The sequence below is a fragment of the Ictalurus punctatus genome, chromosome 1 (assembly GCF_001660625.3).
Source record: "Ictalurus punctatus breed USDA103 chromosome 1, Coco_2.0, whole genome shotgun sequence".
Taxonomy (NCBI): Eukaryota; Metazoa; Chordata; class Actinopteri; order Siluriformes; family Ictaluridae; genus Ictalurus; species Ictalurus punctatus.
Genome location: NC_030416.2, coordinates 2,447,636 through 2,519,724, shown reverse-complemented (window position 1 = coordinate 2,519,724; position 72,089 = coordinate 2,447,636). Strand labels below are relative to the sequence as shown.

The 72,089-nt window shown below is 42.1% G+C and overlaps 2 protein-coding genes across 4 annotated transcripts in view; one reads left to right on the top strand and one right to left on the bottom strand.

Annotated features, from left to right (window-relative positions):
• The window catches only part of agap3 (ArfGAP with GTPase domain, ankyrin repeat and PH domain 3), a 133,237-nt gene extending 117,553 nt beyond the window's left edge, over positions 1-15,684 (bottom strand). The window contains exon 1 of the mRNA XM_017465345.3: positions 14,847-15,684. Within this exon, the coding sequence (XP_017320834.1) occupies positions 14,847-15,216 (370 nt within the window). The 5' untranslated portion in view covers positions 15,217-15,684. The remainder of the gene's footprint in view (positions 1-14,846) is intronic.
• Positions 15,685-28,460: 12,776 nt separating this feature from the next.
• Positions 28,461-48,151, top strand: rb1cc1 (RB1-inducible coiled-coil 1). 3 transcript variants are annotated; one of them, XM_017465929.3, is made up of 23 exons: positions 28,461-28,880; positions 34,271-34,402; positions 34,594-34,720; positions 35,002-35,172; positions 35,308-35,510; positions 35,604-36,012; positions 36,322-36,492; positions 36,625-36,809; positions 36,911-37,097; positions 37,342-37,423; positions 37,576-37,640; positions 37,742-37,845; positions 40,063-40,189; positions 40,316-42,201; positions 42,318-42,474; positions 42,595-42,703; positions 42,835-43,117; positions 43,738-43,792; positions 43,894-43,941; positions 45,505-45,563; positions 45,684-45,811; positions 46,664-46,734; positions 47,066-48,151. In XM_017465929.3, exons 2-23 carry the CDS (start codon positions 34,332-34,334, stop codon positions 47,141-47,143), a joined length of 4,776 nt encoding a protein of 1,591 aa, XP_017321418.2. In that variant the 5' UTR covers positions 28,461-28,880; positions 34,271-34,331; the 3' UTR covers positions 47,144-48,151. The 3 variants fall into 3 exon arrangements, with proteins under 3 accessions (XP_017321418.2, XP_017321401.2, XP_017321411.2); XM_017465912.3 differs by having other exon boundaries at positions 42,312-42,474; XM_017465922.3 differs by lacking the exon at positions 28,461-28,880 and adding an exon at positions 32,561-33,149 and having other exon boundaries at positions 42,312-42,474.
• Positions 48,152-72,089: the final 23,938 nt, after the last annotated feature.

Genomic DNA, 72,089 nt, shown 5'->3' with positions numbered 1-72,089 from the left:
CTATTTATATCCATCCTTTAGAGGATGTTCTGGATCTCCTCCTTAATTCAAAAACGAGCTGCAACGAATTAACGGCGTATTCCACCACCGCACTGTTGGATTCTCCGTTCTGATTGGTCAGATGTTGATTTTCTCTTTTTTTTAATTTTTTTTTTTATTTTTATTATTTTCTTCAACATTCAGCTCTTTTCCGGCTGAAAAGCAAATCAAAAGGTTTATATTCATGTGCTCGTCTTAATACGTCACTGTCTCTATAGTAACAACTTCATACACAGCGACTACGCCGGAACGTGCTACGCGTACGTCAAACGTAACCGGTGTGGATTCGGTGACGTTTCTGTTAGAAAACGTTTGTTTAACGTTTACGGAAGGTTTTTTGACGACTTCTGTTCGCTTGATCTTCGGGTCTGGAGAAAAAACGAGACGCTGGTGAGATAACGACGGTCCGCAACATCGAACGCAACTATAAACCGATGGAAAGTATCTCGTGTCGCGAAATACTAATAACAACAACAACAACAAAAACAAACTGTTAGCGTTAACAAATTTCTGCGGTATAAGAGGAATAACGCACTTTAGGACATACTGTAATGGCAAAATAATCAACCTCATTGTTTTTTCTATAAACAGCGCTAATTATTAATTTCCGACCCTAAATTTTTTCCTCCATCTTGCCACCTCTTTATAGGATTAAGATATCCATGCTCTGACTCTTCGAGATTCACGCTCGGGTCTTTTGAGAAGATTAGCAGGAAAGCATGCGGATCTCTAGAAACCGGAGCTGGCCCTCACTGCTGAACGTAGCACTTTCCCTGCCAGCTCCACACGCTGCCAGAGCGGCTTTCTCCGAAACCCGGCGTACAGTCGGCCCACTCTCGACTCATCGCAAAAACACTCACAAAGGGGGGAAAGAGCTGACACAAGTGGCTGCTCTGCTCGAGAGTGACGGAGCGCATCATCCTCCGACGTCCTGTGACTGCGCGAGAATACACTGCGTTCGAAAACCGGGCGTCAGCAGCTGGCGTGGAGAAAGTCGGAATGATTGAAAACACAATAATGCTTTCATCGATTGTTCCGGGGTTTTTTATTCTTCCAAAAGGGACTGACGCAACAGAAAATGAATGGGGGGGGTTGGGGGGAGTACACGGAAAAACTTCATCTTACCAGCCAGCTCAGCGTTTCTCGAAACGTACAAAGCATCCGGTCATTCTAAGATTTGCGATCACAGCAACGTTCACCAAAACTTTCTGTAAGTGCATCGAGGCAGTTGCTGTTTCTATAGTAACGACAGCCAGGAAAACACAATAAAAAGACATGTGTGGATGTTGATATGGGGGAATTCTGCGAAGAACAGTTATGGAAGGAGTCTCCAGTGTCAGTGGTAAAGCTGCGACTAGGTGTGTGGCCTTGATACACTCTCTCATATATCCTCAATATATTCATTTGTAGCCTCAGTGCATTATCTTGTAGCTTTGTGGAGTCAACATATTATCTCATGGTCCGAGTATATTATCTCGTGGTCTCAATATATTGATATGCGGCGTCAATATATCATCTCACAACAACAAATTATTTTGTGGTTTCAATATGTTCTACCTGCCCTCTGTATGTTATCTTGTGGCCTCGTATATTAAATTGTGTCCGTGATATATTATCTCGCGGCCTCATATTTGATCTTCTTGCCTTAATATGTGCTATCATGATCATCCTGTGGTCAAAATATATTATCTTGTGTTCTCAATACGTTACCTCATGGCATCTCGTGACTTTATGAATTATCTTGCAGCCTCAATATATGATCTCACAGACAAAATATATTCTCTCATGGCTTTAACTGTACTATGTTGTGGCCTCAAGATATCTCATGGCCTTGCTATATTATCTCGTGGTCTGATATTTTATCGTGTTGCCTTAATGTGTGTTACCATGATCATTCTGTGTCCAAAATATATTATCTTGCGTCCTCAATACGTTACCTCACAGCATTGTTACACTATCTCGTGACCTCCGATATTATCTCGCGGTCTTGACATATTATCTCGTGACTGTATGAATTATCTTGCAGCCTCAATATATGATCTCACAGACAAAATATATTATCGCATGGCTTTAATTCTACTATCTTGTGGCCTCAAGATATCTCATGGCCTCGCTATATTATCTCGTGGTCTAATTTTATCTTCTTGCCTTAATATGTGTTATCATGATCATTCTGTGGCCAAAATACATTATCTTGCGTTCTCAATACGTTACCTCATGGCATTGTTGGACTATATTGTGACCTCCGATATTATCTCGTGGTCTTGATGTATTATCTCATGGCTTTATGAACTATCTTGCAGCCTCAATATATGATCTCACAGCCAAACTATATTATCTCATGGTCTCGCTAGATCTTCATCTGCGGCCAAAATTCATCACTGTGTCCTCAATATACGTCTCATAGCTTGTGGATTCAGTCAATTAACATGTGGCATCGATGTATTATCTCATGGTCTCAACATATCTCACGGCGTCCATGGCCCTAATGTAGTATTTTGCGGCTTCCCTACGTTCACATCATGTCACCTCGGCAGCTGTGTAAAATCACAGCTGGTTGTGTTGTAGCACAACAGGGAAAAACTTCAGACGCTAGTTGAATAAAGACGAAAGCAGAGCTGCAAGATCAAGTGCAATTAAGCAAGCCACCAGCATCCTTAAACACGACGATCAGCCCGTACCTGGCCGAAACACAAGCGTCCAATAATTAAAGCGCTGAACGACTCGACGGAAGAGAGACCGATGATGGCAGAACTCGGTGTTGTCATTTAAAGCGCGCCCACATCATCTGCGGCATCCAGATGACCTTCCTTTTCCAACGTCGCCATAGTAACTGCTCTCTTAAACTCGAGAGGGAAAGAAAAATGTGTGCATTCATTAGAAATGTGAATGATATCCACAGCTTTTCCTTCCATTAAGCCCACACGCAGCGGTGCTGTCCAGAACAGAAGCACTAACAAGGGGTCCGAGCATCGCCGTGAAAACGAACGCGTGTGATGTGTGATTTTTTGTCAGAGAGTATTCTTATGTAATGTGTTGTCGTGCATATTAAGCCACAAAAAAAAGAGCTGCATGCGAGAGATGAGACGCAGAATCCAAACAACATGACCTTCTTTTTCTTCATCCTTGTGTAACAGCCTTATGCAAAAGCCTTTCCTCATCTATTCTTTTCATGAACTAAACAAATCTCTCTTACAAATCATATTCGCTATTAGCAAAGGTCCTGAATTAGTGAGTTCCCAAAGCCAAAGGAAAATTTCTCTCTGATCAATTCTACAAGTACTGGCAACCTATCTATCTATCTATCTATCTATCTATCAACTCAACACTACAAGTACTGGCAACCTATCTATCTATCTATCTATCTATCTATCTATCTATCAATTCAACACTACAAGTATTGGCACCCTATCTGTCTATCTATCTATCTATTCAACACTACAAGTATTGGCACCCTATCTATCTATTTATCCATCAATTCAACACTACAAGTATTGGCACCCTATCTGTCTTATCAATTCATCCAATCAACTCTACAAGTACTCTACTCTACCTATGTATCCATCCATCCATCCATCCATTCAACCCTACAAGTATTGGCACCCTACATATCCATCCAATCATCAACTCCAAATGTATTGGCACCCTATGTGTCTATACAATCAACTACATGTATTGGCACCCTATGTATATATCTAATCAACTCCAAATGTATTGGCACCTTATGTATCTTTCCAATCAACTCTACATGTATTGGCACCCTATGTCTCCATCTATTCAACTCTACATGTATTGTCACCCTATGTCTCTATCTATTCAACACCCTATCCATCTGTCTCTCTTTCTTAAAACTTCACATTACCTTCAGATTTCAGACTGATAACTATTTTAAACTTTCAGACCTGCTTTGTCAAGCCAACGTCAAAGTTTGTCCTCAAACTTTACTCATCTAATCATTCTTCTTCGAAAACCCACATTTTTTAAACGCTACTCCTCCCAGAGCTTTCAAGCTACATGCACCAAACTGGCCACAGACCTTCTTTCAAGTCATTAATATGAAAGGACTGGCTTTTATTTTTTTTTAAATTAAATTACTGTGTCAAATTGAAATATGCAATTTAAACTTGACTACATAATCAGCATATATAATAATGTCACCGCAACTCATGGCCAATTATACGATTTGAATCCCATCAACAGAGGTTCAGATTATATGTAAATGTATGCACGCTGTGTAGCTCTCTTAGGATACAAACATTTTTGCAAAGTAACTAGATTTTATTTATTTTTTTAATGAATACCGCGTTTCTCGTGTAAATACTCATACAAACGATTTACGGATAGATTTGTTTGTATCTGGTTTGATTTCACGGACGTTCCACAACAATAAATGCAACTGCAAAAGAAGAACATTTCTTCCTTTAATAAATACAAAATTGTTAGCGTTGACAAACTGCTGTGGAATAAGAAATAAAACCACAATGTTAAATTATTTTCCTACAACAGCACAGATATCGCAGATATATAAGGACAGTTATGCTAATTAAGTAACACTGGCACTAGGCGTACCAATTTTTTTATTATTTTTTTTAATTAATATTTTTTACAATTCACAGTTATTTGAGCAGATGTGTTCATTAACATCTGGTAAAAACCAGCTAAACACAGACCATCATGGAAAAAAACTGGAATGCACACTTATACATCATATACCCGTGATGAAAATTTGCTTGTTCTTTTAATCCATACAAAAACACCCTTTTTTTTTGGCAATTTCTTCTGCTGTTCCAGCGTTTTCTTGAATTAAACTGTGTCATACAAGAATTCACATAAAACCCAGTGAATGGAAACCCCACGTGGCTCTGTTCCTGCTGTTCCGCGCTCACTCGGGCCTTTCAGCACCAAAGTAAGACCACATGGTCCTCTGTGTGTGAGGAAGAGAAGAAAAAAAGGCGGGAAAGGAAGAGGGGGTGGCTTTTTGCCATGGGGTCATGCTGCTCCGCTACGCTTTTGGGAAACACAGGAAGTGGTGATGTAAACAGCGTGATCGCATTTCAGCCATGGGGCAATGCCGGCGAGAAGCGGTTCTCTTCCAGTGATCTGTGATCGGATTCGTCAGATTAAATCTTGACCGTGACGCGATCTGTGTGCTAAATGTATATAATTTACACGTCAACCGCTGTTAGCTATTAGCATGACCTCATCTTCTCAAACTTCTGGACTTCCATATTGTACAAACTGTGGAATTGTTGGATCTTTAAAAAAAAAAGTAAGGCACAGGATGGGCAAATTGGTGTTCTAGCTGGAAAACCACGCTAATAATGCTTTCGCCTGGCGATTAGCGGAGTAGCCGCTCAGTGCAGACATTACGCTAGAAGGGCCAGAAGTGAGAAAAGTCACAGCGTTATACCGAAATGTGGTCAAGTGAAAGTAACGTCTATACTGCTGTAGTAAAGGGTCAAAACTCATATATATCTATGGCTGATGCATAGGTTTTGACACCTTTTGGAGGAGTAAGAGAATAGAGTACAAAAGGAGAGGTTAAAGGGATCAGATCCCAAAGACAGACAGAGTTCCTCCAAACCACAGCCACAACAGCAGTTACACAACAGCAATCTGGTACTACTGATATATATATATATATTTTTTTTTTTTTAAAAGTCTGATTTTATATTATATTATCACCCATGTCATAATACGATGTGGGCTACTGTGTGGTGAAGTGCGCTTCGAGGGCAGCCATCACGGAAATGCTCAAACAAGCAGAACCAACACTCGACACTGATGTGACTCCCACGGACCTGCTCGAAGAGAAGACAATCGATCTTCAGGACTTTTTACTTCGCGGCTCGATTGTGAGAAAGGTGTCAACTCGCCCAACGATTAGCATGGGTGAGCGATGAGACAAAAATATCGTACGATGTTTGACGAAATTCAGGTTCGCCGACACGCTGCTAGCAAAACGACAGCGTTGCTTTGAAAGACTATTTACAACAAGAAGAAGGGAACGCACAAAAGATATTAGAATTTGAAAGCTTCCGTACAATTCGTATTGTTTAGGAGTTGTAACTTCTGAACAATTCTGTAATTGTTACTAAGCAAGGAATAAAACGCTTGGGGGTGTGCTGTTATAGGAAAATAAACAACCAGGTGAATAACAATATGTTAGACCACATAAGCAAACTGCTATGATTATGATATATATATGTTCATTAGAAATGACGTGCTTTTTATCTGTTTATAGTTACTTTTACTCAAACAAGCTAGTTCTTGTTAACAGTTACATTGTAGCGGCTATAAATCCTTCACAAGCATCTATTTCCTTCTCTCATGGGAAGATAATAATAATAATAATAATAATAATAATAATGTCATGTTTCCAAGAAACCGTAAATAAATATATATATACAAATATATATAAATACTGACACTGGAGACTCCTTCCCCGAATGCTAAACAAACCATCTTACAGAAAACTTCACCATATCTTTCCAAACATCAGTACGTTTACTACGAGTCTGCGATTATATCAAGCGTCCGCCATACACATCCCTGTTAATTAGCCGTCACCATAGAAACGATAACGTATTAGAAACGAGCTCGTTAATCAAAACCTTCGGACGCTGCGAGATATTTGGTTAAAAAAAAAAAAAAAAAACGTGAGACGCGTGCATATTGAGGTGTTTATTTATTTATTTTTAATCTCTTTTAGTTTCCATCCATTCCTAAATGGTCTATGAATCAGCAGCTCCTTCAGATGAATAGTACGAATCTTATTTTAGTCCTCTCCGCATGGTCTATGAGACAAACTCTATTTATATAAAAACCCATTATGAGTTTAAAAAAAAAAATAAAGAAAATGGAAAACATGAGCTTGCAGAAAAAGCAAAAGGATGTCAAGTAACAATTGAATCGAACCCAAAAGGAAATAGTTGGCTTCCTACTCTTCGCCTGTGCAATGTTGAGAAGTATCTACAGCAGGATAGAACTCGAGTATCCTTGAATGTCCTTGCATTTATATATGAAAAAAAAAAAAAAAAAAAAATTATGGCATGCCCCTGTTCCATAATCGGAATCGAGGAGTTCAATTCTGTCTCCCTAAATAGAGCGTGGAAGCTCCAATTAGTTGGCGGCTTCACACTATATCCAGCCCCTCACATATAGCGAGCTACATTCTTCCAAGACCATACCACCAGCAGGGTCCTGTGGGATCCAGCAAGAACAGGAAGCAAAAGACCAGGCCTCGGTTTATTTTTATCAGTGTTCCAGAGATCAATAATCATTCTCAGTGGTTGCTCAGTGGTTAAGGTCTTCGATGCTGTTCAGAAGGTCACATCTTCAAATTCCAGCATCACCAAGTTGCCACTTTTGGGCCTTTGAGCAAAGCCTTTAACCCTTAACTGCTCACTCAATAATAGGTCACGTCAGATAAAACCGTCAGCCAAATGCGACAAACATATCAACGTAGATGTAATCCAGACCTCCATTTTGGTTTGACCTCCATTTTGGTTTGCGTCACTCAAACATCCACTTCATATACAGCGAGAGAGAGGGAATGTGAATATGTTCGTCTCCGTGCCAAGGAGATCCAGGGTTCCAGGCATGTTTGGCTCCGAGCTCTCCAAAGCCTCTTCTCATGTCAGTGGCCATCTGTTGCTCAGCAGCCCTGCCGATCCTGCCGAAGAGCTCCGGCACACTGCTCCAGATGCCTATCCGGCATTTCTTTCCTGAGCTCCAGAGACTTTGCGTCATCTGGCTCTCTTCGCAAATCTCCAGCATGCCGTTCCAGATGCCTCCACCCCACTACTACAGCAGGTTGTTGGGTTGTTTTTGTTTTTTTTCTTTTCTGGGCACCAGAGTATAAATTTTATACCTAAAGGGACGTTCAACTGATCACATTTTCAAACTGAATTCGCAACGCTTTGGGAACGTCCTCAGTGTCACGGTCATGGTGTAAATGTTGTGTTGTGTTTTCATAGACCAAACCGAGCAAAGAATTCTCCCCAGATTAACACAACGTTTGTACTCATGCGCCGATAAATACGTGCATAAACAGCCACGAATCCAAATACCAGGCTTGTTCACGGCCCGGCGGAATTCAATTTAGCCACGCCCACGAGAAAAAATCTGAACACGAGAGAGCTGAAAGCGTAAAATTGTCTACTTTTTGTCAAACTTTTATTGGAGTTATAACATAGAAGTGATTTAAACTTGACCGTGTAGTCTGTATATATAAAAAAAAAAAAATTAATAAAATCGCAGTACCTCCTCACCAATGATACGATTTGACGCATTAACGAGGCTTGTTCCAGAAAATTCGTACCCAGCTTTTATAAACGGAAAGGAAATGGATACGACTGCCCGAACACAAAAGGTTTCATTCTGAAATATTTGTCTGACCATCACTACTAATTGCTAGACAAATATCGCCTTCAAAAGCAGCGCAAATCGATTTTGATCCCCACGGTGAAGCAAACAAGACACGCGTGCTCTCTAAAGACCAGCGAGGAAAACAGCCCGTCAGGCAAATTTCAAGAGAGCGCCTTTGTTTTGCCGGTACAATGGCCTACTTTCTCTTCTTCGTCCGGAGAGCGCCAAGTGACGGCAAGAACCACCTCACGTGTGGCACCGCAATCTTTCAAACGCCCCCCCCCTCCCAGAAACTAGATTATGGTCGAAGGTCAGCTCCCAAAGTTGTACTCGTTAGCATAATCGTGAATGGCGTTTTGAAGCAGTGATTGACAGGAAGACGAGGGATCCAAACACGTCTCAACAAAAGACCTTTATGGGAGAGGCACGTGCTGTCAGATACCCAAAAACAGGGCTAATTCAGATGACAAGCGGACGCCGTGAGGCAACTTCGTATTCTTCGGAGGTTTTTTTTTTTTTGGGGGGGAGGGGGGGGCGTTCGATTTAATCGATTAAAAAGCCTCGGTATAATTGTACGCAAACGTTTCCTGATCATCGCTAAACATTAGTCGCGCTTGGCCCAGTTATTTATTCTAGGATTGATAGAGTGCCTCTGAAGCGCGAGTTCATACGGAGCACGGACGGGTAAAAGGTCGCCATTTATTTTACCGCACTGATTTATCTGTTTTACCCTGACGGCCACTGAAAACATCGACTCAATCATCGAGTCATCGGGCAGCACAGCGGCACAGCGGCTAGCAGGTTTTCGGGATCAATCCTAAAACCGGGTTCCTGTGGGTTTCCCCCACCTCCCGAAAACATGGCTGTATATGGGTATATGGTAGCGTCCCCCTACTCGAAGGAACAAGAATGATAACAAGCGCATTAAAAATTAATAAACCTGCCGATGCCTTCTGACCAATCAGATTCAAGAATTCAAGAACAGCGCTGTAGATGAAGAATAATAATAATAATAATAATAACAATATCCATCCAATTTCAATAACTTAAGATCAGACGTATCCAAACTGTTTCCTGCGGTTTTTCCTAAAAGAAATTTTTTTAAAGCTTACTTATTTAAATATAATATACCTATTTAAACGTTCACGTTAATATTTAACGTCGAGCGCCGTTGATGGATTCAGTTTCCCATCAAGCAACACAAAACAAAACATTTCCCTTGACAAAAAAAGCTCGTTTTTTAAGCGGGGGATTAAATTCAGCCGAGACTAGAACGTTACTAACGCGAGACGTGGCGGAGTGGGCGGGGCTTCCAGGCGGTCAGTTCGTTTGGGTGATCGTACGCAAAATACGTCAAGGTTTGCAGGTCTGATGCAGTCATTTAAATATCCTTTATTATTTTTTTATTTACTTTCCATCTCTCCCGTCCTGCAACCCCATGACATTTTGAATACTAATCTAAACGATAAACCACAGGCAAACATTTTTTATTTCTTTTTTTTTTGGAATGACATTCGCATTAGTACATGATCATGTCTGCCACTGGGGGATAAAAACCACACAGAACAGTGTCTATCATACATATTCATCATCTTAAGCCCTGACAATGGGTTTGTTATAAAAAGTGACAAAAATGGACAGAAATCCCGCGTGACTCCTCGTGATAATCTGATCTCGCAGCTTACATACATCGTATTTGCCTACGCTAAGCCCTCCTTCTGTTTCCCAATACACACACGAGTAAATATCTTCTCGGCAAATATGTTCTCAGGTTCGTCTTCGAAGCCCATTGTCCAGGCACGTACGTTTAATCAGGTCTGTCCGAACGAGTGCGGTAAACCAGATGGGCGCGTTATAATCTGCCGAAATACCGCTGCGTGTCGAAGCGTTCGGACGACATGCGAAGGAGCCGTACGATCGGATCCGAGTCGTTCTCTAATCCGTCCCTTTTTTTTATTTTAATTCCTGTTCTCTTCTGATCTTCAGCAAAACTACAAGCCTCTGGTTCCTAAGCAACAGGCAGGCACTGTGCTTTAATGCAGAACCGCGGCAAAAGTCTGCAGTCCAGGCATACAGGTGGGTGTGTGTGCGCACACACACACACGCACACAAAATTACACACAATCACTGTCTCGCCCTGTAACAGCTCCACAAGGTTTGCTGCAGTGAAGACTGCTGCATAGATTCTCTCTTTGGACTTTTTTTTTCCTCTCCACTCTGACGCATTAAATGGCAGTTCAGAGCCACGGGAGAATGCAGCAAGAGCACGAGATTACTCTTCTTTCTTTTTTTTTTCTTTTTTTTTTAAATCAGAAACAAAGCCACGTGCGAACATCTGAGATCTTTGTGTATTTCAGCGACGACAAAAATGCGACTTGTCGTCGTCGTCGTCCCACACACACACACATCTGGGAACAAGAAAACGACTACAGAATCCAAATGTGCAAAGTGATCTGCGACGTTAATGACAAAACACCGCGCATGCAAATATCTCAAGCGCTCGTTTCCTTTTTTGTTGTTGTTGTTTTCCTCCAGAAATTAGAGACCGGATGCTCAAAAAAAAACGAAGATGGAAAACACCACCGAACGACAACGATGACGACGACGCTGTAATCTGTCGCTTTTAGAGATGAGCTCTTTGGTCATTGTGGTAACGATTACTGACTAAACCTTTAAACACTTCTCGTATTGTTTTAAGTTCAGGGCTAGTCAGGACTACGAGTTTCTTTACGAGCGAGAGGCAGAACTTGGTGAACCGACTCGGCCGAGACACCAGCTAGAAGTTTCTGGAGTCTCATGAACATCATCGTGAGTCTTAAAACAGCACGTGTTTTTAGGATGAATGATTGAGTCGGGGGGGGGGGTTGGGGGTCACTGCGGGCTCGTCGTGTTCTCGTCCGACATACGAATTCATAACGTAAATGAGGGAAAAAAAATAACAAATCGAGAGAATTGACTATTTATTGACACAAAATGGCTGCCACGTTCGGCCACAAGGTTACTGAAAGTCATGTTTCCCGTCCTGTTGCATCATATTTTTGGTTTACGGATCCGGTGCTTGGTCGTCACCGTCAAGGTCGTTATACAGGAGGTCTAACGATAACGATAACGACTCATCGTGCTGTCGTATAGGAAAATAGATCCGCATTTTTAAAGACCGAACCGAAATTTGTTCTTTTCCCATGGCAGCGTGTCCTGAAGTGTTTGCCGCATGTTATCCATTTATAGTTACGTGGAATGTTGAGGAACGTCCGTGAAACACATTACAGCAGCTATAAAAAGTGTTTTTTTTTTTGTGAGCGGTGCAGCTAAAAATGCTTGATTTTGCTGCGTTTGTTTTTCTTGTTGTCTTTCGCAGTGATGTTTGCTGGTCACGTATGACGCGCGCGAATCGAAGACGGCTTCGGCTGAACGCATGTCACGATGACGAATCTGCGGAAAATCCACGGCCGTTTTGAAAAATTGCACGCTCGTCCGAATGTTGCGGAGTTTGAAGGGGCTGATTTACCTCTTGACTGTTACTAAGCCCTGACACCGGAGACTCCTTCCATAAACGTTAAATAACTCTCGTTATCTGTATGTGAAGTGTCCGCAGTATCCCGTGTAAGCTGTTAATATACAAACGATAACGTAATGCCACCCGAGCATCGTCGGTTTAAACCTGCAGAGCTGCTGTTAGAGAAAATTCACTGGCACCTTCTGACCAATCAGAAGGGAGAACTCGACAGTACAGTCCAGCCCTAACTGCGACTAGGCATCCGAGTGAGTTCAACGTCTTTTAACAGATACTACATGTTCGACGACATGAAACGTATCGATAAACGGATAAAAAAAAAAAGTATGCCGTATCATTATTTAATAAATAAAAGCTTGTAATTGTAATCTTGATTGTCAGATAAGTAAACAGGTCGGGTAAAGGGTTAAAACGGCAGCTGGGTTAGATACAAAGGCACTTGAACAGCGGTTACAGGAGTGCATGTTGTATCATGAACAAAAATCGCACAAAGGTCATGCGTAGTCTAAACAATTCTACCAGATAATACGTCCTCGGAGATCATTCCACCCTTCATACTGGAGGAACAAGGAGCTTGAAGTGCGCTGGCACTTGTCTAGAAAATACTCGACACAATTTAGAAAGAATATATTATTATTTCTCCTTGTGAATTCTCGAATCTGATTGGTCAGAAGACGTCGATTCATTTCCTTCGGATATGCCCCCCTCCCCCTCCAACAGCATGCTCCCAGACGTTTCATCCCTTACATAACCGACTAACGTATATAAAGCGCTTGCATTTCTGCTGCTCTGTTCATCGACATAACTGACCGCTTCACAAAAACCTCAGAGTGCGCTTGATTGACGAACTCGCCGGAGGAAGAACCATCGCCGGAGCGTTCGTTCGACTCGGCCTTGCCAATACGAATCCAAACCGTCATAAATCTCCCTAACGCAGCCTAGAATACTAATCGATAAACAAGTACGGTCTGGGCTAAAAGACTGCAGCGTACAGGACGGGAAGATAATGCGCTAATGCGCTGTATGAAAAAGGGATTCTCGAACACAAGCCAGTACGCTTCCGTCTGGCGCAGCCTACACTACAAGTGTACCGGCTTGTAATCGTGCTTCTTATAGGAAATAAACATTAGCGCTAGTTAGTAACCAGTTGTTGATCAGATTATATTAGATGTACTCGTGCTGACGCTGGTCCCGAGTGCGGAAATATTGGCGCAACATGGGTGTAGATCTCATCACCAACCCTGTTCCTGGAGATCTACCTTCATGAAGACTCCATCTCCAACCATAATCGTTCCCACGGTTACTCACGACTTTCACTCCTACCTACAATCAGTTCCTGTTTCATCGTATCCTGTCACATACGCCCCCGGCATTAAACGTGTACGTAGCTAGTACGAGCTAGTCCGCTTGCTTTGCTAATCTACAGAACACGCAACATGATCAAAACGGATTTTCACCCCGCGCTCGTTTTCTACAGCCGCATATAGCTACTGCGGCTTCTCGCGGTAGCTATACGTAGCTAAACGAGAACAACTAGAAGAATACTAGCCGCCCGTCTCGCTTGTAGTTTCTCTCTCGTGGACGTGTAGCAATTGCTATCGTTGAGCGACAGCAACGTGGGTGTGGCCTATCCAGCATTCCATAGCAACGGTAACAAATATGTACCTTCTCAAATTTTTATTCGAACGCAACGGAGTCATTTGTGTTAATTGGCGAGATTGCAAATCGCACGAGGTTGCTCTGCGGAATCGCTCGTTCGCAGCGGTGTTCGTTGGTCAAGCAGACCTTTTAGCTGGACTCGTGTTCGACACACACAAATCGAAGAGGGCTTAGGCTGAATGCGAGTCGTGATGATGTCACATGAGGCGTCTTGGAGCAAATCCACGGTTAAGAATTTTAAAACCGCGAGCCCCTCCGAATATTGCGGAGTTTGCTTGATTTTGCGTTCCCGAAAAAATGGCAGGACATACAAGATACGACGAGGTGAAGCGAAGTTTTTCTTTTATTTCAGCACGTTAAACAGCAAACGAAGACTCACTACAGGTAGGTACTAAAACTGCGTGTAGCATAGGGAAGGAACGGTCTATACCTCATTCGCAAGGAAAACGTACGTCGAAAACGAACGGATGCTTTGTCGCTTGCTAGCGTGGCGTGAACTCGGGATTACTGGGAGGATGCTGAGACTGAATCTGTAATGAGTGTCAAGACCTCAGATACACTATATGGGTTTGGTATTGAGAACAGGAAATGTGTGGAACACCTCTAAATTATTCATAGTTCGTTTTTTTTTGTTTGTTTTTTTTTAACCCATTTGGTGTCAGCTGGAAAAGTGCAGCATGGACCTCGATTACCCTTTTTCCTGATGAACACAGAGGACATTTTCATCCACAGAGTAAATATCGTGATGCTGGAGCACATCACAGACGGAAATGTTAGAAATGTTGTATCTGATCAAATATTGTGACGTGCTTATGGTACCTCAGGTGGTCCCAGGTAGGAATAAAAACAAAACAAAAAACAAACCGTCACAGAAATTCTAATGGTTTCCACTACATACACCATTACAAACCATCAGCTGTTAACCATTAAAACCGTTTCAATTACAGGTCCTTAATGGTTTCCACTAGACATACCATGCCACCAAAAGAAGGCAACAAAATACCAGTGGATACCCACAGGGACCGTTTCCATTAAAACCAATACAATATCCTTTAGAACCATTAGAAATTCTCTGAGGGTTTCTATTGTTGTTGGGGTGTTTATTTATTTATTTATTTATTTATTTATTTTTCTCTCCCAGCTACATGAAGCACTAAATAACTAAATAAACAAGTGAACGGAATTGGGTGAATAAGGGCGCACGTTAGCACGCGCTGCTAGTAGGTGATGCGGTGATGTGGATCTCTGTTGATAACCGGCTTACCTTCGATGGAGATGACGTGCTCGCGGATCTGGTTCTGCAGCGCGAGGTCGTCGATGCGCTCGATCAGGTCGTAGATGGCGTAGATGTTCGGGTGCACGGACTCGAAGCGGTGGATCTCGGCTCGGATCGCCGCCGAGTTGGACAGCACGAACTGCGAGCCCGAAGCGCCGGACTGAGCCGCGGGGCCCGACGCCGTTCCCGAGCCGAACTGACCCGGCCCGGAGCTGCCAGACGATCCGGAACCGAACTGAGACGCCATGGGTTGCGGTACGGGGACTGGGACCGGAGCGGGGACCGCACCCGGAGCGGGCATGGCCGGCTGCGACGGCGGCGAGATGCCCGAGACCGGGACGCTCGACTGGTAATTCATCGCGACGAGGACTAAGTGAACGTGCTCGGTTGGTGTGAGAAATAACGGGGAGGATTTGTGGCTGGAACGGCGCTATACGCTGCGATGTTATGATGCATCAACGCTCGGTCTCCGCCTGCAACGATCCGCGCTTCATATTACCAAAACTTGATGCGCGTGCATTGTTCCCCTGGCCACGGGGCTCTCTCTTTTTCTACCGCGTATTGTCCTTCTTTAGTATTGGGACGCCTTACCGACCGGACACGCCTTTTCTCACGCTGCACGCGCTCCCTTTCTTTATTCTTTGCTACAAAACTGAGTTATTTTCTTTCTCTTCTTAAGCCGCACAATGTGTCCGTTTTACCAGAGCGCGCGCGGGTCCATGCACTGCGGCGTTTACGTGCTGAAGAAGTCATAAAGCCTTTCTCTATCTATCTCTCTCTCTCTCTCTCTCTTTTTGCTTTTGTTTTTTTTTTTTTTCTTCTTTGGGTTCGAGAAGCTCCGCCCAGCGTGCCCACCTCCGCGCGCGGTGACGTCACGGAGCGCGTAATGGTGGGCGCGAGGATGGATGGAGAGAGGGAGGGAGGGAGGGATGGATGGATGGGGGAGGGTGTAAACGCGATTGGACGTCCTTGTGGCGAAGGGATTAAAGCTCATCAGTTTGATTCCTGGCCATATTATGCAACCGTGTATTGTATTTCTGACATGGAAAGGCCAAACACACACACACACACACACACACACACACGCACGCGCGCGCACGGCAAAGAAATAAAGAACCTTTAGTCAGCATACTGGGATCCAGCCTTTGTTGTCACCTTTACACAGTTAATAATGAGGGACACGTTGTACATTGTATACATTTATAGTTACATCCTTCACCAACCACTCCTATTTTCCCTCTTGAAGTTAATAAAATACACACACACACACACACACACACACACACACACATCTTGTGGTGTTAACAAGGCAAACTCATGGTAAACTCTTCTGTCCTGAAGATGCTGAACAAACGTAGAGTTACAGCTTTACTCACCTGAGACTCCTCCCAGAAAATCTCCTATCTACAGGTGCATCTCAAAAAATGTGAATATTGTGGAAAAGTTCGTTTTCTCCCCCGTAATTTAATTCGAAAAGTGGATCCATTACACACAAAGTGAAATATTTCAAGCCTTTTTGTTGTTTTAATCTCGATGATTACGGCTTACAGCTCACGGAGATCAAAAATCCGGTATCTCAAAATATTAGAAGAAAGAATTTATAATACAGAAACGTCGACCTGAGAAGACTCTAATCAGATAATTAACTTCAAACACCTGCGAAGGTTTCCTGAGGCTTTAATCTCTCAGTCTGATTCAGTACGCACACACAATCACGGGGAAGATGAAAGTACATTTGGAAATCAAGGTCCCAGAGTCTGGAGGACGAGTGGAGAGGAACAGAATCCAAGCTGCTTGAAGTCCTGTGTGAAGTTTCCACAGTCAGTGATGATTTGGGTTGCCATGTCATCTGCTGGTGTTGGTCCAGTGTGTTTTCTCAAGTCGAGAGTCACTGCAGCGTCTACCAGGAGATTTTAGATCACTTCCTGCTTCCATCTGCTGACGAGCTTTATGGAGATGCTGATTTCCTTTTCCAGCAGGACTCGGCACCTGCCCACAGTGCCAAAACTTCTAGTAACTGGTTTATGACCATGGTATTACTGCGCTTGATTGTCCAGACGACTCGCCTGTCCCGAACCCCATAGAGAATCTACGAGAGACACCAGACCCGACAATACAGACGAGCTGAAGGCCGCTATCAAAGCAACCTGGACCTTTTTTTTTTTGAGCTGCACCTGTATAACACATTTCTAGCATACACTCTGCCATTTTTCACTCTATATGGTTCTTGACTTGAGCTGTATGGTTCTTTGGGGATTAAAGAAGTTCTTTATGTCTCATATATATGTATATGGTTCTTCTGATCAGTGCATTGGTTCTTCATGGTATCATCCCTTCGCAGTTTAAAGTGAACCCTATAAGCTTCTTTGTGAGACTGGATTTGTAAGCAGGTTCTCCTGGCGTCACTCTTAAGAACCTTATTTTGGTTCCTTAAATCACTAATTAAGGGGTTTTTTTGTTTGTTTGTTTGTTTCAACCTATATAGAACAAAATACATTTTATTCTTCCCTCCGTCTCCGTGTTTGAGATGAATAAGTGTTTAGGGTTTTTTTCTTTTCTTTTTATGTGATATGTGTTTACATGATCGCAATCTGAATTGGCCGCTTTCTGTGTGCTTCATCACTGACCCGTGCACAGGAAGGAAGTCCTAACAAGCACTGATTTCAACTTCCTTAAACTGAGAGAGGGATAAAGCTCTGTGTTAAACACTTGAAGTGGCCACTTGAGTGGGAAGAATGTGAGGACGGGGCTGTAGCGCGCTTAGATTGGGCAACTTCCTTCAAATTTGCATGATCTTCAATGGTGTGTACAAGATGCAACACGAACCAACAAATTAGCTGTAGAATTGCTAAGAATATATATCACATGTATTTCAATATTGACATATTTAATGTGTTTTGAAACTTGAAAGACGTATGAGTTACACGTATAAACAAGTTTGTTGACGACTTCTGTGGCCAAATTAGATAGAAATCCAATGAATCATCATCTGTTATAAAGACGCCACCATTAATCCATCCATCCATCCATCTTCTATACCACTTATCCTTTTCAGGGTCACGGGGGAACCTGGGGCCTATCCCAGGGAGCATCAAGGCGGGGTACACCCTGGACAGGGTGCCAATCCATCGCAGGGCACCATCACACACTACAGACACTTTAGTCAGCCTACCATGCATGTCTTTGAACTGGGGGAGGAAACCGGAGTACCCAGAGGAAACCCCCGCAGCACGGGGAGAACATGCAAACTCTGCACACACAGGGCCACGGTGGGAATCGAACCCCCGACCCTGGAGGTGTGAGGAGAACATGCTAACCATTAAGCCACCGTGCACCCGCTGCCATTAATATTTGCCCAGTTTCTTTAGACATCTTGATCTGTGCTAGTGTAGATGCCTTAAGCAGTGTGTTCAGCTGCCCTCTTTAACAGAGTGAGGATAAAAACTCATTAAACTTTAGTCATTACCAGATAAAACAAGGAAAGTGCTGGCCCACTTTCACACTGTAAAATTCCACCTTTTCAGCTTTTCTGTCTTACTTCTGCTGATGCTGCAGCATCGATATGAATATTTATTTCACCTTACATACTTTTTACAGATTGTAAGAATTGTCGTTTCGAGCGTCATAACGTGACTCGGGGAAAATGTCCGTAGAGATGACACACTTTCCACACTAATGTTTTTCACTTGTGACTGTGTGATATGTAATATCTGCAGCAAAAATCCCGCGTGAAGACGTGTAACAGAAATCACACGGAAACAAATAACTGTGTGAAAAACAAATTGTGTAAAAAATCACGTGGAAATAAACTAATCGTGTAAAAATCACATGAAAGTGTGTGAAAATCGGATGCGAAAAAAAACATTTGTGTAAAACTCACGAGAAAATAAACAAGTTGTGTAAAGAAATCGTGGAAAAAGAAGTCGTGTAAAAAAAAGCATGTGAAAAAAATAAATTGTGCAAAAGAATCATGTGAAAAACAAATCGTGTAACATTCACGTGAAAACAAATCATGTTTTAAAAAATCACGTGACAAACAAATTAATCAAATTGTGTAAAAAAAAAAATCATGCGAAAAACAAATAAGTGAAAATACACAAACTGTGTATAATCATGTGAAAATAAATGAATTGTGTAGAAATCACGTGAAAATCAAATTGTGTAAAAATCAGATCTGAAAATAAATGATCCGTGTAAAAACAAACCTCACACTCTGTCAGTTTCATACAAATTCTATATATCTAATCCCTTAAACATCACATAAAGAAGGAAACAGCGCCACCTGTGGCAGTGCAGAGAAGCACTGAGTGGCTTTTTAAAAGTATTTTGTTTCCATCTGCTGGTGAAGTTCCTGCATGTTATTCCTGAAGGATTTCAGAACCAGAACATTCAGTGTCTTGTATCCCATGGCCGTGAACTGCATGTTAATAATGGCTTTGCCCTCAGATAGATACACAATGTGTGGTTTTCCAGAATAGATATGTAGAAGAATATATAAGGCATGGACTGTCCATCTATCTATCTATCTATCTATCTATCTATCCATCTATCCATCTATGTGTCTATTCACTCCCTTGAACGTTCCCACATTTTACAATGTTATGACCTGGAACTGAACCCACTTCATATATTTAACAATCTAACATTTGAAGATGCAAAAATATTTTTACTGTCTTAAAAAGGTTAACTAAACAAAAAAGCAGACATTTGTGAGTTGCATAAGTGTTCACCCCCCTGGGTCAACAGTTGGTAGAACCACATTTGGCTGCAATTTCAGCTGCAAGTCTTCTGGGATATGTCTATCAGCTTTGCACATCTGGATCCTGATTTTTTTTTTTTCTTGCCCATTATTCTTGGTAAAATTGCTCATACTCTGCCAATTTGGATAGAGTCCATTGGTAAACAACAGTTTTTTAAAGTCTTGCTACAGATTCCCAAATGGAATGAGGTCTGGGATGGACTGGGCCAAGAACACATTCAGGTCCTTTGTTTTTGTTTTTTTATCACTCCAATGTAGTTTCTGTAGCATACTTCAGCTCATTGTCCTGTTCAGCGGAGAAGCTCTTCTAGGATTACCCTGGGTTTGGCTCTAGTTTCCCAGTCCCTCCTGAAGAAAAGCATCCGCACAACATAATGCTACCACCACCATGCTTCACTGTGGTGCTGGTCAGGTGATGAGCAGTGCTTTATTTTCCAGAACTTTGTCCTGGACTTGTTTCAATAGCTCATTGGTCTTCATGATGCTGTTTGTTTAGGATAGAGGAAGAGGGTGGAAAGTGGTTGCACCAGAATGACACGGTATAACCAAATGTTTGTGTACACCGGACCATCACAAGCACATGTTCTTGGCGAACATCCCATTCCTGGTAAAACAAACAAACAAACAAAACCATCCACTATTTTGGGAAGGCTTTCCACTAGATTTTGGCGCATGGCTATGGTGATTTGCCCATTCTGCCACAAGAGCATTAGTGAGGTCAGGCAGTGATGATGGGTAAGAATGCCTGGCACACATTCAACATTCCAGTTCATCCCGGAAGTCGGGTTGAGGTCATCAGTGGGGTTGAGGTGCAGGACATTTGTGTTCTTCCACTCCAACCTTGGCAACCCATGTCTTCATAGAGCTCTGGGTTTGGGTCTGGGTCTGGGCCTCTTAGTTCCAGTGAAGGGAAATTGTAATGCTACAGGATACAAAGACATGCTAGAAAATTCTGTAGTTCTAACTTTTTGGGAAAGAACCACATATGTGGTATGAAGGTCAGGTGTCCACATACTTTTGACCATATAGTGTATGACTGTATGTATGCGTGTGCATATAGTATTGTGTGTGTGTGTGTGTGTGTGTGTGTGTGTGTGTGTGTGTGTGTCAGTCTCTATTTTCATATCCCTTTTTATCCTAACAGATGGTCCCTTTGGCACTTGGCTATAGGATGGACAGCTCCTTGGGCGCGAGGGGGAAATATACAATCGGCAGGGTTTTCCTATTGGCACAGTGTAGCTAGTTCACCAGCTGCTCGTAGTCCATCTCTCTGTTTCCTCTCTCTCTCTCTCTCTCTCTCTCTCTCTCTGTTCTTCTCTTTATTCATGATTTACTGCACAACACAATAGACAGCTGCAAAAATACAAATGAACAAAGATGATAAAATGCTAAAACATTATACTTGCAGTCCAGAGAGAGTCTCAAGACTGCGGGATTATACGTTTATATTTGACAATTCTGACAATTGAACAGTTTACCATACAGACGGTAAAAAGATGAGAAGGATCTTCCTCATCAGAACGCCGATACTTGGATCAAGGATACAGAAACACCTTGTATGTTTGCGCCATCCGTTGTGAGACCTTCCAACGAGAGAAGCAAGATGGAATTTTTGTAATAGATACCGGAGTTGCCATCTTAAGAAGTCGGGTTGGCGCTGAATTAGTCATGGCAGCCGATCTGGAGCCGGTGGCGGTTTAAGAAGGGTTGGATGGTGTGACTTGTGATGGCTATTCAAGCAGATATTAGGAATTGGTTGGTTGATGCCTGTATGCCGTCACTTCTGCTAAGTGCTGAATGCAGATGAACTGAAGATGACCAGTTAGGACCTCACGTTATTGCAGGCGAGTGGCATTGGAGCAGACTCTTAAGTCTGCAGAACTTAATCCTTCTGCGAAGGAGCTGATTGACACCTCGCTCCTAGCCCCACCTAGGCCAGGACACGGGGCAACTCTCTGCTGACCTGGTTTATGCTCGTCATCAAGTGTAGTTAGCACAAGCGCTACCTGATGATCATTCTTCACGCTTGTTGCCAAGTATCCCTGATAATCGGTAGTGGTGGCTTAGCGGTTAAGGCTATGGGTTACTGATCGGAAGGTCGGGGGTTCAAGCCCCAGCTTTTCTAAGCCCCACCAATTCCTAATAGCACTGCCACTGTTGGGCCCTTAACCCTCTCTGCTCCAGGGGTGCCGTATCATGGCTGACCCTGCGCTCTGACCCCAGCTTCTTGACATGCTGGGGTATGCAAAGAAAACAGTTTCACTGTGCTATACTGTATATGTGACCAATAAAGACTCATTATCATTATTATCATTAATCGGACCCAGGTTTCAGAATCATGAAGCAAGAATGGCCATACAAGGGACACACCTGTCTTGCACGAACTTGGGTAGGGGGTTTCACACCCTCTGACCCCTGGTACAACATTAGGTTTGACCCTGGCAAGCACCCCTACCATCACTAAAACGCAGTGTCTGATTAAGGGGCATTTTACAGCCCAAAACGTCATTTACTGGATGGCGACTATATCAGATTAATGGGTCCTGATGACAGAGTTATATACTGTAGTTAATAGTTAATATGCTGCCGGTCTTTTCTGGGCTCTAGGCCACATGACTATTGGAAAGAGATATGATGGAAAATTTACACCCAACAGTTCAAACAAGGGGTTCTAATAAACTAATAAACCGGTTCCTAAAGATGCTCCTTTTTCATATGCTAAAGGTGAAATGTATGTCATGACTGGTTAATAACAGTGATCACTTCCGCTAAAAGCGTTGAAGAGTTACATACTCTAGTGATAAGCTTTTCTAGCATGCGTTAGTGGCCAGATATCTCTGGAGTGACCGTGTGGTTTAATCTGAAATTTGTTCCAAAGGTCTTATCGCCCAACTTCATCAATTGATTGGCCTTGCAGTCTTCAACGATGATGAGCCTGCAGAGCAATCCGTGGTGTGCGTCCTACGGTGTTATTTGGATCGGATGGAGGCCATCCGATCCTCAGACCAACTGTTCATCTGCCAGGAAGGAAAAACTCAGGGGGATTCCCTTGTCTCAATAGAGTCTGGCTCACCAGGAGGTAGACGTCACCAGCATGTCCTATGTAGGACCTGGACACACAGCTCCTACTGTGACAAAGTTCAAACTTGTCATCAGAGGTAATCTCTGAGCATCTTACAGGGGAGTCCTAAGGTGAGTTCCTCTTGGCGTACATTGGCCAGGTTTTCCCCACTGGTATTTAAGAGAGGTGAAACAGAAACCATAACACTATGCAAATCAATTCAGCTCCATTGTGTTTACAGTAGACATGGTGTAATTAGGGCAAGAATAAACTCCCCAAGAAGGGATGAAAGAAGAACAGGAACCGAGATCCAAAATGAGCAACCCGTCCTCCGGCCAGCGACGGATACTGAAATGAAACAAAGGATCAAATCTACATAATCGCACAGCATTTGGCATGAGGAAATGTTCGTGAGAAAAGTAGTGTTTAAGGTCTACGGGAACTACGGAAGCTGTGAAGAAAAGAGGACGCTTGAAATATAATTGCTGATCATCACAGCAGGAAGAAGAAGATAACAATGCCAACAGGGTACAATGCATTATTAATATGGAGACCATATAAGATCCAACAGTGAGAGTACCAGCACTACCGGAACTGACAGGATAGTCAAGATGGTGGACGTCTTCATCCTTAGCAGTTCTTTCTCATATAGTATTCATTGAATAATACAACTGTCACTACAAATCAATACAAAGTCGATTGATCACTGTTATCCTACGATGGGCGTGGTGTCTTCCAGGACAGACTCCGCCCTCCATTCACAGGATCAGGAGGGATCGCTTTGATCTTTTATTATGCAAATGAGTTGTTCTGAATCCTACGCAGCTCACGTACATGTCTTGCTAGTATGGCTTAAGAGAGAACACTAAAGTGAGGAGGCGTAAATGTTTCGATTTGAACCTTTTATTTATTTATTTATTTTCCAGAAGGTCACCAAAGAAAACATTTCAAGGATTTACACTGGTGCCTCAGTAAATGAGAAAGAACAAAAAAAATACTTGAATCTGCACATTGTATTTCATACTGAGTAAAACCACCATCACGCTGTCAGAAAATTATTGGTTTTTTCCTTGATACGCAAATCTGCCATGAATATTGCATCGCCCTGCAGGGGATCTGCTCCAGAACAGAACATCACCTCGGGATCTGTATTTATTAAAAAAGCCTTCTAATATGAAGACGTTTTTCTTTTTCAGCAGTTTTATTTTATCTCATTTTATCTGAAATGAGTGGGTCAATCTGAGTTAGGTCTCTTGATCATACAGAACAGCCAATTTGACATTAATTACAATCGAGTGTTGCGGTGAGAGAGCACAAATATAGGTTCGGTTTTGTTTTAACAGCTTTAGAGATCTCTGATACAAGTGGCATTTTAGAGTGAATTGGATCGTAAAAAGATCGTTAATGGAAAAAAAAAAAACGTACACTGACGGTCAAAAGTTTGTGGACACCCGACTGAAATGTTTCTCGTGATCTTAAAAACCTCTTGATCTGAAGGTGTGTGATTAAATGTGTGAAGTCGAGGTCGTAGACAAAAATATAATCGTGTCGACGTATTCGTTTCTTTCATTAGACTAACATTTTATTTACAAAAAAATAAGCAGCCAATAAGTGTCCAGCATAGGTGGGAACTCCTTTAATACTGTTTAAAAAGCACCTCAGGGAAAATCCTCAAGAAATCTGTTGAGAAAAGGCCAAGAATACATTTCTGGAACATTCTAGGCAAAAAAGGGCATCTACTTTGAAGATGCTAAAATACTAAATTATTTTGATTTTATTTTGGATTTTTTTTTCTCACGACATAATTCCCATAGTTCCGTTTGTGCTACTCCAGAATTTTGATGACTTTATAATTATTCTAAAATGTGTTAAAATAATACTATTAATAATATTTACTGGTGCTAATAAAATAATTACCAGGGCCTATGTCTACTGCATGTCCAACTCTCCACAAACTTCTTTCTTGTTCTAGAGGTTTGATTGTTTTCATAAATTCTTACCATCTTACCATGACGGTATATTAAAGTGCACCTATTATGGTTTTGAAACATGCCTTATTTTGTTTTAAATGCCTCATACGATAGATTTACGTGCATCTGAGGTTAAAAAACACTGCAGCATTACTTTTTTTCCCCCCCAGTGTCAAAAACAACTCGTTAAATGATTCGTTCTAAATGATTCATTCTAAACTCCTCCTTTCAGAGAGCATACTCTGCTCTGATTGGTCAGATGTCCCAGTCTGTTGTGATTGGTCTACCGCTGTCAGCGTGTTTCAAAAAGGAAACGCCCACTACCGCAACGAGTTTCAGCTCTGTCTGTGAGCGAGTAGGTGATGAAGACCAGAGGCGGGGCTTTTTGTTACAAACCTACATAGGTTAGTACAGGAAGTGAGTCTGGAATCACTAACGACTCGATTCAGCTGTTCAGAATTGGTTCCTTAGTTTGGGAGTCAATAACTCCATTTGTCGTGCGCTTTGATTTTGGAAACTTTGCAGACTTTTTACATTCACAAACAGCTACGTATATAACACGCTACATGAAAGGGAATATTTGAAAAACCATAATACGTGCACTTTAATGTAAGTCATTTACACTTTTACAGGTGTAGTGAAGAAGGTTCAACATGGTAGTGCATGGTAGATGTTGAAAAGTAGTGCTGAGCGTTGAGGTCATATTGACTTGTTTAGGCAGATGGATGTGCGTTTTCAACCAGAACATCTCATTAGCAGTTAAGATCGGATGCCCTCGCTGTCGGGGTTAAAGCAAAAACCCTTAACCCTCAGCTACCCAGCACTTTATTTTGTCTCACTCATAATTCTCAGGTGAATAAATGTAAATATAATTAGGCTGTAGTGTCAGTGGGTCTAGAACTAGATCTTTTGTGCAGTTCAGTCACATCCTTTTATGTAAATGCGCACCTTGAACAACATGGTCTGATGGTTTAACTGTCAGTTGGTGCATTTACAAAATTAATTTCCCTCCCAAAGGAGTAGACTGAGTTCTTGTTTAAACCTGGAATGCAGATGAGCATCAGGTTTATGATAAAATACTTTCACTGGTCACGGTGCAAAAAGCAGTTTTGCTGCATTTCTTTAAGGCTTGTCAAAATCAGCCACTGATGGGAGTCCTAAAATATAACAGCCAATCAGCTTTCAGTATGAAACTCCAGGCTACGTAGCACACCAGGGAGGAGGGGTGTGGCCTGTGGAGGGGTAGAGGTGCGTTTCATTTAATTTGCATACTTATAAAATTGTCTTTTAGCTGTAACCTACAAGTGGTGTTTCAATAGCAGTCATTATCTCAGATGGGCTTTGGTTCACAGTAACGAGAATGACTTCCTGCTCCGTGAAAAGGGAGCGAGGAATGGGAACAGCTCCACCTACAGTTAAGTTAGCACAACCGCATCATTCAGATGAAAATTGCTTGCTTTTAGATCAACACCATAGCAAAAAAAAATCCTTCCCATAATGCATAGGGAATTCCTTCAGAGTATAGCAAACTCCTTTTCATATACACAGGAGACACAGTCACATATGCTAATTAGTGCTAATTAGGGGGCGAGGCCAATGGTTCTCAAACTTAAAAATCATCTGTAAGGACACTACATTGTGTTTCCTTGCATGTAGAGGAACCCTATAGGGCACTCCATCACATATTCTCCACTGTAACGGCACCCATTTGAGCTTCATCATGTTTCCTTGCATGGAGATGCACCCTATAAGGCATTGCATCATGTTTTCTCGAGTGGTAAGAGCAACCCTATATCTCAAACTTAAAAATCATCTGGAAGGGCACTACATTGTGTTTCCTTGCATGTAGAGGAACCCGATAGGCACTGCATCACATACTGTATTCTCAAATCAAATCAAATTTTTCTCAACTGTACGGGCACCATAGAGTGCACTTCATCTCATTTTCTCACATATAAGGGAAACCTATAGGGCACATATTCTCAACTAGAAGGGTGCCCTAGGGGGCACTTCATCATGTCATTCTCACACATAGGGGCACCCAATAGGGCATTTTGTCACATTTTCTCATACATAGTGGCACCCTAGAAGGCATATCATCACTTTTTTTTTTTTTTTCAATTTGACGGGCAGCCAACAAGGACTGTAATCACATTTTCTCCACTGTGAGGACACCCTAGAGGTACTTCATCGTGTTTCCTTGAGTCTAGTGGAGCCCAATAGTGCACTGCCTCATGTATTCTCCACTATAAGGGCACCCTATAGGGCAGTGCATCACATGTTCTCAATTAGAAAGACACCAATTAGTGCACTTTGGTGTGTGTCCTCGCATGCAGAGGATCCTATAGGGCACTGCAGCATGTGTTTGTCACTGAAAGGGCACCCTAGAGGACACTTCATCATGTTTTCTGACAGGTACGGGCACACTATAGGGCACTGTCACATTTTCTCATATAGTGGAACCCTAGAGGGCATTTCATCTTTTTTTTTCATTTGAAGGGCTGCCATTAGGGCAGTTCATCATGTTTTCTCACAGGTAGCTTCACCCTAGAGGGCATTTCATCATCTTGCACATAGGGGAAACCTATAAGGTACTGCATCTCACTTTCTCCACTCAGATGTCACCCTATAGGGCACTTCAACATGTTTCCTCACATGTAGAGGGGCTTATAGGGAATTGTTAGGGACATTATATAGTTTTAGTATTTAAACCTGTTTTGTCATACTGGAGAGAAGACCAGCACAGATTCTCTTCCTGTAGAGATTACTAACAATTTTGCAGACACTTGCAGGGGGTTCTTGGTCCAGTCCTCGGAAAATTTTACAATGCTTTATATATTTTTATGTTTGAGTATATGAACTCAATTGAGACAGCTGGTTTGTAGTAGGGTTTAAATCCGGTGGCTAGTATTGCTATAGCAAAACAACTGATTTGGAGTTACTTTACTTTATTTTGCTGTTACTTGAGTACATTTTTGGAACTGTTTAATTGACTTATTATTATAAATTAATTACATGTGTCATTGTTTATTTTTGGAAGGAGTCTCCATTCTTGGTGCTATGTAACAGTCAGGTAAAGCTGTAACTTTACGTCTTAAACGTTTTCTGACATCCTCAGGACAGAAGATTTTACACTTTTTTGGTCTTTTCATTGTAACAAGCTGAAGTGGAGGGGGTTGGGCACAGTGGGGAGGAGGTTGGGCACAGTGGGGAGGAGGTTGGGCACAGTGGGGAGGAGGTTGGGCACAGTGGGGAGGAGGTTGGGCATGTTCGCCTCACACTTCCAGGGTTGAGGGTTCGATTCCTGCCATGGCCCTGTGTGTGCAGAGTTTGCATTTTCTCCCAGTGCTTTTTGTGGGTTTACTCCAGGTACTCCGATTTTCCTCCCCCAGTCCAAAGACATGCATGGTAAGCTGATTGGCATGTCCAAAAAATGTTCGTAGTGTATGAATGTGTGCGTGATTGTGCCCTGTGATGCACTGGCACCCCGTCCAGGGTGTCCCCCGCCTTATCCCCCCGTGTATCCCCAGGTTCTCCGCGAGATTATCTTGGATGGATGGATTATCTTCAAGACAGAGAAAAAAGACAGGCTGGTGTGCGATGACTCTTTACAGCTCCTCATACCCTCTCCCTCAGCATTCAACGTAACTGTAAATGGATAAAAACTACGACGTGTCTTGCTTCAATGAATAAAAACAGCCAAATTCCAAGTTGTATAAGAGGAATAAAAACACCTCCACCCTATGTACTGGCTAGCTGATGAACTGGCCTCTGAGTGTGCTCTATCCCAGAATGCACTGCGGCGCGCAATGACGTCAAGGACGACAACAACAAAACAGAGCAGCAGTAACACAGTGGAAGGGTGTTAGCTTGTTTAGATAGCTCTCACGGTTGAGAAGAACATTAATGAGATGTACAGAATTTACATTCATGACAAGGAGGATTGTTGTGATTATTATTAGTGTTTAGAGTAATGTGTACGGACCGCGTTTTTAAGGAGTGGTGTCAGATTTGAATTGCACGGTTGTATGCCTACATGAAGAGCAAAGCCCGTGTGTATTTACTGCCTGGGTATTAGCGCTAGCCTGTTAGCCCGGCAGCTAATCCAGCTAGCCTAGCATTCACAGCCTGTATGTGCAGCTAGCGTTAGCCTCGGAGTGTTAGCCTGGGAGCAAGCGAGCTTTTTGCTGCTGCTCGACTTAACGCGAAGGATGGACACCGACAAATAACAGGTAAAATATTATTTAATAGCAAAATTTCGCGTATAGCATATTAGCCTGCTGTCTGGATATTAGCAGACCTTATGACATCGTATGCAAGGAATGTTTTTTTGCTATATATATATATATATATATATATATATATATATATATATATATATATAATTATTATTTTTCTTGCTAGCAAGCTAGGATAGATCTTGGGGGGAAATAATACGTGGTTAACATGTTTACTTGTATAATGTAAAGAGTTTAGGTCACGATTTTAGACATGTATTTTGGTGCCTTTCACGTTGACCGGGTCAGTGTTACCTACTGCTGTCCGAGTCGATTCCGAGTCGACTCCGTTTCCGAGTCGACTCCACATAATATACACAATAGGCATGATATTGTTCCGGTTTTAGATTTCCACAAACGAAACCAATTTCCAAACTATTTTCAAAAAGCAGCTGCAAACCGTGTTCGCAGTTGCGTTTTATTATTTGTTGTTGACACGTATAAATTGTGACGAATGAAAAAACGCAAATCCTCTACGTTTTCGTTTACAGGAACGTACAACGTCTGGCCAATTTCAGACGGAAACGCAAAGTCCGTCATGCGATTGCGTCTCTTGCGTGTTTTGACCCTGTCGTCGTATCGAAATACGGAACCTGGCGAAATAATTCGATCGGGAATATCAAATCCCTTAGTGTTTGCATTTCCGATGCTTTGTGCAGAATACGGCCAATCAGTGTCAGGGGCGGGACTACACCACGGGGCGTGTTTGCATTCGGAAGGGGTGTGTCCGAAGACTTTCCACAAATGTTGAAATTGAAATTTGGCGTACACTGTATGTTCGTATAAATGACAACGCAAGTATGCACGATTTGCATTTTCATTTGAATTATTTCGCAGTTTATGCGTCCACAAATCGGAAACGCGATCGCAGTTGCTTTTGTAAAATGTCTGCAAAATACTAACATAGGACCAGAAAATAAATCTCTTACTACATTGTCTACTGAAAATAATAATAATAATAAACCTTTTCTCACATATATTTTTATTCCCATTAAGTTACTGATGAGATTAATAATGATAGCAGTATATTTTCCTTCCCTTTTGGTTGTTCATGTGTATGGTTATGTGAAGAAATGACTTCTACCTGAAATATACAGCCGTGTGAAAAAATAATTACACCCCATCCCCATAGAATTTTTTTTTTTTTTTTTTTTTTTACATATTCGGACAAGCAAACATTTTGGTCTTTGAAACAGTGCCTATTAATAAAGGCGATAGACTCAATCAAATGAGACATAACGTTGACATTTTGTAGTAATTTTCACAAAGGAAATGAACAAAAAACAGATCAGTTGCATGGTGGGGAAAAAAGTAAGTACACCCCTACATTTATCACACCTTCAAATCCATAAAATCAGGATCGGGTGCTGGTGATTCGAACCTGCTTATTTATACCCCTCTTATATCTCTAATGTCTGGTGTAGGGCTGCAACTAACGATTATTTTGGTAATCGATTAATCTGTTGGTTATTTCTTCGATTAGTTTGATTAGTGGGGCTATTTTTATTTCCTGTATCATCATAAACCCCCCGCCCCCAAGAAAAAAACTTATTTCATATTCTGCCTGATGTTCTCCTTCAAACACTGTGCAAATGGAAAGCTATGAAAAAGGTATTAAATGTCTCAATGTGGGCTATTTAAACAAATAATAAAAAAAAAAATTACATTATTTTGAAAACAAAACAAAAACAATTGATTATCCACAAACTTTAAATTGCTGTATTAAAAAGGCTAAAAAAGAAAAACAAAAGCACAAACTTAAGTGGTAAGAGGGTGAATGTTTTGCAGTAACACACATTCACTCATTTGAACATATTATGTTCCTTTATTCTGTAAACGTATGACATTTCTTACATTTATATACAATTACACGTTATAACCCCATTACAGTTACAGCTCTCATAACAAACACAATCACTTTTGTTTATAAATAAAGCTACATATAGCATCAGACTAATTATTACTGATTATTTTAATTATCGATTAATTTTATCAATTAGTTGTTGTAGCCCAGGACCGATCGTCCCAGCCAATACAGCCCAAGAGCAGACCATCTCGTGCAAAAAGAAGTCTCTGAGAAAACCCCAAAATTTCATCACAGGATCTGCTAGTAAGTCTTGGTGTCAAAGTGTGTGCGTCTACAATCAGAAAGAGATTGCACAGATTTGAACTGCATGGGAGGCGTGCCAGGAAAAAGCCTTTGCAAGACTACAGTTTGTCAATGAGCATACAGGCAAAGACCAGGCCTTTTGGAATAATGAGTTGTTTGGCGCAGACCAAAGACAGTTTTTCAGAAGAAGCACCTCATACCAACTGTGAAGCACCATTGTGTTGCTGCCTCAGGACCTGGACAGCTTACATTCATTGATTCAACTATGAATTCTGCACCATATCAAAGAGTGCTTGAAGATAACGTGAGGCCATCTGTCTGAAAGTTGAATTGAAAGTGGACCTTTCAACAGGATAATGATCCTAAGCACACTCGCAAATCCACCAAGGAATTGCTCAAAAAGAAGAAATGGAGCGTTATGGAATGGTCTAGTCAAAGCCTGGATTTGAATCCCATTGAAATGTTGTGGGGGGATTTGAAACGGGCAGAACATGCAAGAAAACCCTCAAACATCTTGCAGCTGAAAGAATATTGCATGGAAGAATGGTCAAAAATTCCAGCAAGCCTGGTGGACAATTATGCAAAACGCCTACAAGAAGTTATTTCTGCTAAAGGGGGCAATACTAGCTCCTGAGGCCAAGGGTGTACCTACTTTTTCCACAGAAGAATATCATATCTGTTGCTATTTCTGTTGAATAAATGATTGCAAAAGCTCATTTTCCTTGTGGGTTTGTTCAGATACATCAACGTTATTAATAGGCACTGTCAAAAAAGCCAACAATTTCCATGGGGTGTACTTTATTTTTTCATATGATTGTAAGTCTGAGTTTAAAATTGTGGAGCAGCACAATGAGTTAATCCTAGTTTACTGTAAATCTAATATCACATCACAAATGCAGGATGATTATTTCAAAGTTTCATGCGATAACCTTTAAATTAATCCTGGTTGAAGCTTAATCTTTAACTGTCAGAGCTGATGTGATTGGACTCAAATTAACAACAGATTAGTGTATTTTTTTAACTAGTTCATTTAATAAACAGTAAATTATTTTTTATAATTAACTATAGCCAAACATGAACAGAGAGAAAAAAATATATATATAGAATTGTCTTTCTATTTTTTAGTGGACTACGTATAGGTTAATTGGTACATTAATTATACAATAACATAAGCAGAACAATTAAACGACACGGAATCGACTCCTTATTATTCAGAGGATTAATTATTGATGAATGATATTTTGACTGGTTTATTACACACAGTTGGTACAGTAAATTCTTTTTACACTATTAATATGGAGCTTTTAACTAATCACACTTTTAATTGCGCACGAACATGAGCTGAAAAATCAAACGACACTGAATCGACTCTCTATTCTTCAGCGGTTTGATTATAGATTACGGCTAGTTCTTGCTATTTTTCCCTCGAGGAAATAAATTAAATTATTCTTAGACTAGGTGTATGTATACGTGATACCGAACTCTGAATAATCACACTTTAAATTCTGGATGAACACGAGGAGGGAAAATTAAACGACACGGAATCGACTCTGGGTTTTATTTCTGCGCGTCGAGAATCAGAGAATCGACACTGCTCTTTAAATCCGGACTCGCAGAATCGAATCTTTTCAGAATCGACTCCAAACCCCAGGCTGACAGATGCAGATATTAGCATTGCCGAGTTAGCTAGCGGCATTATCTCGTAACGCGGACGTTAAAGGGCGTTTTAAGCGTTTACACTTTACAAAACCAAGCTTAATGATGTTAAACAGAAGCCCATCTCTCTAAAATAACGTATTCCTCTAATTTTTTGATGTTATATGTTTTATAGATAGAAAATTTTAATCCGCGTTGACGAGGAAAGCTTTCAGTTATGAAAGCGCGTGCAGGCTAACTTACTGTCTCAGCTAATAACTGTGCTATTAATAAGTACTTTTTTCTTCTTTTTCTTCGAGATACACACTTTTAGGTTGAGGTTTTACAACAAACCGCATGGTTTTATGTTCTAAATTGTTCAAATAGTGAAGTGAACAGTTGTCAGCAATACTAATGATTCACATAAGCGCCGATGAAACAACATGACTCAGCCTGAAATACTCCCTGTTAGCCGCTTGGTTAGTAAACACACGCACACACACGCACACGCACACACTGAAGCTGTGCTGTATTAAATTGTTAATTGAGTTCCAGAAGAAGCAAAGTGTGCAGAGTAGAAGTGTACGTGCCAGAGGTAGCGTAATGATGTAATATCCTGTCATAACATTAAGCCATAACGTTAAACCCACCGACAGGTGACGTGAATAACGTTGATTGTCTTGGTACAGTGGCACTTCTCGAGGGGGGTGTATATTATTTAGCAAGTGAACAATCAGTTCTCGAAGTTGACGTGTTGGAAGCTCCTACAATGGGCATCAGAACTGGACCATGGAGCAATGGAAGAAGGTGGCCTGGTCTGATGAATCACGTTTTCTTTTACGTCGTGTGTAAGGTGTGTGTGTGTGCGTCGCTTACCTGGGGAAGAGAAGGCACCAGGATGCACTATGGGAAGAAGGAAAGCTGGTGGAGGAAGTGTGATGCTCTGTTCAATGTTCTACAGGGAAACCTTGGGTCCTGGCATTCATGTGGATCTTACTTTTTGACGTGGCACCTACCTAAACAAGTACACCCGGTATTCCCTAATAGCAGTGGATCTTTCAGCAGGATATTTCGCCCTGAGACGCTGCGGTTCAGGAACGGTTTGAGGAACATGAAAGAGTTCAAAGTGTTGACTCGGCCTCCGAATTCCTCAGATCTCGATCCGATCGAGCGTCTGTAGGACGTTCCGGTCAAGCAAGTCCGATCCACGGAGGTCCCACCTCGCAACTTACAGGACTTAAAGGACCTGCTGATAAGGTCTTGGTGCCGGATCCCACAGCACACCTTCAGGGAGACATGTGGAGTCCGTGCCTCGACGGATCAGAGTGGTTTCCTGATATTCTTGAAATATAAATAAAACACAAACGGTAGTGTTTGTTAGCCAGCGAGTTTGTATCGTAGCACTGTCGTACACAGGAGAGACGACTTCTACTTGTCTGAGTGGTCTCGAAAGGAAACGTTGCTTGTACTAGATTGAAGGACAGAACACGGTGTTTTGTTTTGTTTTTGGGAGGGAAATATATATTTAGGAAGGTCTGTGTCTTGGGATGTACTTTTGTAATTAATGACCGTAAACGACCCGGATTCTTTTCCTCCTCAGGTGAGCATCGCAGACTAGATGAAGGAGCCAGGCCACACGGAAGCTGAGTGGAGAATTCAACATGAAGTTGTACGTGTTCCAGGTCAATAACGGGAGCACGTTGACGTTCGACACTGAACTAGCCGTGCAAACGTAAGTCGTCTCCGGAAACCGTGCGGTTTTCGGAGCGTCGCGAATAACGTGGGAATTTAATGACGTGTCCACATCTGGTGCCTGTTGAAGCATACAGTAATTAAGGCTCATGTGTCTTGGATGACTTCCTGTTATTTAACATTAACACCCCCCCCAAACACACAAAAACAAATGTGTTTGTTGTGTTGCAGTGTTCTGGACCTCAAACATGCCATCCAGGCTAAGTACAAGATCGCCACTCAGCATCAGGTGCTGGTGGTTAATGGCGGCGAGTGTATGGTGGCCGAGAGGAGAGTGTGTAGCTACAGTGCCGGCACGGTGAGTAACGTGTGTGTGATGTCGGTGAGCGAGTAAGCCTGGTTAGTTTTGCCGATTAATTAGGGTTCACCTGTTATTTTAAGCGCAAGAGACGGACATTTTGTAATTAAACACAACATGATGACTCCGATAACATTTTCCTTTCCTAGGAGGAAAAAATGCTCTTATCCAGTGAAATGCAGTGTTTTGTTTAGCAGAGCGAGCAGTTAATACATCAAATTAACTCCACGCACTCTTTTTTTCTTTCTTTTTTTTTTCTTTCTTCTCGTCTCGTATGCCAGGATACGAACCCCATCTTTTTATTCAACAAAGAGATGATCTTGTGCGACCGTGCGCCGACGATCCCCAAAACCACCTTCTCCGTCGAGAACGAGATGGAGATGAAGGTGGAGGAGTCGCTCATGATGCCGGCCGTATTTCACACCGTGGCCTCGCGGACGCAGCTCGCTGTGGTACTCCTCTCGCACGCTTTAAAAATAAGGCTTATACGCCCGTTAAGACAAAATTATCCTCGTAATGAACCGTTCGAAGGTCAGAAGAAGAAACATGTCATGATTTTGTGTTGTATTCTCTCTCCCCCCCACAAGGAAATGTTTGAAGTTGCGAAGAAGCTGTGCTCCTTCTGTGAACGCCTGGTCCACGACGAACACCTTCAGCACCAGGGCTGGGCCGCCATCATGGCCAACCTGGACGACTGCACCGCGTCCTATCAGAAGCTGCTCTTGAAATTCGACGTGGCCTACACTAATTACCAACAGGATTTCGAAGACATCAAACTGAAGCTGACAAAGTGAGTAGTCTGCTCAGCTATGCAAAATGTTACCTTTCCGTACCTTAAAAAGTCACACCCGTTATTTTATTCCGCCGCCCGTTATACATCCAGGCTCGGGACGGCCGTCTCAGTCATGGCTAAGATCCCTCTGCTGGAGTGCCTGACCCGCCACAGCTACAGAGAAAGCCTGGAGAAATCCTCTTCACCTCGTCCCAGGACCGAGGCCGAGCCTGACGTCGGAGAAGGACGACAGACGTCCTCCCAGTCGGCCATCTTGTGCCCGACGGAGGTCCGGCAGACTTCAGGAGGCTCTGCGGCTCAGGACGGAGCGGTGGGGAGGAGCAGCAGCAGCAACTGCGGGCTTCAAGAGGCACTGGAGGAAGAAAAGGAGCAGGACGAGGCGGACAAAATGGCGGACGCTCCTTCGTTTAACGTCACGCTGCTGGACTGGATCAACGTACAGGACCGACCCAATGACGTCGAGGCTGTAGTGAGGAAGTGCTTCGACTCCATCAACAGAGTAAGCAAGCAAGCGCGAGAGCGTTAAAGCGACACGATCAAAAATCCGTGTACGGGTTTTAACCATCTGTTAGTAACGGTCTATCTGGAAAGTCACGACGACCGTGAGTTACACAGAATCGATCAATTATACACTTTTAAGTTTATAGCGACACGTGATCCTTTTATGGGACGTACCGAGGAGACGTTTTTAGCAGTCGTAGGTACTTCTAGCGGAAGTTTGTTTTCTTTAACTGTACTCTTGTAACACTTTGTAATCATCCGCGCTTGTTGTCGTCTCACATCGGCGTGCGTTCTGATGTGTTCGCAGCTCGATCCGCGGATTATTCAGCCGTTTCTCGTCGAGTGCCGGGACACCATCACCAAACTGGATAATCAAAACATGAAGGCCATAAAGGGGCTCGAAGACAGATTGTACGCACTCGACCAAATGATCGCCAGCTGCAAGAAGCTAGTGAACGAACAGAAGGAGCTCGCTCAGGTACGGTGTTTTAAATAAAGAAATAAATAAACAAATAAAAAGGTCCGTTTGTTTTGCACATCTTTTATTACGTCGTTATAGTGCGTTTTCGCTTTTTTCACCTTAGTCATGTTTGTCTTTGTTTTTTTACAGGGATTTTTAGCCAATCAGATGAGGGCTGAAAACCTGAAGGACAACTCGGTGCTGCCGGACCTGTGTCTGAGTCACGCCAATCAGCTGATGATCATGCTGACCAACCACAGGAAGCTGCTGGACATTAAGCAGAAGTGCACGACTGCCAAACAGGAACTGGCCAACAACCTGCAAGTCCGTCTCAAGTAAGGCCCGTTGTGGCTCAGAACGGCTTGGTCTGTTGATCGGTCCGTTGATTGGATCGGATGGGAGAATGGCTGACGTTGTCATTATGTCTTGCTTATAGATGGTGCTGCTACGTGATGCTGCATGCGGATCAGGATGGCGAGAAGCTCCAAGCGCTGCTGCGCCTCCTGACCGAGCTGCTGGAGCGAGTGCGCGTGGTGGAAGCCCTCAGTACCGTCCCGCAGATGTACTGCCTGGCCGTGGTGGAGGTGGTGCGCCGGAAAATGTTCATTAAACACTACAGAGAGGTAAGGTGATCAGTCTGATCTGACCGTACCCCGGTGACATATTTCTCAAGGTCACGATTCCTAACCCCCGTGCAGTGATCCCCCCTCCCCCGTTACACCACATCTCTAAGTGTTATATTGTCATTTATCCCAGATCAGTCCACGCTGGAATCTAGTAAAAATCCTTGAGTTCTGTTTGTTTATTCTGCACACGTAGCATGCAGTTTCAGCAACAGTTCTTTCTCTGCTTTGTGTTTCCTTTCAGTGGGCCAATGCCCTGGTTAAAGATGGGAAAAACCTCTATGAGGCAGAGAAGGTCAAAAGGGAGACGTTTGGCAAGCTGTTCAGTAAGTATGAGCTCACTGTGTGTGTTCTCTACAAATCTGCTGAGCTTCATGTGAATACGGATAAAGAGCACCGAGGTTCTGGAGTGTGTTTGAAGCGGTTCTTTACCAAATCCGCCTCCGACTTTTTTTCTTTCTTCTTCTTTCCCTTGTAGGAAAGTCGTTCCTCAGAAATCGCTTGTTTCGAGGACTCGACTCATGGCCTCCCTCGTCGTTTTGCGTAAGTGTTGGAACGTGTTGTAGTGTATCTCGTGATAATGAAAATTTTTCTCTGATCGTTCTTTCACTTCCTCGTTTTTTTTTTTTTTACTTTCCTTTCAGACAAGAAAGCCTCGCAAGTTTGACTTTGAGCTTCCGGACATTTCTCTGAACGACCTGCAGTATCTGAAGAGCTGCTGTCCTGTTGAAGTGCAGCCTTTTCTCAGGTAAAGTACAAGTACATACATGGAGGAACAGTAATTGCCAAGTAAGGAATAAAACAGTTGTGGATGTGCTGTTAAAGGAAGATGATGACTGGGTGGAATAATGCGGCCTGAAGCAAGGTGGAGTTATTTTTACCACCAAGTTTTTTAATCCTTGTATATGACAGCAAGTTGCCAACTATTACTTTTTGTAATTTAATAAAGAACAACACAGTGTAAAAAAGTTCCTGGGCTCAGAGTTCTGGGCTTTCATTCCTGTGTTTTTGCTCCTGTGCTTCCCAGTATTCATTTCCTGGTCTTTAGTTCCTGGGCTTTAGTTCCTGTGCTTCCCAGTATTAATTTCCTGGTCTTTAGTTCCTGGCCTTTAGTTCCTGTGCTTCCCAGTATTCATTTCCTGGTCTTTAGTTCCTGGCCTTTAGTTCCTGTGCTTCCCAGTATTCATTTCCTGGTCTTTAGTTCCTGGCCTTTAGTTCCTGTGCTTCCCCGTATTCATTTCCTGGTCTTTAGTTCCTGGCCTTTAGTTCCTGTGCTTCCCCGTATTCATTTCCTGGTCTTTAGTTCCTGGCCTTTAGTTCCTGTGCTTCCCAGTATTAATTTCCTGGTCTTTAGTCCCTGGCCTTTAGTTCCTGTGCTTCCCAGTATTAATTTCCTGGTCTTTAGTTCCTGGCCTTTAGTTCCTGTGCTTCCCAGTATTAATATCCTGGTCTTTAGTCCCTGGCCTTTAGTTCCTGTGCTTCCCAGTATTAATTTCCTGGTCTTTAGTTCCTGGCCTTTAGTTCCTGTGCTTCCCAGTATTAATTTCCTGGTCTTTAGTTCCCGGCCTTTAGTTCCTGTGCTTCCCAGTATTAATTTCCTGGTCTTTAGTCCCTGGCCTTTAGTTCCTGTGCTTCCCAGTATTAATTTCCTGGTCTTTAGTCCCTGGCCTTTAGTTCCTGTGCTTCCCAGTATTAATTTCCTGGTCTTTAGTCCCTGGCCTTTAGTTCCTGTGCTTCCCAGTATTAATATCCTGGTCTTTAGTCCCTGGCCTTTAGTTCCTGTGCTTCCCAGTATTAATATCCTGGTCTTTAGTCCCTGGCCTTTAGTTCCTGTGCTTCCCAGTATTAATTTCCTGGCCTTTAGTTCCTGTGCTTCCCAGTATTAATTTCCTGGCCTTTAGTTCCTGTGCTTCCCAGTATTAATTTCCTGGTCTTTAGTTCCTGGCCTTTGGTTCCTGTGCTTCCCAGTATTCATTTCCTGGTCTTTAGTTCCTGGGCTTTAGTTCCTGTGCTTCCCAGTATTGATTTCCTGGGCTTAGGTTCCTGGCTTCTCAGTATTAATTTCCTGGGCTTTAGTTCCTGGGCTTTAGTTCCTGGGATTCTCAGTATTAATTTCCTGGTCTTTAGATCCTGGGCTTTAGTTCCTGTGCTTCCCATTATTAATTTCCTGGTCTTTAGTTCCTGGCCTTTAGTTCCTGTGCTTTCCAGTATTAATTTCCTGGGCTTAGGTTCCTGGGATTCTCAGTATTAATTTCCTGGCCTTTTGGTTCCCGGCTCAAGTTCCTGGGCTTTAGTTCCTGGGCTTTAGTTCCTGGGCTTTAGTTCCTGGGCTTTAGTTCCTGGGCTTTAGTTCCTGGGCTTTAGTTCCTGGGTTTTAGTTCCTGTTCTTCCCAGGATTCATTTCCTGGTCCAAGTACCAATCAAATCCTTGCCACACTGAACTCATTCTGTCTTATCATTGAGGCACTTTGTTGTATTTTTATATTCTTGCCATACTCCTTGTATATGACACCAATTTGCCAAGTATTACTTTTGTAAATTTATTAAAGAACAGCACAATCTACAATGTAATCCAGTTATAGTTACAGTCAATGTTTAAAAAAAACCAACAGTTTAGGTCCTGTTATGACTTGTGTTGTAGCAGGTATAAACGGTCATTCCCTCACCTGCCTTTCTTTTAACGCTCTCGAAATTAAGAAGACAAAACAAACACAGCTTGTCATGTTCTCAAGAAACCACAAAGTGTAAACTCTGTCCTGAAGACTTTTCCCATGTAAGAACATCCTGTCATCGTCAAGCCCAGTATTCATTTCTTAGACTTAAAATTCTGGGCTTTATCTTTTAGGATCAAGTTCCTGGTCTTAATCGAATCTTTGCCACACTGAACTATATTATGTTTTATCTTTGTGGCACTTGGTAGTACTTTTTATATTCTTGCCATAATCATAATGCCGTTTTCCTTTAGGGTTCCATCACTATGTGATTTTGAGCCATTAAACCATCATACAGAAGCTCTTCACCAGCTGGTACAAGCAGCTCGGAGTGTAGACGAGATGTCTCAAACCATCACAGACTTACTGAGTGAACTGAAGGTAGAAAACCACTTGTTTTTCTCAAGATTTTATTTATATATATTTTTTAATTTAAGATGTTTTTATCGTCCCAACTGTCTGTAAGATTGGTGTTATGGTGTAAGACAATGTTTGCCGTCTTTGAAGGTTTCTGGGAACCAGAGTGCACGGAGACCCAGCTCGGAAAGCAGAACAGAGACCATGCCCACCTCATCTAAAACCCTTCCTGCCCTCAGTATACAGTCTCCACCCACTCAGCCCCTCTCCCTTCCAGCTCCATTAGAAGATCTGTCCCCTGACAGTATAGACGCCCATACGTTTGACTTTGAAACCATAGGACACCCCAACATGGATCCCGTGCTCCAGCAGGGCTCTCTGGACCTGGACTCTTTAGCCGAGAGCCCGGAGTCAGACTTCATGTCAGCGGTCAATGAGTTTGTCATCGAAGAGAATGTAACGTCACCCAATCCCATCAGTGATCCTACAAGTCCTGAGATGATGGTCGAGTCTCTTTACTCCTCTGTCATCAACGCTATAGATAGCAAAAGGATCCAGGACACGACCATGCTCGAGAGAGAGAACTCCAGAATCACGAAGCTCAAGCTGACCATAGACAAGTACCGTTCAGCTGCTGAGGAGTCGCACAGCAACATGAGGAAAGTCAAGGATGACCTCTGTCATTTCCAAGGACTTGTTTTGAAAGAGCAGCGGGACTTTGGCTTCGCCTTGAAGAAGATGAGCGCAGAAATTCACGGCGTGGTCAACAACATCAGACGTCGTCAGGAAGAGGAACTCCGAGAGGCACACCAGAACGACCTCCAAAAGCTGAAAGACGATCACGCAAAGCACGTCCTCCGGCTTACTGACGAGTTGGAAGGGAACCACAAGATCGTCCGGGACGTCCAGAGGGCCATGCTCGAACTCGAAGGGCTCGTGGAAAGGAAAGAGAAAGAGCTTGGTCAGATGGAGGGTGAGAGAGAACGCTTACTCCAGGAGATACGCAACAGCCACCAGCAGGCTGTCCAGGAGTTGGAGAAGAACCTTTCAGAGCGAAGCAAGGCACTTCAAGACACCTTGCGTTCCAGAGACGCCCTCGCCGACCAGCTGGACGGCCTGCAGGTCGAGATCGAGAGGAAGATACGCCAAGAAATGGAGAACGCGGAGAAGAACCATCTCCAAGACTTGGAAGCTCGTCTGAAAAATGAGCACAGAGCGCAAATGGAGATCCTGGAACGTGAAAGCCAGGGTGCTCTAGATACCCTAACCCTTGAGAACCAAGCCAAACTAAAGGAACTCGTGGAATCGCAATTGACGGAACGGAAGAAGCGCGAGAGCCTCATCAAGGACTATGAGGCACGCATCGGTGAGCTCGCCGACACTCGATGCAAGCTGGAAATGGAAATGGCTCTTAAAGAGACCGAAACGGAAGACCTACGCTTGCAATACGAGGATGCCAAGAACCAGCAGGAGGAGGCACTTAAGGCCGAGATGGAGTCACGGACAAAGGCCCTCCGGGAGCAAGTCGAGGCGCTGACGCAGCAGCTGCAGAAGAAGAACGAGGAGCATGAGCAAGGCCTCGCCGAGCTGCGCGCTCTCATGCGCCTCGAGAAGGACCACTGCATCTCGGAGCTGGTGGAGCGGCACGATGAGGAGAGCACGCTGCTGCGCCACGAGTTCTCCGCGCTCAAGCAGAAATCGCAGGACGCCGAGAAGGACCGCGAAGAACGCCTGCAGGAGATCCAGCGCCAGCTGGAGGACCAGCTCGTGACTTTACGCAAGGAACGGGAGGAAGAGCAGAGGGCGTTCAGCGATAAAGAGCTCGACTTGCAAACCGCCGTCAGTGACCTGCAGGCCGTAAACTCGCTCCTGTCAGGGCAGCTGGAGGAGGAGCGTCAGGAGGCCCGGAGAACCGTAGAGGAGGAGAAAGAGGCGCTAAAACACGCCTTACTGCAGAAGGACGAGCTGGAAGCGAAGCTGTTAGGGAAAATTAAACTACTCGAAGCTCAACTTGAGGAAAGACAATCCACTGACAAGTAAGTGAGACTTTTTAATCAATCCTCTCATCTCGTTCCTCTCTAATTTGAGTCAAGATCGTTGTACTCAACCATTTTACACCGATTTAAAATCCACTAACTTGGCCAAGTTACAGAGGAGCTGACGCCGGAGATGGAAAATCTGTGGACGTCGCATTGCAGCAGAGGTTGGATGAAGAACGAGCGTCCCTCCTGGGCCAGCTGGAGCTGCTGGAGAGGAAGAAGAACGAGGAGCTGCAGAATCTGAAGACCTTGCTGATCGCTGAGCAGCAGGTAGGAGACACTGGAGGTGTATCTATACGTGCAACGGTGGATACACATCTGGATAGAAGTCAGTCTGACACACCTGATTCAGCCTTTCTGTACTAAACATCGACTTTATTTTGTGTACAGACTAATTTCAATACTGTACTGACGCGAGAGAAGTTAAAGAAGGAGCAGATCATCAACGAGCTGAGTGAGAAGCTGAAGAAGGTCATGCTGCAGCAGGAGAAGGATAAGAGTAAGTTCTCCTTTATTCGCTGTGCTTGTTACAGAAATACGTTCCAAGAATCCACTGTAGTATTAATAATAATAATAATAATAATCATCATAGTAATAACGTTTGTGAACTTGTTTTCTTTCCACCTTCAGGCCTGATTGAGTCTCTCTCCGAGGACCGAGCCACCATCCTGCAGGAGAAAAAACACCTAGAGGAGGAGCTCAACCGCCTCCGGAGCTCCGCCCTCGTCTCCTCTGCTTTCTTTGTGCCCAATCCCGTCGCCGTTGCCGTGGAGATGCACGGAGCGTACGGACCTGTCCCTGCTGAAGTCCCCGTCCTGCCTGGTCTGGATTCGGAGCGGCTGGGGTCCGTGGCCGCGCTGCAAGACGATGACCGGGTGGACTCTGCTGTCGAAGCGAGCATGATGACAGTCCAGTAAGCATCAGTTTTATATACGTGTAACAAAATCCGCACAAGAACGAACTCAGTAAAGTAGAGAGAGCGACGCAGACTCTCTAGGTGAGAGATCATCGGGGCTTTCTTTGGCCAGGTTGTGGAACATCAGGAGATCAGATATAGCAAGAGAGAGCACTGAGTTTTTAATTTCTAAACCATTACAAGTATATACCAGTGCTTTCACTGAGAAAGTGATTCGACTCTGAATCGACTCATGTCACCTGACTCTTTTTTTTTTTTTTCCTTTTTTTTTTTTTTTCCTTTTTTTTTTTCTCCCCCCCCCAATGCGAGCTCATAAACCGAGGCGCGAGACGCAAACTAAGCCAAATCACAAAGATTTGAACGGGGAAAATGAATTTATATAATGATCTAATCCTTTATTTTAGCCCTGTCTGGGTGCTTGGAGGAGGTTTATTTAACTTCTTCCATATTACCAGAATATTTTCAGCCCATTTTTTCGGTTCGTTTAATGCCGTTTGTCGAAACAAACGACACATGAATCAAAAGTACCGTCACTGTCCGTGCGTCAAACGTTCCTTGATCAGTTATTGTCTGTGTTTCCAGAGATGTTGTAAAACTGCCTTTTTTTTCCCTCGTAGTGATAACGTGCCGATGCTGTCTGAGGAGAAGCAGCGGATACTGATGTTGGAAAGAGTGAGCGCGTCTTCTCCTCTACACACACTTCCACCTTTCACGAAGACCGATAAAGATTACAGATGGCCTTATTTATTTATTTCTTTATTTTTGTTTTACAGACTCTACACATGAAAGAAGAGGAGAACAAGCGGCTCAGCCAAAGACTGGTACGTGTTCCGCGGTAGCTTTTAAGAAAGGCTCGCTTCTTCACACACACACACACACACACACACACACACAAACACACACACGGTTTGTTTCAAATTGAACTGAAGTGTTCGTTTAAACGGCACCAGGAACATCGTGCAGCTGAATTATCGCAGACTCTTAATACGTCTAATACATAACACGACGCGTTAATTTGCGCATCGTCGAATTAGAGGACCGGCGTCGTGCAGGTGGCGAGCAGCACGTTATCAGCCGTTAATTAAAACACAAGTCTCTTTAACCTGATTGAATTGGCTGTCCTGCAGGACTGGTCCTGCACACAATTGTTCAACTTTTATTTATTTATTAATTAATTTGTTTAGTATGAAAAGCTTAACAGATCACCCTAGTGAGAGCAGGACCCAGAGGAATGTTCTGTCTGAGTGAGAAGTTAATTTGCTTCAGAGTACCATCCCATCGCTCAATGAGGTGCTCATAAACACCACTAGGTGGCACTGTAACCAAATTAAATGATGCCTGACCTTCACTGCCTGCTTTATTGGATTTAATCCACACTACACTATGTATAACCCCTCAAAAAACAGCCTATTATTAATTTTAACATTCATGCCTGTGTGGGGTTTTTTTTTTTTGGTTTTTTTTTGGGGGGGATTTTTTTGGGCTCTCAAGGACACAAAATATCGGTTCTTTTTTGCCCCCCTATCCATGATAGTGTGAGGCAGTTGGCAAATAGTTAAAGTGAACATGGAGTCGTGCACGCAAATTGCCGGTTAGCCAGTCGGAGGACGAAAGGAAATTTTACGGTGTCAAGAAGGACAAGAGAGACTAAAATAGCCTTTTCCAAATAAGGAACGGAGAGACAAAGCTTCGGGAAAAAAAAACAAAAAAACTTCTCAGATATACAGAATCTGCCATTTTAAATAGAAATAGAAGCAATGCTGGTGCAATGGAAACATTATCATTTATGGTCATGGAACAACAAGATTTTGAAATTTTTAATTTTTTTTTTATTTAGTTATTTTGTAAATAAATGTTTTTGTCCTAAATTGGTGTCTGTTTGTGTCGTGCCTCGGCTACGACCGAAATGCTAACAAAGTCTTCTCAGTACCGTATGTGGTATTTCTCCATCATTTCACACTGCACCTCTTTTTGAACTCTCGATTCTGATTGGTCGGAAGGTGTTGATGCAATTTCTTCTGTTAAGGCGCGCCTTCCCGCTACGTTAACGTTGCCATAGTAACAACAGTGCCACTCCACGTAATCCAATAGTAGCGATAAGCGGACGAAAATACGTGATGTTAATTAACAAAGAAAAACCTACAGTTGTTGACACAGCGGTGCTTTCTGGAAGGAAGGGAGGAAGGCGTGTCCTGTTTCAGTGCTTTGTTAGTAAGTCCCGCCCCCCCGATATTCTCAGGGCAGAGTGGTTTCTTGGGAACGTAAAAAGCCGTGTTTTTATAGCTCCTGTAATGTAAGCGATAACTTGTAAGGCGATTGTAATCGGGTAAAAAAAGTCAGAGAGTGATGTATTAACGTCGTCAATAATCTCCTGTTCTGTTCAGATGTCACAGAGCATGTCGTCCGTGTCCTCGAGGCATTCGGAGAAAATCGCCATTCGAGAGTAAGTCTCATTCTTTATTTATTTATTTACTTACTCACTTACTTATTTTTTAATTTTGTTTATTTATTTATTTATTTATTTAAACAAATGAAAAATTCTGTCCCTTTTCTTTCTTGGCAGTTTTCAGGTTGGCGATTTGGTCCTCATAATCCTGGACGAGCGGCACGATAATTACGTGCTGTTCACCGTCGGCCCCACTCTCTACTTCCTGCACTCGGAATCTCTCGCTGCGCTGGACCTCAAGCCGGGTATGCACTTGCACACACACACGCACGCACACACGCACGCACGCACACAGAGAGAGCACTGTCTGGAGTCAAAAACATTAATAGTAAAGTGTGTTAGAGCGGTCCTTTACCTTCGAACGCGGTTCAATATTTATGACCTTGTCACTGTAGAACATCTCTAAGCCCTGACAGAACAAAATCAGCAAAGAGACACTAAGCGCGTGTAGAGGGCTGGAATAAAATTTAAACAAAGATGATTCACGATCCACGTAAAAAACTTTGTCTGCCGACTGGAATCCTTTTGAATGCAGTTTTTACGTTATACAAAATGGCTTCCTGTTCACTGTACATGCGCACTGCTTAGACCACTCTATAATATAACACCGTCCACTGTACATGCGCACTGCTTAGACCACTCTATAATATAACACCATCTACTGTACATGCGCTTTCATTAAAACTAAAATGAAAAAAGTCAATATTGACACTTGAGTAAATGATCATTTTTTAAAAGTGCTGTAAATAAATAAGACAGGGTGGTAATAATTGGCGACTGACCCTGGTATCGGCCCAGCGATCGGTGGCATTTTAGCCCGAAGGCTGGATGCGTCTGCCATGAGGTTACGACTTGACCAGAGCTGGATTATATCAAACAGAAGGCATGAAATCATTATCCTGGAACGTTCACGTCCATCTAAACAACTCTACTGGAAACGCTTGTTGGTCTAATAATATAAATATTTAAAAAAAGGATTTATTTATTTATATATATATTTTTTGCATAATTTTAAATACATATATGTGTGTATATATATCACGCCCACGTACACACCTATTCCAATAATCTGTGTGTCTTTTTTTTCAATGTTGTAGCGACTGGAGCTACGAGGAGACCCTGGGTCCTGGGGAAGGTCCTGGAGAAAGAATATTGCCAGGCAAAAAAGGTGAAAACATTCAATATTGACATTTTTATTTATTTATTTGAAAAATAACTTTATTCTGATGTTGGACGTTTAAAAAAAAAAAAAAAATATATATATATATATATATATATATATATCTAATCCGTACACGTTTCTTGTGATTGATTTTACAAAAGAAAGGTGTTAAGTGTGACCTAAATCACACCTTAAGCATTAAGTACTATCATTAACAGCAAGTATGCCTGTTTAATTGTAATTGTGTGTGTGTGTGTGTGTGTGTGTGTGTGTGTGTGTGTGTGTGTGTGTGTGGCCTTCCCCTTCCCCCTCCGCCCCCTTTCCCCTCCTCCTCTAGGCCCAAAACCGCTTCAAAGTTCCTTTGGGCACCAAATTCTACCGAGTAAAAGCCGTGCCATGGAATAAGAAGGTGTAAAATTGTACAAAAAAAACAACAAACAAACAAACAAAAAAAACACAACAACAAGCTAGAATGTTTTTATTGCTCTTTATTTGAATTTTTTTTTTTTTTGGCGGACATCTTATGAGCGTCACTCAGAATTATTGTTTCCTCACGGAAAGACAAACCATTATCACTATTTCTTTTATTTAATTTTGTGTGGCAATCCATTTTATTATTATTATTATTATTATTATTATTCTTATGAATATAATTTTATTAGTTTGTTTTGTTTTGGGTTTTTTTTTTTGTTTAGTTTTTTTTACCTCTGTTTATCCAGAGGTTTGTAAATGTGGACCAAAATATTCTGACTTGAATAGGGCAAGTCTGTAAAATTAACTCAAAGAAAAAGATAAAAATCTATTTGGAGGATATATATTAGTTCGTTATAATGATTAATATTATTATTAATATTATTTTGTTCGGTTGTGGGAAGAGGACATTATGGAAAGTATCACTATGAAATAACATGCGCAAGGTTTTAAAACTATCCATGTATTGTAAATGTTTATGAGCGAATGTTCACGGCATGCATATACATATATTTTCTTTAACTCTGGATGTGTCGTAATCGGATATGTAGGTTTTAAACAGCAGCAACAGCAACAACAAAAAAAAAACGTTACACGACAGCACACGACCCCCTTCATGATTTTTTTGCGATCTTTCCAAAAAAAAAAATAATAAAAAAAAAAAACCAACAGAATGAAATAATGCACTTTGGGAGACGCGCCGATCCAAACGGGAAGCAGTTGTGCTGGCGGGAAAACGAGCGCAAAAATGAAAATCATTAGCAGCACATATCTTCCCACTGTTAGAGAACGTCAACGTGTAGAAACGGAATACTTCCTGTTCGTTGATGTGTGTTATTCTTTGATTAAATCACGACATTGTATATTATTCATCAAATTGCACAAGTTAAGGAAATGAAACATGAGTGTATTGTAAAAGAGTTTTCAAACAATAAAGGTTTGATCCCACCTACTCTTGAGTAGCTGGTTAGTGAAACAGAAAAAAAAGACAGATAAACTGTCATGACCCTGGGTATGGGATAGAAGTCTTGATTTATAATGCATGTATTTGTACAAGCGGATATAACTGCGACCTGCTTACGTGTTAGAAGCGACTCTGCAGGTGTTCTCCTCACTTAATTACAATCATTAAGTAATATAAAAGAGGTTTTTTTTCTTTTTTTTTCTTTTACCATATACGTGCACCATAGATCGCTTTATATCTCTTTCTTTGCTGACGAAGGGGTTGCCAGTGAACTAATTAACGTGTCTTAATCATGTCCTTGTAAATCATTTTTGTCATTTTTTTAATAATACAAATCAGAAACTGGTTTTCTACATTGTGTGATCATGCAAACCCCCGGACGAACCTCTCGATGAGTTGTCGTGGTGGTTATAATAAAACGAATCAACTACAGGGTGGTGTGATGATGATGATGATGATGATGATGATGCGGCGTTAATGCTGCCACTCCGCCGTTGATTATTTTCCAATCACGGAACCTCCTGAAGCGTTTTATCCCTCTTAATATGCAAGCCCTGAACTGCAAGGTGTAAAAATGTTCTGTAGAAGCGCTCGGTCATTGTTCTGATTTAGTATCTACTTATTTAAAGATATTATCTCGTTTTTTTTTTTGTTTTGTTTTGTTTTGTTTTGTTTTTTGCAAGGTATCTTATTATTTTTGACCAAGTTGTTCATGTAAGATATCTTCTTATTTTGGCTTAGTGACTCATTATTTTAATGACGTCCTGATCTCAAGATATTATCTCCTTATTATTGACTTGGAAACAAATTAATTCAAGATGTTATCTCATTGTTTTACTTAGTAACTCATTATTTCAAGATATCTCTATTTTTTTTACTTACCGACTCATTATTTTAACGAAGTCCTTATTTCAAGATATTACCCCCTTATTTTGACTGGGTAACATAACGACTTGCTAAGTTTAAGATAATGACTAAGCACTCGAGAGAGAGAAATTTCACAGTGTAGGAAAACGTAGAGGTGCAGCTTTACCTCCAGCAGCGAAGAAACACTGACACTGGAGACTCCTTCCATGAAATGCCAAATAAAAAAATCAATTTACCCTTTACGTGAACCTTGGACGGATCCCGGTCCCTGTGAACAAGCTGTTGCCATAGAAACGTATTAGAACGAGCGCATTAATATAAACCTTTTGATTTGCAGCTGCTGTTTAGAAAATGAATCGACACCTTCCGACCAATCAGAATCTAGATTTCAGCACCTAATATAGCTGGTGAACAACCGCCTGTATTTCAGGTTTAATCGATATATGCGAGTTATTTTATTTAAGGCTGTAGTATATTCACAGCGGTTTGTATTCTGCTTTGATATTTATAGACAGTTTGTTCACTATGTTTGTGTGTGTGTGTGTATGTATATATGTGTATATATATATATATATGTATACACACACACGCTTCAGTTTTTCAGTGCATATTAAGCAGCAGCTTGTGTTGACGTGATGCCGATATAAAATACCCAATGACCCCCGTTGCATATGATAAGGATGCTTATTGAAGCCAGATGTATATGTAAAGTGCTCGGACTCTATCGCTTCTATAGTGACAGCTAATTCCTAGGTCGGACGCGCCGTATGATCTACCGACGAATAATAACTGGATTATTATTTATTTATATATGTATGTATAACAGTTGAGTTTATTGAACATTTTTGTGGAAGGAGTCTCCAGTGTCAGCCTTTAGGTTGGACGGCATCATTCATTTTTATTTAATAAATAAAAATAATAATTGTTAGCATATTGCCGTGACGTACGAGGGATCGAACGTAATAATCGACTTCGGGGCGTTCACGTGAACGCAGGTTCGTCACACCGGCGTGTCGTTGATTGTTTTCCTGTAACCGCACGTGCTAACGAGTAGGTAGTGGAGCGTTTACCTCACGTCAGGTGAATTCTTCCAGCAGGTACTTGTTTTAAATTCAGTCCAATTTCATTTCATTATCGAACACACGGTTTCTTTTTATTTACTGGAATCGACACCAACAACAAACCCTGTTCCATGGCTTTCTGTGTGTTTATATTTATATTTCTAGGCAGAACAGAACGTTTAATGCGAGTCGAGCACGGTAAGTTCTTTCCCCCCAGTGTCTGCTCCTAATTACATGCAAATGCCTCCGCTCCTACGATCACAAGTACTTGTTTACATAAGTTCTCTAATCATCAGCTATTGATGCACTCGAGTCGTTGGCACTCGCTCGCAGCTAGGCAAAAACGGAAGATTTCTCGAGGAATTACGCCTCTATTGTGTCGAAATTACCTAATGAATATCAAACCGAGGCAAACATGTCAGAAATTAATAGGATCTGTGTGCACACTGTTATAACAAGTTCGGTCTAAGAAGAAACTCTGGCACAGCGCTTGAGGGAACTGTTTTCCAGATCAAACTTTTTATCTTTTTTTTGTGTGTGTGTGTGTGTGTGTGTGTGCATTCCGAGCGTTCGCTGCTGAGGCTGTCGCGCAACACCACATGGAGGCAGCAGACTTAAAAAGGGCTTTTTGATGGCACTGCCCTCGCTGAGGAGCGCATCACACCGGCATCACTTTCCCAGTTCTCAGCAGGGAGCCTAGCAGCTCTACCGCCGCGCGTTCGGTACCATGTGGGTCTTTAGGGGTGTTTTCGGCAATGTTTTGTCTTATTTTCTCCGTTCAGCATAAGTCGGCTGTCACATTTGGATGCCGTTTCTTTCTTTTTTTTTTTTTTTTTTTTTTGTTGATAAATTCGCTGGTGCAATTCGCCGGATTTCGGGACAGGCCTGACACACAGTTAAATATGCGATGCTGAGGTTGCTGGCGAAGCCGGAGCATGTGCAACGGACAGGCCCCGCGAGTGTAAATGTTTACGGCCCCCCGCTGTGCCTCTGGGATGTCGAGACGATGACAAAATGGAATTGGGCAACGGCGCATTTCCTTCCTCTCCAAGTGGTGTTTGTGTCACCAGAAAGCAAATAATGCTTTTATTTATTTTATTTTATTTTATTTAAATGACCTGTAATTAAACATGTTTTGGATCTTATTTGATTTCGACCCCAATATTCGACTCGAGACAAGTTGTTGTTTTTTTTATGGTATTTTTTCAGAGTTGACTTCTTTGACTTTGATGTACAATTTCACTCAAGTGACGCGTGTAGAAATACAAATTCTTTTCTTCGCCACACCACGGGTGTCATCCAAAAACAAATCATTCTGTTTACTTACTGTATTTAGTGGTGACTTTGGACTTATTTGACTTTCAGCTATTATTTGACTTGTAATTTTCACATACACAAATATAGTCGACTTCTTTTCTTCGCAACAGAACGTTTTTTCTCCAATTGGTGTTTGTCACCAGAAAACAAACAATGCTATTATTAAATGGTCTGTAATAAATAATACTAATTTTAAAAAAACAGTTTTGACTCTTATTTGACATGGACCTGTTATTTGACTTGGGTGGCTTAAGTGAAATAGACAACTACCATCAAATTCTTTTTTTTTTTTTTTGTCTTCACAACAGCACATTTCCTTTCTCTCCAAGTGGGTCACCAAAATGGTGAGATTTGACTTAAGAAGAAAAAGAAGAAGCCTTCATTTCAGTTTTTAGGTCTACAATAACCAGGTCATCATTCATGTAGATTACAGTCTTCACATTATCATTAAAAGTCACATTTAATGTTCCAGAACATCGATGAAGCTCTTGGAACCCCCCCCCCCAAAAAAAAAACGTCATCGTGCATTGAAAACAAAAAAGTTACAGCGTTAAATCTCAGCACTAAAACTGGAGACTCCTTCTAGTGTTAAATTACGTCACCACGTCAACTGTCATACGTTTTCGATTATGGGGAATGTCCGTCATACGGATCCATGCCCGAGTTGTTGGTATAGAAACGATCGCGTATTAGAACGAGCATGTTAACGCAAACCCGTGGTTTGTTCTGCAGGTGGAAATACGTTCCGAGCAGTCAGAATGAGGAAAACACGGCCAGATATCGAAATGAAGAAACTAGCGCCCCGCATCAGGACGTAAATCTACTTAAACCCCGCATGTGTGGCTCATTGTGTCGGGAAAATTGGGTGTGGGATTGCGACCGCGGAATAAACAACCTTGTAAAAATAAATATTTTAAAAAGGCACGCTAATGCTAAGTACATACACCAGCATCATCAAACAGACTTGGATGGAAATGATATATATATGTATATATCAGCTAATAGACCAATGTCAGTTCAAACGGATGATTAACCGGAGGAGCGGGTACTTACCGTACCGCATTGTCTGATCCTGCGCCATATTGGTTGTGTTAAACTCCTCTGTTGTCACGTCTGAGCGTTTTAGATTTCCCGACACATCCGTATTTAAGGATCTCGACAGTGCCTTGATGATTCACTATTCAAATATATACTATTTATTTATATATCACGATCGCTTAAGTATAATTGCTGGAATATAATCTCATGTTCATGTACACCTCCAGAAGTTTAAAAAAAAAAAAAAAAAAAGAAAAACACATTCTGATTGGTTGCTGCAAAACTCTTAAAAACAAATTTATCCTCGGACATGAATTCTCAATTCTGATTGGTTAGAAGTCGTCGATTCGTTTTCTATAACTGACCAGTTAACGCACTTGCAATAGCTAATGTTATTGTTTCTATAGTAACACAGGAGGATGGTCAACAATTTTTTTTTTTTTTTTAAACAACAACATAATTGCTCAAGTTTGCTAAGAGGAAATGTTTAGCGTTTTTTGAAAGGAGTCTCCAGTGTCAGCGCTTTCAGACACGAGAAATATGCATACGTAAGCGTAAGGGATGACAGGAACTAGCTTGTTTCACGGACGTAATGTAGCTACAAATGGATACAAAGGACGTGGCGTCCTTTGATGAGTAGAAATGGTTGGCGTGTAGTGTAAGAGGAATAAAACAGGATGCGCTACAGTAATTCTGCTACATCACGGCAAATTATTTTCCTTTAATCGCAAGTGTATATACAGTGCCTTGAAAATGTATTCGACCTTCTTACAAGTCATCGGATTTGTCTGGATTACAAACGACACACGGTTTGCTCCAGAAAGTAACTTTATCACAAACTAATATGCTGTTAAAGTCAAAGATAAAATTCATTCACCATCTTCAGGCTAGAACTTGGCAGAACCACCTTTTGCTGCAGCTTTAAATCCGCTTGAAGTTCCTCACCCGCTTTGCCGATTCTTCCTGGTCCATTTGCTGCAGGTTCTTCAGGTTGGTCAGATGGTGTTTGTTGGCAGTGCAAAGGATTCTCACTGGGGTTCCGATCTGAACTTTGACTTTATCACTGTAGAACGTTCACCTTTTTTTGTTTTTAGCCACTCCGGCATTACTTTTCCGTCATGTTTGGTTCTGTTATCCTTCTGAAAGCTAAGGTTTCTACCAGGCTTTTGTTTTCTACTTGTAAAGCAAGAAGCAGGTTCTTTTAGTTTGCTCCATCCGTGCTCCGTTCAATTTTGACCAGATTCCCAGGTTTCTGAGGATGAAGAGTGTCCCGTGAGCACGATGCTGCCGCCACCGTGTTTCACTGTAGGGATGGACGGTGTTTATTGAGGTATGGCCTGCGTTAAGCTCGCACCGCACAGAGCGCTTGGACACTTAACTCAAACAAATGTCTCGGTCTTGATCTCTTCACACCAAAAAAAAACTTCTACGCTCTAAAACAATTTATTTTAATTTATTTGAACATGGGCTTGTGATTAAAATATTAAAATGAGACTACCTGTATTGATCATTTTTCTTATTTACTCTAGAAATATCTGATCAAATCAAACCCAAGTCTTCTTAAGTCTTAAACCTGTCGTGTTGCGTAACTCCTGAGCATCAGATGAATGTTTAGTGGGCAGTACATCTACAGAAACCCTGCACCGCTTTATTTTTTTTCCGCAACTTTCTTTAAAAACACAATTTACCACTTACGGTCTGATTTGTGCGCTGAGCTCGCTCTGCTCATACAGTAGATCCACGTGACGTATATGAATCATCAAACGTGAGCTGTGGGGAAGCACGTGCTGCTGATGCAGAATATTTCACCGTGTAAGTACGCCTGGAAAGACACGTTCGTATAATGTAATAATACTTAATAATGGTCACGTGTTATATAGAACTACTCCTCAATTCCAGTTCAACAATATGCCGTTCTATTAAGACTAGCAGCACTTTGCAATAAATAAATAAATAAATAAATAAATAAATAAAAATAAAAAAAACCCAGAATGAAAGTGTGTGTGTGTGTGTGTGTGTGTGTGTGTGTGTGTGTGTGTGTGAGTGTGTGTGGCACATGGTGGCGGCCAAACTGACAGACCGTAGGACACGGCGTGATATTTGCTTCCATGGAGGAAAATGGAATCTGTATTCGCGCCATGACAGTTGTTGCAGTCGCCAAAAACTCACAAGGAGAGAGGCCTTTGCTTTTGGGCGACAACCAAATAGGTGATTTTTATTTTTTTTTTTTGAAACATTTTTATTTCAGGACTCGGTGTAATGCAAAATGAGACGATGTTCAAAAACGGAGAGCAGCGCTAGAGCTTTACACAAGTGACTCTGACCGTCTTCGCCATCTCCTACTCATCACTTCTGCGAACAGCATTCTCTCAAACAAACGCAAATAACGAAACCAAGGAATGAATAAAGAAATAAATAAACAAAAAGCAATTCAAATGTCAACAAAACAAAAGACATAAGAACGTATACGCACGTAATCCATAAGCAAATCAACAGTGTCGGTGTCTGTGTTAGTGGCTGTGTCTGTGTCTGTGTTAGTGTCGGTGTTAGTGTCAGTGTCGGTGTCTGTGTTGGTGTTAGTGGCTGTGTCTGTGTTAGTGTTAGTGGCTGTGTTAGTGTCGGTGTCTGTGTCGGTGTCTGTGTTAGTGTCTGTGTCTGTGTTGGTGTCTGTGTTAGTGTCAGTGTTAGTGTCGGTGTCTGTGTTAGTGTCTGTGTTAGTGTCGGTGTCTGTGTTGGTGTCTGTGTTAGTGTCAGTGTTAGTGTCGGTGTCTGTGTTAGTGTCTGTGTTAGTGTCATGTCGGTGTCTGTGTTGGTGGCCGTGTCGGTGTCTGTGTTGGTGGCTGTGTCTGTGTTAGTGTCTGTGTCGGTGTCGGTGTCAGTGTCTGTGTTGGTGTTAGTGGCTGTGTCGGTGTCTGTGTTAGTGTTAGTGGCTGTGTCGGTGTTAGTGTCGGTGTCTGTGTTAGTGTCGTGTTGGTGTCGGTGTCTGTGTCTGTGTTAGTGGCTGTGTCGGTGTCTGTGTTAGTGTCGGTGTCGGTGTCTGTGTTAGTGTCGGTGTCTGTGTTAGTGTCTGTCGGTGTCAGTGTAGGTGTTTGTGTCTGTGTTAGTGTCTGTGTTGGTGTTGGTGTCAGTGTCGGTGTTTGTTTCTGTGTTAGTGTCGGTGTCTGTGTTAGTGGCTGTGTCAGTGTCTGTGTTAGTGTCGGTGTATGTGCCGGTGTCTGTGTCGGTGTCTGTGTCGGTGTCTGTGTTAGTGTCAGTGTCGGTGTTTGTGTCTGTGTCGGTGTTAGTGGCTGTGTCTGTGTTAGTGTTGGTGTCTGTGTTGGTGTCTGTGTTGGTGTTGGTGTCTATGTTAGTGTCGGTGTCTGTGTTAGTGGCGGTGTCAGTGTCTGTGTTAGTGTCGGTGTTAGTGTCGTGTCGGTGTCGGTGTATGTGTCTGTCTTAGTGTCGGTGTCGCTGTTAGTGGCTGTGTCTGTGTTAGTGTCGGTGTCTGTGTCGGTGTCTGTGTCGGTGTCTGTGTTAGTGTCGTTGTCTGTGTTAGTGTCTGTGTCGGTGTCTGTGTTAGTGTCGGTGTTTGTGTCTGTGTTAGTGTCTGTGTTGGTGTCTGTGTCTGTGTTAGTGTCTGTGTCTGTGTTAGTGTCTGTGTCTGTGTTAGTGGCTGTGTCTGTGTTAGTGTCAGTGTTAGTGTCTGTGTTAGTGTCGTGTCGGTGTCTGTGTCGGTGTTTGTGTCTGTGTTAGTGTCGGTGTCGCTATTAGTGTCTGTGTTGGTGTCTGTGTTAGTGTCTGTGTCGGTGTTAGTGGCTGTGTCTGTGTCAGTGTCGGTGTCTGTGTCAGTGTCGGTGTTAGTGTCGGTGTTAGTGTCGGTGTCTGTGTTAGTGTCAGTGTCTGTGTCAGTGTCTGTGTTAGTGTCTGTGTCAGTGTCTGTGTTAGTGTCTGTGTCTGTGTTAGTGGCGATGTCAGTGTCTGTGTACATGTTAGTATCTGTGTTAGTGTCTGTGTTAGTGTCGGCATTAGTGTCTGTGTTAATGATGGTGTTAGTGTCTGTGTTCATGTTGGCGTTAGCGTGAAAAGTTAGTGTTAAGTGTCTGTGTCCGTGTTTAGTGTTAAGTGTCAATGTTGGTGTTAAGTGTTAGTGTTAAGTGTTAGTGTCAGCACTAGGTGTTAATGTAAAGTGTTAGCTTTAAGTGTTGGTGTTGGCGTCAAGCGTCAGTGTTAGCATTAAGTGTCAGTGTTAGCATTAACTGTTGGTGTTAGCGTTAAGTGTTGGTGTTAGCATTAAGTGTTAGCATTAATTGTCGGTGTTAACATTAAGTGTTGGTGTTAGCATTAAGTGTTAGCATTAAGTGTTGTTATTAGCGTTAAGTGTTAGCATTAGGTGTCAGCGTTAAGTATTGGTGTTAGCGTTAAGTATTGGTGCTAGCATAAAATGTTAGCATTAAGTGGCAGTGTTGTGTTGGTGTTAGCGTTAAGTGCTGGTGCTAGTGTTAAGTGCTAGCATTAAATGTTGGTGTCAGCAGTAAGTGTTGGTGTTAGCATAAAATGTAAACCGTAAGTGTCGATGTTAGCGTTAAGTGCTAGTGTTACGTGTTGGTGCTAGTGTTAAGTGCTAGCATTAAGTGTTGGTGTCAGTGGTAAGTGTTGGTATTAGCATAAAATGTAAACGTTAAGTGTTGGTGTTAGCATTAAGTGCCAGCGTTACGTGTTGGTGTCAGTGTTAAGTGTTGATGTTAAGGGTTGGTGTTAGCGTTAAGTGTTAGCATTAAGTGTTGATGTTAGCATTAAGTGTTTGTGTTAGCGTTAAGTGTTAGCATTAAGTGTTGGTGTTAGCGTTAAGTGTTAGCATTAAGTGTTGGTGTTAGCGTTAAGTGTTGGTGTTAGCATTAAGTGTTGGTGTTAGCGTTAAGTGTTAGCATTAAGTGTTGGTGTTAGCGTTAAGTGTTAGCAAGTGTTGGTGTTAGCGTTAAGTGTTAGCATGAAGTGCTGGTGTTAGCGTTAAGTGTTGGTGTTAGCGTTAAGTGTTAGCATTAAGTGTTGGTGTTAGCGTTGTGTTGGTGTTAGCATTAAGTGTTGGTGTTAGCATTAAGTGTTAGCATTAAGTGTTGGTGTTAGCATTAAGTGTTGGTGTCAGCGTTAAGTGTTAGCATTAAGTGTTGGTGTTAGCGTTAAGTGTTAGCATTAAGTGGTGTTAGCATTAAGTGTTGGTGTTAGCGTTAAGTGTTAGCATTAAGTGGTGTTAGCGTTAAGTGTTGGTGTTAGCGTTAAGTGTTAGCATTAAGTGTTGGTGTTAGCGTTAGGTGTCAGCTTTAAGTGTTGGTGTTAGCGTTAAGTGTTAGCGCTAAGTGTTGGTGTTAGCGTTAAGTGTCAGCTTTAAGTGTTGGTGTTAGCGTTAAGTGTTGGTGTCAGCGTTAAGTGTTGGTGTTAGCGTTAAGTGTTGGTGTTAGCGTTAAGTGTCAGCTTTAAGTGTTGGTGTTAGCGTTAAGTGTTGGTGTCAGCGTTAAGTGTTGGTGTTAGCGTTAAGTGTCAGCTTTAAGTGTTGGTGTTAGCGTTAAGTGTCAGCGTTAAGTGTTGGTGTTAGCGTTAAGTGTTGGTGTTAGCGTTAAGTGTTAGCGTTAAGTGTTGGTGTTAGCGTTAAGTGTTAGCATTAAGTGTTGGTGTTAGCGTTAAGTGTTGGTGTTAACATTAAGTGTTAGCATTAAGTGTTGGTGTTAGAGTTAAGTGTTGGTGTTAGCGTTAAGTGTTAGCATTAAGTGTTGGTGTTAGCGTTAAGTGTTGGTGTTAACATTAAGTGTTAGCATTAAGTGTTGGTGTTAGAGTTAAGTGTTGGTGTTAGCATTAAGTGTTGGTGTTAGAGTTAAGTGTTGGTGTTAGCGTTAAGTGTCAGCGTTAAGTGTTGGTGTTAGCGTTAAGTGTTAGCATTAAGTGTTGGTGTTAGCGTTAAGTGTTGGTGTTAACATTAAGTGTTAGCATTAAGTGTTGGTGTTAGCGTTAAGTGTTGGTGTTAGCATTAAGTGTTTGTGTTAGCGTAACGTGCTAGCATTAAATGTCAGTGTTAAATGTTGGTGTTAGCGTTAAGTGTCAGTGTTAAGTGATAGCGTTAAGTGTTGGTGTTAGCGTTAAGTGTTGGTGTTAGCGTAACGTGCTAGCATTAAATGTCAGTGTTAAATGTTGGTGTTACCGTTAAGTGTTAGCGTTAAGTGTCAGTGTTAAGTGATAGCGTTAAGGGTTAGCGTTAAGTGTTGGTGTTAGCGTTAGCAAGCAGCAGCAGCAGCAGTGACACGGGCTTTGATGAGCTCTATAGCGTTTGGAGATGAGCCTCTTTATTCCACGCACACTTCCATTATGGCTTTGTCGGGAAGCTTGTTTACCTGCTGATAACATACACTGGTGGATTGAGGAGCAGCGATCCAAAGCGTGCTGCCAGAGTCACTCACGTCTCATTGTACGGCCCGAGGAGAAGAATGGCCCTGTTTATGCAGCGCGGGGAGGTGGAGGGCCGAAATATGCAAAATGTTTCACCCAAAATCAAACTCGGGCAGGAGCTACGACATCGCATCGGGCGTGCCAGCGTTATTTATAGCTGCCAGATATACAGTTTCCCATCAGGGCTTTTTTTCTTCTTTTAAATAAACCCTCCACCTTTTCCAAGGACAATACCAACAATATATAAAGTGAAAAGACAAGGAAGGAAGAAGAAGAGAAAGATAATATTTTTTAAAATGTAAAATAAAAAAAATAAATGTGTCTATTATTATTATTATTATTATTATTATTATTATTATTATTATTATTATTATTATTTCAGCATTGTGCATTTTGTTAGCCTTGAATTCTGAAGCATTTTGACTCGACTAGCTGCAGCTACAAAACAGACGTAGCTAGACCTATCTACGATCCTATCAGAGAACAAACATCTAGCCTAATCTCGGTAATGTTTAACCTCGTTCACGCGCCGTTTAACTTACGCGTACGTGTCGATTTTCCCCTGACGAGACGCCGCCTCCGAGTTTTTACTGCCGCATCGGAGCCTGAGCACTTCTCTGGATACGAAGGCTCCAGATCTTTAATAAACAATGTCAGTTTTTATTTTTCAGCTGTTAGAACCCATACTCAACTCCTCGTTTATTTATTTCAGTTTATTTTTCATTTTTATATTCAGCATTTTTGAATATACAACCCCTCAAAAAAAGTTTTTTAAAAGATCGATCTGTCGGTTTATCTATCTATCTATCAAGTATTGGCACCCTATGTATCTATCTAATGTTAATTTTATTTTTTATCTGTTAGGAGTCATACTCCTTATTTATTTATTTATTTTTGTTTGTTTTTTAAGAAGAGTCTTCTGAGGACATTAGTGATATACAAAGTTACATTTTTGGACTATTAAAGCCACTTTAAAAAATTTTTTTTCTGTCCGTATTTTTAACCTTTAGAGGGATTTTTTTTCTCTCTTTTGCTTCTTTTTAATGACAGAAATCATTATATGACTACCTGAATGCTTTTCTGGTACAAGCACGGTAGTGCATAACTGATGAACCAAATGTGTGTGTGTGTGTGTGTGTGTGTGTGTGTGTGTGTGTGTGTGTGAGAGAGAGAGAGAGAGAGAGAGAGAGTGTGGGGCTGTTGATGGCAGCTGTCAGTGGTTTGGAAGGAGAAGCGGACAGATTGTGCGTTGTGTTGGTACCGCCAGTTCGCCACCTGGCACACTCTTCCTTGTTAGAACTTCTTACTGTTTCTGCTCTGATTTGGAGAGGCGTCGATCTGCGCTCTAGTGACTTTCCATCACACACCAACTTCAAACTGGCGTCACCGCTAACAGCCACTCAGAACGCCACTTTAGACAATAACTAGTGTCTTCCTCCTTCTTATCCTTCGACTGCACGGTTAAACAGCGACCGTGGCGGTCTTACGATCTCCGTCTCCGCCCTGCTCTAGCTATTATTCGCTTAGCGTTGGCTTAGCGTGCGAGCCGACAAGCCGAAAAAAAGCTGCGATCTTTGTGAAGATGCTAATCGCCGGAGACGGGCGCTGATTGACAGCTAGACAGCGCTAGTACTTCTCTTCTAGCACACTGGCACTCCCTTCTAATTAGTTAGTCATTCTCTCCATCGCACCCAGGATGTGTCATTTCACAATTTAGCCCTGCGACGCATATGCACAGCTTACACTGCCTCTCAGAGCAGCACTCCCGTCGAACACGCGAATACGACGTGGAGCGGTGAAGTGACGCTCCGTAACGGTGTACGCTTTTAAGCAAGGCGGATTTTCCCATGCGCTCGCGTTAGTACGGAACAAAACACGACGCGGTGCAGTATGATGGAAAAGTAATCAACGACCTACGTCACAACAGGAACTGACGGCTTTCGCAATTGTGTACAAGAATAATTGTAACTATAAACGGATAAAAAGTACAAAGTGCCGTGACAGTAAGTCCGCTTCATCACGTCACCCTGCCGCGGATTATTTTCTAATAACGCACCCCCCCCCCCCCCCCGAACCCCCCCGAGTGTTTTATTCCTCTTGCGCCTCAGCATTTTTTTTTTTATGAATGAATATTATTCATATGTATAATATTGACAATTTATTATGAATATAAATGAAGTAAGATAGTTTAGATTTATGATAATTCCTGCAAAGTCACAGTGCCAGAACCGTACAGTGGGGGTGCCATTATTTATGTGTTGCTTGTTTTCTGCTTTGCTGTCAGAGTGTTTAATGTTAAAACGGGGGTGTTGGAGTACGTACGTGCAAATACTTCATTTGAAAACATTGCGTTCTCGATTCTGATTGGTCAGGAGGTGACAGTAGGATAAATAAATAAATAAATAAATAAATAAATAAACCCCAGCATGTGGGATGATGTTTGTTTAACATTTAAGGAAGGAGTCTCCAGTGCCAACGCTTTGACTTTGGAGACTCTCAGTTCCTCACAATGTAAAAAAAAAAAAAAAAAAAGGAAAGTGTTAAGTATGAAGAAATAACAAGGTTTTTTTTGTCAAATCCCAGGCCTGAGTTCTCCAGCTGTGCCAGCTGTTTAAAACCCCAAAGAGAAAGAGTAGAAACTTTCTTCTAAAACACGACTCCTGTGGTACAAAAGTTGTTCTGTGGGCAGCGGCGTCTCCGTGCCACCCGGCACCAGGGTCATGGTGGTGTGGGTTCTGTTCAACACACGGCCCCCTCTGTTCCCCGCTGGCTTTTGAATGAACAGCGCTTTCCTTTGTGTTTGCTCATCAAAACACGCCAAAGTTACTCAGCAAGTTGCGCTGCTTTTACTGCGCTAGGATTCCTCAAGCCTCTTCTGTACCAAGTTCCACCATGCTTTTCACTCTGCTGGACCTGATGGAGGTAGGGACTGTGACTTTTCTTTTGCTTTCTTACTGGGTCTCAAAGTGAAACAGTGTTCCTACCGTTAATATTCAAATATATATATATATATATATATATATATATATATATATATATATATATATATATATATATATATATATATATATATATATATATATATAATTAACCAGGGAAGCTGTACTAATGTAAAAGTATGGGTGCTGTGTCAAAATCATACTCGGTTAAAAGTATCTACATTTATACATGCTTTACTGAAAAATAGATATTTTAAACTGAGCACAAGGTCATCATGTGTGATCCTGCAGGACTAAGCGATCAGTCATGAAGTAAGAAAATATTCTAGCTCAGACACAGCACGGATTTGTCGTGCTGATTGGCAAATGTTTTACACGTCTTTATAATCTTTTATAATATCAGAAACTAGCTAGCTAATATATCGAGCTGATTTACTAACTGTAACAAGCTAGCACATTTCACGAGCTAGTTTACAAAACCTAAATATCGAGCTAATTTAACAAAACTACTTTACAATATTTAACTAGCTAGAAAATTTAACAAGCTAATTTACAAAGCTTAACTAGCTTGGGAATTTAACAAAGTAATTTACAAGATTTAACTAGCCAGCTAATGTAACACACTAATTTCCAAACTTAAATATCTAGCAAATTTAAACTCCATCCATCCATCCATCCATGGCAAATTTACGGCAAATTTAAACTAATTTACAAAAATTGAACTAGCTGGACAAGCTAACAAGCTAGTTCAGGAAATGTAAATATCTAGCACATTTAACAAAGTAATTTACAGTGTTTAGCTAGCTAGAATATTTAACAAGTTAATTTTAATTCTTAAACATCTAACAAATTTCAAAAAACTAAATTCCCAAGTTACCTAGCTACAAAATCGAACAAGTTCATTTACAACGCGTATCTAGCTAGCTAATTTACAAAACTAGCTCACTGACCCAACGCAAATCCGCTTCTTTACATTTCGCTGTGAATTTTAAACACCGATATCTCATTATTAAGTGAGAGGTAAATCTCGTTCTGTAAGACTCCGAGTCGCTCCAGCAAAATCGTACTAATTTGGAGGGAAAAAAAAAGAAGGAAAAATGTACTTGTACAAGTACAAAAAAAAATAAACACCCCCCCCCCCCGAAAATTGTACTTAAGTACAGTAACAAAATACAAAGTCAAGTCTTTTCCACTGCTATTAATAACTCCTGTTCAAACATCATCGTCCGATGTGTGGTCATTTTTTAAATAAATTAGCAGAATTTTTTTAATGATTTATTTTTTTTAATCAGATCTATTTTCAAGCCCCCCCCCTCCTCCGATATCACCTGAAGGCAAAATAGTAGCGATTTCTACACAAGTTATTTACACCAGGAGCCGAGCCACAGCTTTGGAAACTCGGCTGTGGATCAAAGGATTGTTTTGATCTCTGCTTTGCATATTTGCTGAACTGAACCTAGCCAGTGATTCTGCGAAGTGCAAGAGCTTTTTTTTTTTTTTTTTTCTTTTTTTTTTCTTTTTTTTCTGGGCGATATGCAGAGCATCCTTCTTTATCCCTCTTTCTCTTGTGTTAGCGCCCGGATTTAAGTACTTTCTGTATTTAGAAGACAACTGGATTTGCCAGCTTTTCAGTTTACTTGCCCACTGCTCGCAGTCTTGGCACTCCGAAATAGATAACTAGGTATGTAGCACGGCTAATCCTGATCGGCCTTGTAATAGTATTTGTGGACTGCGCGGCACCCAATTAGGGCATAATGTGTTATTTTTGTTTCCGCTAAGTTGGATTAAAAATATGAAAATGCGTTTGTATTTTTATTTATTTTTGTGCTGCTGCTGAATGTTTACTTTTTACTCTGTTTACTTCCCAGACTGAGTGTTGATCGAGCCAGACTAAAGCCTTGTTCTGACTGGATTAGTTTTACACGTGAAGCTGGTGTAATGTCATTATTAACGGAGCATCTCTGGGATTTCAGTCCTGTCCGAATACGTCATGTCAATAATATTCTACCTTCTATAAAAGGAGCGGTAGAAATTTCCCGGGTAATATATATATATCTATATTTATATATATCTCGTTCTACAGTCCTGTGTTCTGTTTTAAACTTGGTTTTGGTTTTGGTCGAGATGATAGAAACGAGTGAGCGTCTTTATACTAGAGGCAAAGCGTAAAGTCCAGGTTTTCCCACAGGATAGAATCTTATCGATCAAGTTCTTGGCTTGACAGGACTCGTCTCCTCATGGTTCGTTGTGTTTGAGATGCTTTTCTGCTCAGCGCGGGTGTAACGAGTGGTTATTTGAGCTTCCGTAGCCTTCCTGTCAGCTCCCTCCAGTGTTCCTCTGACCCTCTCTCATCAAGATCACGGAGATCGTTCCCTCGTTCTGAGGTTTGACGTGACGCTCGTGACTTGTATCCGTATTAGTATCAGTTTGTGTTAAAATACGGAGACTACAGACGTCCTCCGGCGACCTTAATCCACACACACACACACACACACACACACACACACGCGTGCAAAACTGACAGTACCTCGTAGCGGTAGCTCTCTGTTCAAACTTGGGTGAGAAATTCACAGGAAAAGGAAAGCGGCGCATGTGCTCATGACTCGATGCTGGCGAGACGAGCGTGGGTTTAGTGAAAGGGGCTAGATGGCTCACGAGAGGGATAAACCTGGAAGAGTCATGCAAGCAAATGTGTTTTTACAGAGCACAATGAAAGCGATTGTGGCAAAGTCCTTTGGAAAGCGGCAAAGCAGCTCTCGGAGGTCCAGGACCGTGGAGAAGCCGGATGAGCCCTCGGAAGGCGACAAGAAGGCCAAGCGCTCCAGCAGCACCTGCGAGTCGGAGGAAAAAGGCAAGACCCACCTCAGCCTGTCTCTCTTTTTTCCTTTCTCACTGGTTGTTGTTATTAACCGCAATGCTGCTTTTTTTTTTTTTTTGCGCCATCCCTGTGGTAAACACACAAACAACATTGTTTAGTGGTGAGAATTCCTTTTGAAAGGAAGTGTTTCCCTAATGATAGAACCCTGCCAACAAAAAACAAGAGAAAGAGAGAGAGAGAAATATGAAGAAAAACACACACACACACACACACACACACACACACACACACACACACATAGTCACAGGTGCTTGGGAAGAGAAGGAACAGAGTGAATGGTCAGCGAAGTCCCCTAGGAGGCCTTTTTAGTTGAAGCCAGTGTGTGTGTGTGTGTGTGTGTGTGTGTGTGTGTAGATGTGGACTTGTTTGGAGCCAGGTGGAGTGCTTTACTGAGCATGCTCCTGTAAACCTCATTCACATGCAAATTTGCCTCGTGTGTAACTTTTATTTGTCTCACCCCGGCGCCGAGGACAATAATTACAGAGCGTTTTACATCCGCATCAGCAAATCGACCAAATAATACGAATGCAGATGTTTTATCCCCGTATCGCCGAGATGGACAACGCGCTTCGGAAAATTGCGTTTTAAAAAAAAAAAACTGTTCGCCTTGTTTACGTGGACGTTATGTGGCTCGTGTTTAATCGGACACATCTGCACTTTGAGAGCGGCGTCAAAGCTCAAGTGGCTCGATTGTATTTGAGTTCTTAACTAAAAAAAAGAGTCCCGTTGTTACAGATTTTAACCCAACAGATCTGCTAATACATCCGTTCAAGTGTATGTTTTAATACATACGATCAGTCCGTAGAGCTGTTTTTACACGAGAATAGCGTATTTAGTGCTGACATACACCGCTCGTAGCGTTAAAACCACTGAGACTACAGTGGCACCTGTAAAGGGGTGGGATATATCAAGCAATATCATTACAGTGGCACCTGTAAAGGGGTGGGATATATCAGGCGGTTCTCGAAGCTGACGCGTTGGAAAGCAGGAAAAATGGGCAAGCGAAAGGATCTCAGCAACTCTGACATGGGCCAGGTTGTGACAGCGGGACGACTGGGTCAGAGCGTCTCCGAAACAGCAGGTCTTGTAGGGTGTGCAGTGGTTAGGACCTACTGAAAGTGCTCCAAGGAACGGTTTAAGGTACATGACAAAGAGTTCAAGGTGTTGGCCCCGCCTCCATCACAACTTACAGGACTTAAAAAGTGATCTGCTCTAACGTCTTGGTCCCACAGCACACCTTCAGAGGTCTTGTGGAATCGGTGCTTCGACGAGTCAGAGCTGTTTTGGTGGGACAAGGTAGGGGGACCTACACAATATTAGGCAGGTGGTTTTAATGTTAAAACCTGATCGGTTTTTTAACGGCGTATATTTAAAAAGAAAATGCAGAAATTCCTAGATACACCAAATGGCCAAATCGTTTACCTATCATCAGGAGGTTTTTTTTTTCATTACAAGACCTTGTCATTTTTTTTCTTTAATCTCCCCATATTTGGTCGTGAGTTGAGATCGTCAGTCTAGGAGTACAGTACACAACATGACGCGCCCACATTCGGTGCCCAAAGACGTTCTAGCAGTGTGAGAAATTTTCGAAAAGAAAGTCTCGGAGTGTGAGTGCTGCTATGACGCCCGTCTAAAAGCCACCAATGAGAGGACGGCACAGGATTACACGAATACGGTAGTGACGATGGTGAAGCCGCAACGGAATATGCTAATGGACGGAAAAGCCCAGTTTCCTCGTCACCTCAAGCTCTCTTTGAAGAACGTTTGCGTTTGGGCGGACGCTGGCTAGCGCTGGTTGAAGATGTAAATTACACACAACGTAGTCCTTGTTTTATCGCTGTCATCGCAGGTCTGTCGTCAGCGGATCTTCATCGTATAATCCGACACGGACCACACGGTGTTGTAGAATTCAGCCCGGGTTTGGTCGATTTTATTCACTGCATGGCAAGCAATAATCTTAATAAATCGTTAATAATGTTCACCTCTGACACTGGAGACTCTTCCTTAAATGTTAAACGTTCTCTCTCTCTATATATGCATACAGTGGCAAGAAAAAGTATGTGCAGCTTTTGGAATTTCATGGTTTTCTGAACAAATTTGTCATAAAATGTGATCTGATCTTCATCTAAGTCAAGAGTATTAACAAATATAATGTGCCTAAAATAAAAACACAAAATAAATTCTGATCCCTCATGTCTTTATTGAACACACTCATTCAACATTCAAAATGGCAGTGGAAAAAGTAAGTGAACCCTTAGAATTAATAACTGGTTGACCCCCCCGGCAGCAATAACCTCAACCAGGCGCTTCCTGTAGCTGTGGATCGGACCTGCACATGGTTCAGGAGGAATTTTAGCCCATTCTTCCTGGCAGAACTGCTTTAGCTCGGTCATATTCTTCGGACGTCTCATGTGTACGGCTCTCTTCAAGTCATTCCATAGCATCTCTATTGGGTTGAGGTCTGGGCTCTGACTCCGCCCCTCCAAAAGGTGGATTTTGTTTTTCTGAAGCCATTCTGTTGTGGACTTGCTCCGGTGTTTTGGGTCGTTGTCCTGTCGCATCACCCGACGTCTACACAGTTTCAGCTGACGCACAGATATTCTCACATTATCCTGAAGAATTGTCTGATATACTCGGGAATTCATCTTCCCCTCAGTGATTGAATGATGGCCAGGCCCTGATGCAGCAAAGCAGGCCCAAATCATGATGTTTCCTCCACCATACTTTACAGTTGGGATGATGTTGTCATGATGATATGCCGTGCCCTTTCTACGCTTTCTAGTGCTGTGTGGTTTTTCCAAATAGTTCAATCTTAGTTTCATCAGTCCACAAAACATTTTGCCCATACCGCTGTGGAGTGTCAATGTGCTCTTGTGCAAACTTCAGGCGTGCGGCCGTGTTCGTTTCAGTAAGCAGTGGCGTCCTTCGTGGTGTCCTGCCGTAGATACCCTGCTTGTTCAGTGTTTTACGTATTGTAGACTCATGAACAGAGATGTTCGCCAGTTCCAACGATGCCTTCAAATCTTCGGCTGTCTTTCGGGGTTGTTTCTTTACCTCACTGAGGAGTCTCCGTTGTACTCTTGGTGTCATTTTGACTGGGTGCCCACTTCTTGGTAGAATAGCAACAGTCCCAAAGTGTCTCCATTTGTAGAATGTTTGCCTAACTGTAGACTCGTGAATTTCTAAAGTCTTTGAAATCACTTTGTGACCCTTGCCAGCTTTATGTGAATCAACAATTCTGGCTCGTAGCTCCTCTGAAAGCTCTTTTTCGCAAGGCATGGCTCACATGAGCGTGTGCTTCTTGTGCAGAGCAAACTCCAAAAGTTTGAGGGGTTTTTATCAATCAGAGTAGCTGTAGTCCACACCTCCAAACTCATTTTCTTAATCAGACTCCAGGTGTGCTAAAACCTGACTCCAATTAGCGTTTTTGAGGTCATTAACTCAAGAGTTCACATACTTTCTCCACAGGCACTATGAGGGTTTTTTTCGTTGTTCTCAGTAAAGACATGAGGGATCAGAATTTATTTAGTGTTATCATTTTAGGCACATTATATTTGTTAATTTGTTAAGACTTATATGAAGATCAGATCACATTTTATGACAAATTTGTTCAGAAAACCATGAAATTCCAAAAGGTTCACATACTTTTTCTTGCCACTGTATGTATGTGTATATATATATATATATATATATATATATATATATATATATATATATATATATATAATGACGTGTGCTCTGGGTTCAGTGCTGAAGTTATAAGGATGTGTAAGCCTTATAAGGTCTCCATTTCCTCTTCAGAACAATTCAAATATGGCTAAAGCAAAAAAAAAAAAAGCTCTCCCCTATTACCAATGCAATCGTCTAAGCCATTTTACTTTCTCCCTGTTTTACCTCGGTGTCTTGCTGACACTCCTCCCACACTGAGTTATTGCCTTGGCCTTGTTTCCTGAGCAGTGTGTGTCACCGGGTTTGTCCGTCCTTCTACAGTGCACCAGCAGCGGAGAGCTCCGGAGAGGACCTGCTTCCACGCCTGGCTATAGGCTCTGCATAAATAGCATCAAAGGCATTGTCATGTGCACCTTTTGAAACAGCCTATTGAAAGTGTTCCCAGGAGACAATGCTGCTGCTGTGTGTGTGTGTGTGTCATAACCCTGCGCTGTTCCCTACAGTCAGCAGAGGGAACAACAGTCAAGCAAGATGACTGGAAAGCACAGAACCGCTTCAGTGGTGTATAAACGAACATTTCATGTATTTTTCTAGAGCATCACACAGCACTTTTTATCCGTTTGTAGTTACTTTTATTGTTGTGGAACGTCCGTGAAACGAGCACGCACTTGCTTTCGCGCTTACTTTGTTAAATAAAATAATCATCTCCTTACAGAAAACGCAAACATATCGACGATGATGTTTTCTTACACACATTATACAGTCCCGTCGGAAACTACTGGAACGGCGAGGCTAGTTCTCAGTTCTCAAGGCTAGAATTTCAGCTTTTATATTCCTGGCATTTATAGCTAGACGTGTCAAACGGCATAAAACATAGAACCTTTCGTATCAGACCCGCCCCGATTTTTAGGCGAGCAAAAAAATAAATAAATGGGAACTTATGACTGGGAGGTGTTTCTTGTTAGATTGATTGTTTAAACAGTAAATAGCTCAGAACGTCTACTCTTTGGTTTTAGACTTTAGGAAGACTGAACTTGTTGATGAAAAAAAGGATAAACCGACATGAAGATCAGAGAGCTGCCTACGGGAGAAAAGCAAACCGCTTTGAAGCCGAGAAAAGACTGTACGTTAAGCACACATTTTTAGTCTCTGTACAACTTCTAAAAACAAAGCATTTCATTGATATAAATCGGTCCGTTTGCAGCCAGAACTACCGCTGTTATAGAAAACAAACCAACACCTTCTGGCCAATCAGAATGGAGAATTCAACAATGCTATGGTGTACATCCTATTAAATAAGTAGCTCTTGCTTGCTTGAGTTTTCTAAGAGAACAGTTTCATGGCTAAAAATGGTAATAATGGTAATAAATAAAACTGACAATCGTTGGCAAATTGCCGTGTAAGTAACGGAACGACTTTGGGGAGGTAAGAGTGGCTCCGCTTCGTCACACTACTTGATTATTTCTCTATAACGGCACGACGCCGAGGGTTTCCTTTCCTCGCTAACTTCCGTCACTCTCGTCGCACGCTTTGTGAACGTTATTACTTGCACTTCCCTAGCTGCACCTAAGCACTCTTGGTTTAATAAATGTAGATCATTATGCTCTGATATAACACACGCTTATTTATTCATGCGTTGTGAAAGGTCTACATCGTCACGATCGATTTAGTCTCCAGATAACCGTGTTACACGACGACACCATCGACTGCTCTAACGAACACACGCCCCTGTGGGCTTCGCCTAATAAACGCTGCTCATCGTTTACCCGCGACGATGATCTCGTTAGTTAGTTTGCGATTAGTTTATTCCCTCGATCAGACGCAGACGGTGATCGATTACTAGTAGTCGGGGGATCACTGTGTCAGATGCCGGAGACGAAAAACCGTATTGCTCACGTATTCGTTTGGAAACGCGTCCGGATCGACGGTTAAAAGTTCGGTTTTCTTTTCGCCCCGGTAAGAGTTCTCTAAGCACGTTTGGGCGCCGCGATTGAGCCGTGCGTCAGCGTGAAATCGCATCCAGCACCGGTTCTGTGATCGCTCTCCGAGACTCTTGTTAAACTTGGCGCTGTTTTTGCGGAGGGATAAAGACCGGCCTCGATCGGATTAGCCGTGCAACAGCATGATGTAACTCTTTGTTTGTGAAGCATGTCATCTTCTTTCCTCACAACCTCACAAAAAGTCCTAAAGTGCGAGAAAGTTTTGTAAACGTGTGTTCTCAGGTGTGTGTGTGTGTGTGTGTGTGAATGTTTAGAACTGATGGTTGTATTCCTAGTTGTGGGATTAGTGCTTTGTTCAGGAATACTGAGTAGTTTCTTGCTGTGCCCACGTACTCGCTGTCAACAGTTCCAAACCCAGAGAGAAGAGGAAGGATAAAGCTCATTTTAAAGCACACACACACACACACACACACACACACTCCGACTGACTTTGCAGAGAGTGGGAAGCACATCTTTCTGTTCCGTAATTGATTTTTATAACCTTCGATGTACATAATCTGTGCGCTCTTGATTAAACACAAAAAACTAGTAAATTGTTTGCAAGGCCCGATTTTAAAACGCTGCATTTAACACAACTTTGATGTGCCTGAGTCGATGTCAAGTCGCTCTTGAGATGCGACTGTGTGACTATCAATCCTCCTATATAGTCGAGAAAAAGCACACACACACACACTCACACACTCACACACACACTCACACACACACTCACACACACACACAAAATGCCTCCTGCTTTTTTAGCTTTAGATGCTTGTTTATCACTTTTAAATACCATCATCTTTGCCAAAATCCTCTCTCAAAAGAACCTTTCACTTGCTGGAATAAATTCAAATTAAAAATTTAAATCCTTCTTTGCATTCCCTCAGCCTCTTCTTTTTTTTTTTTTTTTTTTTTTTTTCCTTTTTTTTTTTTTTTTTTTTTTAAATAGCTGGCTCCTTTTAGAAAGCTGTTTATGTAGTGATCTGCTCATAATCCAGGTTGTTTCTCAACAGGAAAGGAGAAGAAAAAAAGAAAAAGAAAAAAAAAAAGAGAAAAAGGCAACGAAATCGTATTATCACTATCTCGGAGAGATGATGCGAGAAGTCAGAAGGAGTCAGGAATATGGAGGATGGGGCGACTTTTCAAAAAGTGTTAAATCAGAGGAATGATGCAAATGCTCTTTGATGGTTTACTTTGATGGAACAAGGGCATTTGACTTGCAAATACTAATAGAACATTGTAGCGCCCAAAAATAGTCTAATGTGTCTGATGCCTTTTGTGATGTTCTGGCAAAAGAAAAAAAAAAAAAAAGGAGGCGGTGTCAAAGGAGGCGATGGATAAATCTACGCAAAAAAAGAAAGAGGAAAAAAAAAAGGGGGTCACGATGTTAGAATAGTCGTGCTCTTATTTTAACGACCACACTCGCCGGTGTCACTCGAGTCATCCGTCCTCGCAGTCTCTATTTAACGGTAAAACATCGGGAACACGTGCTGCGTCCGACTTAAACCCGTGACTCTGGCTTTCCAACCTCCAAGTAGGAAAGAAAAACAAAAGAAAGAAAGAAAACACTCCTCCCCGTCAACTCGGAAAATCGGAATCTCCTCAATTCAGCAAGTGACATCAAATCAAGATGGCCGCTCGACGTAGCACTTCTTTGCCGTTGAATAAGTTATACGGTATTCAAAACCTGATCCATCAACACATACAGAGATGTTAGTTGGTTAGAACGCTATACGGCTGTTTTCACAGCAGTCATCACAGTTC

Coding starts and splice junctions, on each gene's coding strand:
- rb1cc1 (XM_017465912.3), top strand. CDS start 34,332: ATGAAGTTGTACGTGTTCCAGGTCAATAACGGGAGCACGTTGACGTTC. Junction 37,641..37,741: donor GGCCTCCCTCGTCGTTTTGC/GTAAGTGTTGGA, acceptor CTTTCCTTTCAG/ACAAGAAAGCCTCGCAAGTT. Junction 43,793..43,893: donor GGATACTGATGTTGGAAAGA/GTGAGCGCGTCT, acceptor TTTGTTTTACAG/ACTCTACACATGAAAGAAGA.